Raw genomic sequence first — 72089 nt, 5'->3', positions numbered from 1 at the left:
CAATTGACATTTGCACCTCTTGAACTAAATCCTTCAATAAATTGGTCCTACAGTTATAATATGAATGAGCTTTGTACCATGGACCAATAGTAGAAAGGGCATCCAACATAGGCTGAAAATATCTTGAATGCAAAGCATTCAAGGGAATACAAGCATCACACAACTACTTCATAACAGCATGGTCCACATGATTAATTACTCCCTTAGATGCCAATACACTCTTAATTCCAAGTTGTGCACCTGGAGTGGTCCATGGAGCAAAGTGGCTAGTTATTAGCCCTGAAGATGCTTTCCCCTTTCCTGATGATGTAGGTTTTTTCCCTTGATAGGTATCATGTGTACTAGGTGGATCTATTTCTCTAATCTCAATATCATCATCATTATCATTCCTTTCACATTGTGCTCTAGTGTCAATAAAATTCATTGGTTGCTTTTCATTTCTTTTTTTGTCATTGATTTCATTCAACGATTGCTCCATTTTGAACCTTACATCATGGGGTACTTTACAACAAATTGCAATCTCACATTTCCTTTGGGCAAGATTTTGTTTCATTCTATTAATCCCTCCCCCCTTTAAAAGTCTTTTAACAATAAAGACATGTCATTGACTTTGATCCATTAAGATGCTCAACTTTAAGGGAAACATGCTCCCAAGCAAAATCAGTTTTTCCCCTAACATTTTATGAAATGGACTCTTGTGATGGAGCTAGATCAGATGTATTAACATTTGGACTTTGAGATTCTATCATCTTAGTTCAATCAAATAAACCCAACTCAAAAATAAATCCCTTCATACAAACACAAAATATAAAATTTAAAACCTTGCATTAACTAAAAGAACCAACCAAAATGTAAAATCATTCCATTAGAAATGAGAGTAAATTGTTTGCAAAAATTTAAGCAAAACTTTGAACATCCGATCATCATATGAAAATTAAGCAAAATATGCATATGAAAATTAAAAACAAATTAAGCCAAATTAATTAAACAAAGAACTAAGCATCTGATCATCAAATGAAGTTTGAGGGTTCAGCAAGGCATATATTCAACAAGAAACTGATACAAAAATACAAGCAGCAATTTTCTGCTAGTAAATCTATCAACTTATTGTTTGGTGCTCCTAATTATAAACTATAAAGTATTCACTAAAAGCCTCTGCCTATCAGGTCCAAAGCAAAATGATGAACCAAAGAAGAACAAACAGGGGCTGATGAACCAAATGAATCAAAAAAATTAAAAAAATCAATTAAATCATAAAAAAAAATTATACCTTCAGGGTTTCACTGTCGAGTGCTGGTAATGGTGGTGTGACAGTGGATTCGCCGCCGGTGGGCTTGGGCAGTCGGGCATGGTCGCAAGCAAGTTGCCGTTGCAAGCCTGCAAGTCGGGCTTGGGCTCGCCAATGCAAATGTCGAGTGCTGAGTGCCACTGCCGAGTGTTGGTGCTGAGTGTTGAGTGCCATTGCATGCTCGTCATCCGCCACTGCAAGCTCGTCGTCCGCCGCTGCAAGTCACTACTGCAAGTGCTAGATCTTCTCGTTGTTGGACACCGCTGCAAGTGCTGGGGTGAGGGTTACTTTTCGCTGCTACAAGCTCGCCGGTCGCCATCAGTGTGTATCGTTGTCAGATGTCGGAGGTGATGGCCGCCATAGGTGATCGATCGGTAGGGTGTGAGGGTTGAGAGGAGTGAGGAGGGAACTTGGGAAAATGGGAAATAACCCTAAAGCTAAAGGGAAAATCGAGTAAGGATTCAAATTGGTTGGGATATAATGGGTATCTTATTTTTTGTTTTTTTTATTTAAAACATTAAAAATAAAAATCTTAACCCACAAACCGTTGCCCGTGTCGAACAGTTTAGCGGTCCAACCGCCCTGGTCAGCGGTTTTTTTGACTTTACAACGTTTTTTTCAATTTTCTGGTTTCTAGTAAAGCCAGACCCGGATGGCTGACTGGTTATCATTTTTTCTTGTCCAACTGTCTGGCCCGGTCCGGTTTTGAAAACCATGGGTCGGCATGCGGTGTGGGACCAATGGCGCGACTGCACGCGGTGACCTTGGATGGCTGCATCCTCAAGGCCAGACTACATTCTGGTCGTCCATGCCCACTTACCTCTAGGTAGTCTCAAGTATAAATAGGGGGTGATCCCCCAAAGGTGAGTATCTAGACTTTTCACAACTGAGAACTTCATTGTCTCCTTTGTGGCATCGTCTGAGCATCCCAACCTTAGGCCTCATCCACCTCTCAGTCACACCTTCACTAGCTTGACCGTCAGAGTTCTCGCCTTGGGTTAGCACCCAAGGCCTCTAACATCTTTGTCTCTCTTCACAGGTCTGACCTATAGGCCCTCAAACTCATCAATCAGCCCTCGGCTCAGAAACGAATTTACTTTGTTACCCTCAACCCATCCAAGGCAGAAACAATTAACATTAGCATGAGCATCTCAAATTGAATAAGAGGGACTTAGTTGATGGCAAGGAGGCAAGGGTGGAACTACATGTATTTGAGTGGGTTGACCCAGTGAAGTTCGGAGTTCCTGTATTATTTCAAGCTTTTCAACCCAACCTTAGGCTTCATCCACCTCTCAGTCACACCTTCACTAGCTTGACCGTCAGAGTTCTCGCCTTGGGTTAGCACCCAAGGCCTCTGACATCTTGTCTCTCTTCACAGGTCTGACCTATAGGCCCTCAAACTCATCAATCAGCCCTCGGCTCATAAACGAATTTACTTTGTTACCCTCAACCCATCCAAGGCAGCAACAATTAACATTAGCATGAGCATCTCAAATTGAATAAGAGGGACTTAGTTGATGGCAAGGAGGCAAGGGTGGAACTACATGTATTTGAGTGGGTTGACCCAGTGAAGTTCGGAGTTCCTGTATTATTTCAAGCTTTTCAACCCACTTTTCCACATTATTTCTAACAAAGAGCCCGTGTGAGAGGGTTTCTATGGTGATTGAGATGCATTGGTAGAGCAACTTCTCAGAAGCTACCTATGAGTTACAATAGATTCAATTGAAATTCTATTTTTGGACCCATGTAAGTTTTATTTTCAGCTTTCCAAATTTTTACCAAATAGGGCTTCATGACTTTATGGGTTTTTTGACTCATACAAAAGCTTTTGTGAGCAATGACTTGGCTGATGAAAGTGTATAATAATAATACTTTTTGACATTTATGAAGTTTTAAGCTATTGTGTGACCCCATGTGACCCCATTAGAAAAAATAATAATAAAAAAAAAATCTTGGTTACACCATTGCAAGGAGGTGTAGATGTTGAAAATGCACCACCAAACCTGAAAATGGCTTCTTTTTTCACAATATCAATGGTTTTTCATGCCCATGCTCCCAATACAAATTGATCATGACTATTTTTGGGTGTATAGTTTAGTTTGAGAACCATAGTGCCGGTGAGAAATCAAGCATTGCTGAAATTTTGGTGTGGCCTCAAGTTCCCGCTGGAGCTTAGGGTTGCTTTTGCGGATGATGAGATCACAAATTTTATAGATACGATTTTGTATAACCCGTTTTACCGACCAAGTGAAGTAGATGAGTTAGATAGCTAGGTCATATTATAACCATTTTTTAAGACCCATATAGTGAAAGAACAAAAAAAGAGTTTGATTTGTACATCTATACTACTTTAAAAAGCACAAATAGCCACAAAAATATTTCTGGAATTTTCTCAAGACAAAATTTACCCCTCTGTTTTTAAATTTATTGATAAAACAAGAGGGCAATTAGGATAATCGGTTATTGATATTAAATGAGTTGAAAAGGTAATATAAAGATATTCAATGCATTGAATTCTCTCTCCTATTAAATCCAACATTTAAGTTATTAATTTGCATTTACCTTCATTGAATCATATATTTAAGGCATTTTTGTTTCTTCTCGTCATTAAATTCTATTAATTAAATCCATGCATAATAAATTAATAATTTCAATAACATAAAAACTTATACTTTTAAAATATGCCTAAAAATAGTGTTTTCATCTAGGTGGTGGTAAGAAATTAAACCATTTTGAGTCAAATGGGCCAATCCATGTTTCCACAATTAAATAATAAATATTTTAAAAATAGTGTTTTCATTAAATTCTATTAATTAAATCCATAACATTAATTTTAATAGCATAAAAATAAATATTTTGAAATGTAATTTGAAAACAAAACCATTTTCTTCCCTCTTGGTGGTGGATAAGCAATTTAACCATTTGAGTCAATGGGTTAACTAATAATGTCATAATTAAATAATAAATTAAAAATAAATAAAATATCAAAATACAAAAAAAAGAATTGGGTATATCTATAATATTATATATTTGTTATACTAAACAAAAATTATTATTATATGTAAGAAGTAATTTTATTAATGATGAAAATGGAATGTCAAATCTAAAATCAACTTAGAAATGAAATGGTGTCATAATCAAATAAGAAAATATTTAGAAATAAAAAATACAAAGAATCACAAAAATAAAGAAAAAATTGGGGCACTTTTTTGTTGTTATATATTTATAAAATATCAAAATATTGGGTACATTTCTAATATTATACATTCATTATATTGAAAAAAAATAAGTATTATACATAAGAAATAATTTTATCAATGATGGAAATGTAATACAAAATTTAGTATTGACCAAAAAATCAAACTATTTTTCTTTTAGGTGGTAGGTTAGTGGTTTGGGTCAAATAGATCAATCAATGATATGATAGTTAAATAGTAAATCTTTAAAAAAAAGTACAAGTAATCAAAAGAATAGATAAAAAAATTATATCTTAATTATGTCAAACAGAAATTAAGTGTGATAAGTAAAATTTATTTATATAATGTAGATGAAATACATAATTTATAATTGATTTGAAAGCAAAGATATTTTCTTATATATATGGTGGGTCAATGATTCAACTTTTCAAAGATACTCATGATGCCGTAGTTGAATAAAAAATGTTTAAAAAATATATAACACAAAGCATGAAAAAGTACAAAATTTTGTTGAAAACCTTTGAGAATATTTCTAATGTTCTATATTTATCTTATTAAATAAAAATATTTGTTAAAATAACAATTCATGTTGCAACAATTAAATAATATAATTCAAAAATAGATAAAATGAAAAAATATAGAAATTAGAGGAAAATTGGGAACATTTTTAACAATAATAAGTATTATAAATAAGAAATGTTTTTATCAATGTTTTCATAATTAAATAATAAATATTTTTAAAATAGTGTTTTCATTAAATTCTACTAATTAAATCCACAAAATTAATTTTAATAGTATAAAATATATATTTTGAAAAATAATTTGAAAAAAAAAACATTTTCTTCCCTCCCAATGGTGGATAAGCAATTCAACCATTTGGGGTCAAATGGGTTAATAAATAATTCCATAATTAAATAATAAAAATAAAAAATATATAATACAAAAAATAATAAGAACTGGACATATCTCTAATATTGTATATTCATTATACTAAACAAAAACAAGTATGAAATGTAAAAAGTATTTTTGTTAATGATGAAAATGGAATGCCAAATTTACAAACAACGTAGAGATGAAATGATGTCATAGTCAAATAATAATATTTTTAAAAATAGAAAATAAAAAGAATCACAAAAATTAGAGAAAATTTTGGGAACATATCTAATGTTATATTTTTATAAAAAAATAAAATATTGGGTGCATCTCTAATATTATGCATTCAATATATTGAAAAAAATAAGTAGTTTTTGGTAAAATAACAAAAATAAATATTAAACATAAGAGATAATTTTATCAATGATGGAAATGTAATACAAAATTTAATGTAATCCTAGAAATCAATCCTTTTCTTTTTTGAGTGGTGGGTTAGTGGTTTGGATCAAAATAATCAATCAATGATATGATAGTTAAATTACAAATCTTTAAAAATATATAAAAAAAAAGTACAAGTAATCAAAAGAATATATAAAAAGTTATTTATTAATTATGTCAAACACAAATTAAGTGTGATAAGTAAAAATTATTTATATAATGTAGATAAAACATATAATTTAAAATTGATCCGAAAGCAAAACCATTTTCTTATCTAGATGGTGGATCAATGATCCAACTTTTTAAGGAAAATCATGATGTCATAATTGAATAATAAATATTTAAAGAAAGATAGAACACAAAAAAAAAAGAAAAGTACAAAATTTTGTCAAAAACATTTAAGAATATTTCTAATGTTATATGTTTGTCATATTAAATAAAATAATTGTTCAAATAAAAATTATTTTTATTTATGACAAATGGAATACAGAATTTCATAATAATAATAATAATAATAATAATAATAATAATAATAATAATTTGTTATTGTAATTTAAAATTTCCACATGCAATGCATGCATACATTACTACAAGCATTTAAATTTATTTTTAATCATATTGTTACTTTTGTTAATTTTCAAATTCTATTTGTAAAATTCAAGTAATTAATATGAAGAAAAATATCTCACGTGTAACGTACATGCTTAATTACTAGTATATTTAAACAGGTTAATATGAACTCGAGATATTCATCTCTTTCACTCATACATTTAAAAATGGTATGTTTAGTTGAATGCCTCTAAACTAATTCTAGGAGATTTCTTTCTAAAAAATAAAAAAAAATATAGCAAAAAAGAAAAACACACAAATCCCAAAAAAATGTCAAAGAAATTGATTTGTGATGAAGGGTGATTTGGCTCGACCTCCTAACTAGGTGACGCATGTATGTGACTCAGCATACACGACAGCTTGGCATAGGCGGACCAGTACGTGGACATGATGAAGGTGACAGCTCAGCAGGTATCAGCTCACGGTAGAGCAAGCTCGAGTATGCCGATGTTCTGAGTCGCACTTCGAGTTAAGTTCATCCTAGTTCGTGACAGGCCCAAGCAAGTAGGCCACCTCGAAGACAACTCATCTCAAGCAGAATCACCTCGGCACGCCACCAGTAGCTCATCACAAGGCAGCTTGCTACAAATTAGCTCGCTACGAGGTAGCTCAACGTTCTACGAGAAGTTTCTCATCTAACAAAGTCATACTTGCCAAACTGCTCCCACATCCCTCATCTAATGGCGCAACGCCTGCCAATTTAGAAGGTTGCGCCCCAGTCTCCCACCTGGCAACATCGTTTCTACAGGTTGTCTCCCGGCTGGCGGGACTGTACCGTACAACAGTCACTGTAGCCCACCTACTCTCTGCCCTGACAGTAATGGCCAGCCACTCTGAGGTACGACCTGATAGCGAATTGCCGCAGCAAGGATTCAGGATCAAACCCACCGAACCTGTCAGACGCCAGTATATAAGCACTCTAACCCCTCTGAGGCAAAGGTATCGCATATTCACCACTCTCTAGCTCTCACCTTTTGGCATACTCATTCTCTTTCTCAGCTCACTACCGAGTTCTAACTTAAGCATCGGAGAGGTCCCGCCGGGTGTTCAACCTCGGGTACCTTCATCCTCCTTGCAAGTATCTCTTGCCCACCGCCAGCTAGAACCCTCATCACTTCTATCTAGGAGTGGCCGGATAGCACATCATCAATTGGCGCCGTCTGTGGGAAACACTTCAAAAGGCTTCTCTACCAAACTTTCACCAGCATCAATGGCGTCTTCTAGCAAAGTTGGGCTTAAGAACGAAACAAACACCTCTAGGGGCACCTCCAAGCTCCCACTATACATATTGGACAGATTACTATACCCCTCAACACCCTCGGAGTCCCCACGTTGGACCTACCCCAGGTCGCCGAAGCTGTGAACTCCCCACTCCCTTCTGCAGTGAACACCACCTTCTCTGAACCCACCGTGGTCCCCCCTGCGGTGGGGTAGAGCCGGCTTGGTGACTTAGTGCAGTGTGTACGAGTCATGCAAGCCCAAATGCAGCAAGTCTAGCAACTTCAGCATTACTAACAACAAGACTTGTGTCACTTCTACCAGTAGTAGTTCCCAGTGCTGCAACAGAGCCAGTAGCCAGCCCAACCGTTGTGCCCCATAACACTACTGAACCAATAGTCGTTCATTCGCCACCGAAGTATCCAGCCTCCTCGTAGGGGGGAGACCTCCCAGGCCTCATCCCATAGCGGGAGAGGACCAACAGCGCCCGCCCCACCAAGGTCGGTCCATCCCGGCACATGCAACCATTAGCCCCTTTGACGGGCAATCGGTTCGAAGTCCTGGCAACAAACTCTGGGAGAAGTCCTTCAGCTCACGAAAGCCAGTTCCAGTCAGATTCTCACCAAGCCAAGGCCCGACCTGGCAGCACCAAAACAACCAGCACTAGCGCGAACTCAGCCAAAAGGCAGCGGAGGCGGCACCCCAAAGCCCGTCGTGCACTAATTCCTGAACAGCTCAAGGAGCTCGACCAGCCCGAGAAGCTCAAATGTAAGCAAGAGCGAACCCGGGGGTCACGAAGGCCGCACCCCTCCTTTCGATACCATCTCCTCTCTCCTGATCTCCTAACGGATCCCATGCCAAAAGGCTTTAAAATTCCCCCTCTTGACAAGTACGATGGGTCGTTCGATCCGAATGACCATGTGGACTATTTTTAGTCCCAAATGCACCTCGCCGGAGCTAGCGAAGCCTGCATGTGCGTCGCCTTCTCCACGACCTTCAGAGGAGTAGCATGCACATGGTATAGAAATCTCCCATCCGAGACAATCCGGAGCTGGGCGCAGATCGTGCAAGCGTTCACCTCGCACTTCATCACTAGCAAGAAGTGTCCAAGGTCGTAGGAAAGCCTTCTCAGCATCATCCATAAAGAGGGAGAGTCCATTCGAAGCTACATCAAGCGCTTCAATGACACCTACCTCTTGATCCTGAACTTGGACCCTGCGGTTAGACTCGCCGCGACCAAAAGAGGGGTCACCCACCAGGAGTCCAAGTGGCACATGGTAGCGAACAAGCCTAAGGACATCATTGCCTTCCTCAAGCTCATCGACCAGTTCATCGAGACTAAAGAGGAAATGAACCAGAAGACCGGAGCCCCAACGGAAAATAGGAGGAGAGACGACGACAAGGCACACCATGGAAACAGTAAGAGGAAGAAGAACAAGTCCCCAGGCAGGGGAGACAAGTCAGGTTGGCACCCCCAAGCTCCTCTAGTTGAGAGGACAAACTACACCCCTCTCAACGCGAGGCGAGGGGAAATCTTAATGACAATTAAAGATGCACCATTTGTAAGGTGGCCACCCCAGATGAAGGGGGACCCCGCCACCAAGAATAAGAATGTATATTGCCATTTCCATAAAGACCACAGTCATAGTACCAAAAATTGTAAAAGTCTCCACGACGAGATTGAGGAACTCATCTGTCGCGGGTACTTAAAGAATTTTGTACAGAAAAGTAATAAAAACTAGGCAGACTGGTAGGGGAGCAGAGGAGAGACACCCCCGAGTCCAGTAACAGGTGAGCCGAGCAACAAGAACCGCTTGAAGAAAGACCAGTTTGTGGGGTGATAAACACAATTACCAGCGGATCCATCATCGCGTGCTGCACCTTGACGGCAGGAAGGACCTCGGTCCATGAACTGGAGCATGAAAAGCGAAACTCGCCGAAGCGCCCATGGCATGCAGACCCCATATCTTTCACCGAGGACGATGCGTGAAGAGTCCAGTACCCCCATGACGATGCACTAGTCATAAGGATGAAGATCAACGACTTTGAGGTTAGACGTGTCTTGGTGGATTCAGGAAGTTGGCCGATATTCTATTTAGAAGCACCTTTGACAAATTACAGCTCTAGGAGAATGACCTCCAGCCCGCAGGCACCCCTCTAGTGGGCTTCAGTGGAGAGGAATTTAGGCCACTCGGTCGAATCTCATTGCCTGTAGATATCGGGACGTGGCCCAGCATCGCAAGGTTTGAGCACACCTTCCTAGTAGTAGCCACACCTTCCCCATACAATGCCCTTATAGGAAGGCCCATCACCCACGCGCTTCGCGCTGTGGTGTCCACCTACTACCTGACGATGAAGTTCTCCATGGACTTTGACATAGGAGTAGCCTCAGGTGATCAACTCGAGTCACGAAGGTGTTACGTGGCAGCCCTCAAAGGTAACGCCAAGCTGACGGAAGGTGTTGAGCTCGAGCGGCCCGTGGAATACCCTAAAGAACGAGCCACGCTGATCAAGGAAACAGTCTCCATCCCGACCTCAAAGGAATACCCGACCAGGACCCTCCAAATCGGAGCAATAGTAGTAGAACCCCTTCGAACTCGGCTGGTATGTTTCCTACTCCAAAATTTAGACATATTTACATGGTCCACGACAGAAATGTCCGGCATAGACTCGAAAATAATTACTCATAAGCCAAATACTGATCCCCTAGTCAGGCCCATTAGGCAAAAGAAACGCAACCTCACCCCGGAGCGCTAGAAGATAGTCGACGAGGAGGTCAAAAAACTTCTCACAACCGATTTCATCAAGGAGGCCCATTATCCGAGCTGGGTGGCTAACCCCGTTCTAGTTGAAAAGGCCAACGATAAATGGTGCATGTGTGTCGACTATACCAACCTAAAGCAGGCTTGCCCAAAGGACTGTTTTCCACTCCCCAAAATCGACCGTCTAATGGACGCGACCTCAGGGCATGAGTTGCTGAGTTTCCTAGACGCGTACTCGGTCTACAACCAGATCAAGATGAACCTTGCCGACGAAGAGAAAATGGCTTTCATTACCAAACTGGGCCTGTATTGTTATAAGGTCATGCCCTTCAAGCTGAAAAATGCCAGGGCAACCTACCAGATACTTGTAAATCAAATTTTTGAGTCACGGATTGGTGACAAAGTTGAATATTATGTAGACAACATGGTCCTCAAGACCCGACTTTCGAACTATTTAATAAGTGACCTACAATGCGTATTTGAAATCTTGCGCAAGTATAAAATGAAACTAAACCCGAACAAGTGTGTCTTCGGTGTCACCTCGGCAAAATTCCTGGGCTACATAGTTAGCCAACGTGGCATCAAAGCCAACCCTGAAAAAATAAAGGCCATTCTAGATATGACCCCACCTCGCAAATTGAAGGAGGTTCAGAGGCTGAATGGTCGTATAACTGCCCTGAGTCGCTTCTTGCCTAAGTTGGCAGATCGTTGTTTGCCTTTCTTCAAGGCCATTAAGAAAAGTAAAGACTTTGAGTTGACTGAGGAATTCCAGTCCGCCTTTGACGAACTAAAAAATTACCTAACCAGCATCCCAATTTTAACCCGACCCGAGGAAGGCGATGTTTAAAAGCTGTACCTCTTCACAAACGATGAGGTAATAAGCTCGGCACTGATAAAAGAAGTAGATCGGGTCCAATGACCTATCTACTATGTGAGCAAATTTTTGCAGGATGTCGAGACTAGGTACCCAGAGATCGAGAAACTGGCATATGCGCTGATCACAGTAGCTCAAAAACTTCGGCCGTACTTCCAAGCCCATACGATCATTGTCCTTACAAATCAGCCTCTGAGGCAAGTACTGCTCAAGCCTGAGGTATCTGGGAGGTTGACGAAATGGGCTATAGAGCACAGCGAATACGACATTCAGTATGAATCCCGAACGATGATTAAGGCCCAAGCCCTGGCCGACTTCATGGCAAAATGCACTTTCAGCACCACAATGCCCAAACTGATGGAAATCAAGTACGTGAAGGAAGCCTCCACCAATGCGGAACCATACCCAATTAGAACAAAGTCAACTTGGGACGAAAAGACTTGGATCCTCCACGTAGATGGTTCATTGAATCAACAAGGAAGCGACGCCGGAGTCATCCTGTATGGACTAGGCGGAGTAAAGCTGGAGTATGTGCTCCACTTCGAGTTCGCGACATCCAACAATGAAGCAGAATACGAAGCACTGATAGCTGGACTCATGCTAGCAAACGAAGTACAAGCGAAGCACCTTGTCATTTGCAGCAACTCGCAGGTCGTGGTTAACCAGGTAACCAGCGATTACAAACCTCACGACCCCACCATGGCTGCCTACCTTGCCAAGGCCAGGGAGGTTGTACGCGGCTTCCAATCGTACTTTATCAGGCAAATTCCAAGCTGAGAATGCTGAGGCCGATGCATTATCCCGGTTAGCCAGCACAAGCAGCAATTCCATGAGAACCGTGTTTATAGAGAACCTGCCTCGGCCTAGCATTCTCGGGGGGGCAGATGAGGTAGCTCCTATTATGCAAGCGGAGTCGAGCTGGATTGACCCAATCGCGAGCTACCTACTACACAGGACCCTCCCTGTAGATCGCAATGCAGCTAGAAGGGTAGAGCGACAGGCAGCCAAGTACATCATTATAGATGGACGGCTATACAGAAGATCCTACACGCTCCCCTACTTGCAATGTTTACGACACTCAGAGGCCGAGCTCGTTCTCCGCGACACTCATGAAGGGCTGCGCGGCAGACACTTGGTGGGTAGGGCCCTCGCCCAAAAAGCATTGCGGCAAGGATACTACTGGCCAATGATGAAAGTAGATGCACTCGAGCTCATCAAGAAATGTGATAAATTCTAGAGGCACGCCAATATCCATCACCAACCCGCTGCCGACCTGAAGTACCTCACCAGCCCACGTTCCTTCGCACAGTGGGGAATCGACATTCTTGGACCTTTCCCACCAATGATAGGACAAGGAAAATTCCTGGTGGTAGCAGTGGATTACTTCACAAAATGGGTAGAAGCGGAACCCCTAGCGACAATCACAGTTCGAATGATACAAAACTTTTTTTGGAAGAATGTAGTATGCCGCTTCGGACTACCTCGAGTGCTCATCTCAGATAATGGCAAGCAGTTCAAAGATATCAAGTTTCAATACTGGTGCGTCGAGATGGGGATAAAGTAGAACTTCACCTCGGTAGTGCACCCTCAAGCGAACGGGCAAGCAGAAGTCACAAACAGAGCTATACTCCATGGACTGAAGGCCCGCTTAGCCTGAGCTAAAGGGTTATGGGTGGACAAACTGCCTAGTGTACTATGGGCCTACTAAACTAATACCAAGACTTCCATGGGTGAAACCCCCTTTAACCTCACCTACGGCACGGAGGTGGTAATCGCCGCTGAAATCGAAGTACCCACGTTATGCTTAGAAGCATACGACAAAGAGGCCAACGATGACAAGCTCCGCACCAACCTCGACCTAATAGAAGAAGTACGGGACCCCACGTATATCCGAACTGTAGCATACCAGCAAAAGGTGGCCCCGTACTACAACAACCGAGTCAGGAAGAGGCACTTCCGTGTAGGCAACCTGGTCCTTCGGAAAGTAATGGTACCTGAGCCTAGAGCGGGTAAGTTGGGGCTGAACTGGGAAGGTCCCTACTTGGTAAAATGAATACTCGGGGAAGGCATGTACGAGCTCAAAACATTGGAAGGAAAGCAGGTGCCCTGAGCTTGGAACATTAGCAATCTAAGGTAGTACTACCTGTGACCTTTGGCCTAGAGTGGACACCGAGTTGCTTCGCCTTGGCACCAACTAAGTCCTAGTTGCCTCTATGGCATGGGCGAACCAAGTCCTAGTCGCCTCTACGACATGGGTGAACCAAGTCCTAGTCACCTCTATGACACGAGCTAACTAAGTCCCAGTCGCCTCTACGGCATGGGCGAAATAAGTCCCAGTCGCCTCTACAGCATGGGTGAACTAAGTCTCAGTCGCCTCTACGACATGGGTGAACTGAGTCCCAGTCACCTCTACGACATGGGCAAAGCTTAAGAGTGGACTCTGAGTCGCTCCTAGAGCCTAAGGGCCAAGATGCCGAACTGATAAGGACCTCGGCACCAACTAAGTCCCAGTCACCTCTATGGCATGGGCAAAGCTTAAGAGTGGACTCTGAGTCGCTCCCTGAACCTAAAGGCTATGAAACTGAACTAACGAAGGCTCCAAACAATGCGTAGGACCTCACCCCCTTGCCTACTAGAGTCAAAAACACAAACAGCTCGAGGCAAGAAACTTAGGAAAAATCTTACTAAAGTTACCTTCACTCACTACCAAGCTCAATGGCCTGATAATTCAAGGTAACTCGCATAATTCGTGACGACTCCCACTTTAGTTACCCTCGCTTGTTGCCAGCTTGGTAGCTCGACAGCTCGGGTAATCTATATGCGTATGGCTTGGAAAGGAACCGTTCTAAGCAAAAAATAATATTTCATTAAGTACAAGTTTTTTATAAAAAACCATGCTTAACGGCCCAGAAAAATATATCAAAAAGTAGAAGGAAAAAAGGAAAAGGAAATTGGGCTCAGCCTCCCAGGAATATGCACTCAAAGTTTGAAAAGAAAAGAGAAACAACCTCAGCATCAAGGGTCCACCACTTCCACATCCTCGTCGGACTCCTCCAAAGAATCGGGCTCCTCCCCCTCCGTCGCATCCGCCATCTCCGGGGCTAGACACTTCATTGTGATGCCATCGAGGCTAAGGCTTGAAAACTTCTTTCGGACCAGATACCGGTAGAGCTTGAACCCCGAGCAATAGGAGTTCTTGTCGTACTCGACCTAAAGGTCACGGAACTCCGGGGACTCTTTAAAGTGGTCCACCGCCTTGACCCTTTCTTCCTCCACGGCAGCGTCGAAGGTTCCAGCTCGTTCGTGGAGGGTGGCCTCTAGACTTTGAACCTCTTGCCGAAGGCGCTCCCTATCCTCAGTCGTCCTTGAAGACTCCTCCCTGTAACGAGTGTTCTCCTCGATCAGCCGGGAGATCCGCACTTTCTGGTCTTGCACAAGTAGCCCCTGGGCCTCGCTCCCCTTCTTGGCCTGGAGGACCTCACCCCAGGCCGGGTCCAACTCGCAATTGAGCCTCCATACTTCCATCCTCTAGGTGTTGGTGTCTCTAGAATGAACGGTCGTCTGACAGGCCATGGCATGGTGGGCGGAGTTCAACCTGCCAATAGAAAGCCGAGGTAAGTAAATAAAAAAGAGAAAGAGGAAGAAGGGGGGAGAAGGAAAAGAGCAGGCACTTACCATCATGCAATAAGTTGGTGATGCTCTCATTTCGCCCCTCGGTGGGGAACGCTGGCATGGCAGAGGGGCCGGATGGCACGGATGGCGAGTACGGCCCCGGAGGAGGGACCTTCTTCACCACCTTCCACGGCTACTCCCTCAAGAGGCGTGGGTGGGACCTCCGGCGGTGGAATGAAGGATGGGTCCATGGCCTCGAACTCGGCAGCCCCAAAAGTAGACGCATTGTCTTGGTGAAACCTCTTCGCCCTACACTTGCCCCTTTAAGAGTTCGACAGGAGGCGCGTGCATCCATGTCCGACATTATAGCTGCAAAAAACAAAGAGGCATTAGCCCAGCTCGGAGAAAACCAAGAAAGTAAGGAAAAACCTAAAGGTAACCTACCGAGACTCAAGCCAGCCTGCACGAGCTTATCCTAGTTCAAATAGTCCACATAGATGAAGCCAATCTCTGCCCAGGACTATAGCGTTTCCTGCGTCCTCAGATCCAAGCTAACACCCAAATCTTGAATGGCAGCCCTCCAGTGGGTCAGAAAGGGCCACCCCTTGGGATTACGGACTACAAAATAGCCCCGCTTCCAAGCCGAGATCCTGTTGGGTAACTCATGGAGAAGCTTGAAGCCGGGACGGGGGAAAATAGTAAGAGTGCCTATTCGCAGGAGCTCCAGGGGAAGCGTTCTTGATTGACAGGATGGAGGCGAAGGTATCGAGAGAAAGAGGAAGACAGTACTCATAAAACAAAGAAATGGTCCCCACCAAGTGAGTGAGGACCTTTACTATCAAAGGGTGCAGGGGAAGGCGAAGACTAGCCATGAGCTGCTCCTCGAAAATCATGATTTCATCATGATCATGCTCCCAAGGATAATCGTCGGTCGGAAGGTTATATGTAAGCTCCCTGGGGAGGTTGTATTGGAAGACCAGGGCCCGAAGTCTCTCCATCGACATAGAAGAAGGGCCAAAACTGTCCAGCTCTTGACTTCGGGAGGTGGAAGCCAGGTTACTAGAGGCTTCCCAAGCCTCTAGAGACTACCCCTCGAGAGGTTCCTGAGCTCCCCCCGAGCTCGAGGGGGCTTCGCCCCGACTACCAGCCCAGGAAGGGACACCACCGTACAGATACCCAAACATAATTGGATAAGGTAGGAAAGACTCACCAAAGAAGACAGGCTGAAAAGAGCGACGCGAAGAGGGAGAACTCGAGCAAGCGAGGCAAAGGTACAATTTTAGAGCTGAAAGCAAGGCTGGCTGGTATAAAAAATGCGGCATGGGGCCCTCCTATTTATAGCCACTATGCCTGAAAAACAACGGCCCAGATTAAAGTAATCCAACAGCTCACAGTAAAATCGGTTGCACGTCCTCCAAGGCCAAAGGCAGTTTAGCACATTTTTTGGCACTCGCAGGATCTATAAATCGCGTGACATCCGCGCATGCACCTCACGCGATCTGACAAGGTAGTTTGAATTACGGGTCAAATCCACTTGTCACTTCATGAACTCCCCATGCTAGGGCAGGACCCCTAGCTCGAGGAGTGAGGGGCAATTGATGAAGGGTGATTTGGCCTGACTTCCTAACTAGGTGACATGTGTACGTGACTCAGCATACACGATAGCTCGGCATAGGCGGACTAGTACATGGACATGATGAAGGTGACAGCTTAGTAGGTATCAACTCGCGCCAGAGCAAACTCGAGTACACCGATGTCCTGAGCTGCACTCCGAGTTAAGTTCATCCCAGTTCGCAAACTAGAACAAGTTCACTCCAGGCCCAAGCAAGTAGGCCACCTCGAAGACAACTCGTCTCAGGCAGAATCACCTCGACACGCTACCAGTAGCTCGTCACAGGGCAGCTCGCTACGGGGTGGCTCAGCGTTCTACAAGAAGTTTCTCATATGACAAAGTCGTACCTTCCAGACTGCTCTCGCGTCCCTCGTCTAACGGCGCAACGCCTGCCAATTCAGAAGGTTGCGCCCCTGTCTTTCACCTGGCGGCGGCGTGTCTACAGGTTGTCTCCCGGCTAGCGGGACCATACCATACAACGGCCACTGTAGCCCACCTACTCTCTGCCCTGACAATAATGACCAGCCACTCCGAGATGCGACCTGATAGCGGATCGCCGCAGCAGGGATTCGGGATCAGACCCACTGATCCTATCAGACGCCAGTATATAAGCACTCCAACCCCTCAAAGGGAAAGGTATCGCATATTCACCACTCTCTAGCTCTCACCTTTTGGCATACTCATTCTCTTTCTCAACTCACTACCGAGTTCTAACTTAAGCATCAGAGAGTCCCCATTGGGTGTTCAACCTCGGGTCCCTTCGTCCTCCTTGCAGGTATCTCTTGCCCGTCACTAGCTAGAAGCCTCGTCACTTCTAGCTAGGAGTGGCCGGATTGCACATCATCAATTTGAAAAAACAAATCTTACTAAATATGACTCTATTTTTTATGGGAAAGTGGAAGGAATAAAGGGGAGTTGGAGATAATTTAAAAGTTCCCATAAATTAGGAGAGAAAATGGGAGTGTTTTTTAAAATACTTTTGAATAAGATAAAAATGTATATGTATCTATGTACTATTAAATTATAAAATTATAAATTGCAATAACATTTTAATTATTAAAAATTAGTTCATTTTAATTACAAAATATTAAATTAATTTATAAAATTCTAAAAATTAAATTTCATTTAAAAATAATAAATGTTATAATATTATAGTATTAAGAATTAGGTATAGTTGATATAATATTATAACTTAGGCATAATATTATAATAATATGATAATATAACAACAACAACAATAATATTTAAATGTCATTAGTTAAGATTTAAAACATATTTACCATTTAGATATAATTACATTAATTTTTTAAAAACTAATTAATAAAAACTTTCAAACAAATAATTTTAAGTAATTAATTGACAAAAAATAAAAAGTATTAACTGATTAATTACATGAAAATAAAATTAATATATGCAATATGTTGGTCATGCTAGATAAAGGTAGATTATGTCTTACACCACTAGTCCCAACTCCCAAGATAGATAAAGTAGGTGTTTGTCATGAATATCGTTTTTCCAAAAAAAAATTGTGCTACATTTGAAGTCCATTTTTTCATAAACGTATAATGTTTGAGTAGCTAATTTTTTGAAAAATATTTTCTCAAACAATGCATTGGAAATTAGGAAAGGTGTGGTATGAAAAATGCCCCTTTTTTGTACTATTGTTAGCAACAATATGCTAACATGGCATTGAAAAATACATATGTGACAATAACAACAATGGTACCAAATAGAAAATCCAAAAAGAAATACATTTGTATAAGAAAACAACATATTTATGCAACTCAATTTTTCTAAAAAACGCATCTTAGGAAACGACATGGGTTCCTGGATATCTATAAAAAATTTTTGCCAAACTCTTATCATCAATCATAAATTTTGCTTTTGTTCTAATACTAACACACACTACATCTTAACCTAGGTGTGGTGTTTAGGTGTACAACTTCTATGGATTAGGGTTGTTGTTTTATTAAACTTTGAATGGCCTCAACTTGGAAAACCATGTCTATAATGTAAAATCTTTAAATTAAATACTCAGCTTACACCCTTAGTGGTGTCACATGGACAAGAATATGCTAGAGTACCTCCCAAAAGCAACAAGCAACAACTATACTCAGTTGTGGTGAAAAATGGGTAAGGATTCTCACATCATTTTGGATAAAAGTGAATAAAAAAGTTAGTCTAAGAAATAAAAATCCAATTAAACACATGGAATATATAACATCAATAGAAAAAACTAAAATTTATTTGTTTTTCAAATAATAAAAGATTTAGACTAATAGACATAATGAAAAAGAGAAGGAATTAATATCACATGCTTATAGAAAACTAAATGGATAAAAAAGTTAGTCTAATAAATAAAAATTCAATTAAATACATTGAATATAGTAACATTAATAAAGAAGCATGCAATATTAATTAGGGTGGTGCATAAATGTTGAGTATAATTATGATGTCTCTATAAGGTGGTGTGGTTGGATCTATTGAGCGAGATTACAGTATAATTAAAATCACATGTTTAAACAACACCACGCTTTATGAAGTATTATAAAGTGTGTGGATGCATTACTAATTTTGAATAAAATAATTTCAACCATTTATTAAGTTATATATAATAATGGTCAACTCAACTATGGTGTGAAATTGAACTATGAGATTTTGGTGTGAAATAGAAATTATGTTGTTTTATATTTCAAAACTATCCATATATGATCTTATGACATGCTACACCACTAAAAAAATGCATAACGGGTGTAGTATATTTTAGAATCAAACAATCCATACAATACCTATGGTATAAACATCTCCTTAAACCATATTAAATGTATCGAGGAAAAAATGTGAAAAAATCTCAATAAAAAATGAGAAATTCAATAAAAGATGGACAACTATTTCAGAAAATCATTAGATGCAAAACATACAAAAATGTTAGTTGAGATACTAAACTCTAATAATATTAAAGATAACATATAACTTTATAAAATGGGATATTAAAAATAATATATACATTTTTAAAATAATAATTATTTAAATGAATTAAATATAAAATAAGGTAAGGAAAAACATTAGAACCTAACGGCACCCCAATAAAAGTGTGAAAAGGTATGTTAGATATAAGCCAGTTATAACTTATTAAAATTTTTAATAAGATAATAAAAAATGTGTAATGAACTGAATAAAAACATTATAGTGCTTGTTATAAAAATAAATATGATTTAAAAAATTGTAATAATCATCATAGAATTACATTCATGAGTTACGTTATAAAACTTTATAAGAAAACAACTAAGTAAAGATTATTGATATAAAACAAATATGTCAAATAATCAATACAGATTTATACTATGGAAATTGACAATAAAAGTTATCTTTTTTTTTAAACAACTGAAAGAAAATGTATAGATTATAGAGAGAAGAGAAATCTTCATATATATAATATTATATATAAATAATTTAATAATATATTTATATATAGATAGTTAAGTTGTATAAACAATAAACCAATGAAAAATTATGACCTTAAATTAATAAAGATATTCTTAGATACCTGTATAAACGAGATCAACACTATTAGTCGATTAAGTATGTCACTTAGGAAGGAGTCTTGGCCATGTGTAGTTCAAAGGATACAAGAACTTACTGATGTGTTTTTAGAGCAATGCCAACTCAAGAACCAATATGATTATTTAAGGAAACAATATTAATAATAGTCTTTTTTTATATTTTTTACGAGTTAAGGTTTTGACCATCATTAGTACAATGAATTAGTCTGATGATTAGTGGAATGATTATTTGAAAGTAAGAGATATTTATTATTTAATTTTACATATTTCAATATTCACTAAAAATTTCTTCTAATTCTTCATACCATATATAAACATATATTCACTACCGTGCGAAGCAATTTAGACATTAAGATTGTAATGGGCTAATGAGTATAGGGCATTATTCCATAATACATGTGTCACTAGACAAGATTATTAGACTTAAGGCAAAATGATCAATGCAACGGAATTCATTATTTAATTCAAAACATACTTCTGGTGGTATACCACTTTCAAATTGTGCTTTCTAGATTGGCATTAGAATAAGACTAGAGAGAACAAATGAGTCTACCGATGACCATGGTGAGCACATTGCATTTATGCTTAGTTTGTCTTCAAATGGATGAAAAAAGTTTAAGTGAGTGGAAGTAGTTGGTGAGCTTCAAAGCATTATTAATGGTTCTATTAATAACCTAATGGATATTTTGAGGATACGTGCCACAAGCCTCATTTCCTATGCCAATCCAAGAAGTTCAGTTTCGAAATGAAGTTAAAGCGTGATGCACAGCCGCAGAGTCTAAACGGGCATTGTTGGAATTAAGAGTCTTCGAAACACACTAGCTGTATATTTCAATATCCATATTATTTGTTGAGAATGTGAAATATAGAAGAGAGTGGATGAGGCTATATGGGAATGTGCCCATAAATTTGTAACTTGTGTGATTGCAACAAATGGTGAGAAGATTCTTTGAGTTATAAGACAATGCCAATGGTTAAAGGTTACTTCTATAGAGTCTTTTTTCATTGGCTCTATTTGTTATCATTTGTATTGGTTTAATATGTTTTTGTTCTTTTACATATAACTTTTAAACTGATTCAAATTACTTTATTTTATGAATATTACTACTTAATCAGTTTGGCATATATAATCATTTTTCTAACACATCATGACTTATTATTAGAAAGAACTCCTTCACATGGTAAAATACCTTTTATATAGTTATACATTTTAATTATCAATAGACTTGGAAAAAATATATCCTACTTACTAGCATTGCTTTTTGTGTATTGGGCTATAAAAGTTATGATACTTAATCATGATGATGAAACACCCATCAAGTGTGTTGAAAAATTATTGTAAGTCACTAAGGAATCAAGTATAAAGGATTGCATATAAAAAGTAAGACATACAAGATTCATAAAAACACATTACTATACATCAAAACACATATAATATTCACAAAAGATATACGACGTCAACAAGTGTAGATGAGTTTCTATAATAGATTAACATACTATGCCAAAATTAAGTGGTTGGAGGTTACTATATGGAACTACTTTGACAATTAGCTTATTTAATTGTAATACTGTTACTATGTCCCTTTGTATTCGTTTGGGATTCTGAAATAATTATGTAAATAACTTATGTTTTATTAATAATTACTATAATTTCAAATTGTATTGTGGTTCAATACCATGCAATACATTATCAATTTTCTCATATGCATAAATTATACATGTTAACAATAGAGACCTATAATGAGTTGGTTAAAATTATATTTCAATTTTGGCTATTAAATATCAAATTTTTACAAATTAAATATCCCTACCCGAACAATGAATTTTCACATAGCAGACATCGGTATACTATAGAATCACTTACAGGTCGAGATGAGCAAATACAAGATGTTTCTCAAATGAAAATAGATGTATTTAGATATTTGCGTGGCCAATTTCAAAGAATGGGTCGGATACAAAATAACTATAACATTACCATCGAAGAGAATATGGTAATATTTTTTTCATGAATTTGGTAAAGTCAATGTTTTTTATAATAAAACGTTATTTTTACGTGCACTATGTATTTCATGATGTATTAGATGTTGTGATAGCTTTTGTAGGTTAAATAATTATACTAACCAGGGATCCAAGCCCAAGTAATATTGGTCATCATCAAAGAATTCAATAGATATTTTAAGTACAAATTATTAATGATAATTATGTATTTTAAGCATGACTCAATTCATTTATTAACAACATCATAATTATGTATAAGGGTGTCATCAGTGCATTGGATAATACGCTCATATTCGCAATTATTGCACTAAATGAATCAATGCCATATAGAGGTAGAGATAGGAAGCAATATTACCAAAATGTTCTATCTATCTATAACTTTAATATGATATTTACATATGTCATACTTGGGTCGAATGGGGTTACGCATGATGTAAGGATTTTGATGATCGTTGTAATTAAGTTAGATCACCACTTTTCGTTTCCGCCTCGTGGTAAGCATTTAATTCAAGTCCTTAAAGACTACAACATTTATAAATCCTTCCTATGTGCGAAATTTAACAATATTATAACACTTGTTACAAATAAATATTACTTATGTGATCAAACATTTCCACACACTTATTATTTTATGACTTTATACTAAGGATAAAGGCATTGGATATCAGATTTCCACCATAAATGGTCAAGAACTAGGGAAAATGTTTAATCATGCTTGTACAAAAATTACGGAATGTAATTGAATGGGCATTTATGGTCCTCAAGGCACAATTTCAATTTTGAAGCTAATGGTGTTGTTCTCCTTTCCAGTCCAACGAATGCCCTGTTTAATGATTAAGTGGTTGTTAAAAGTACTTGTTGCACAAGTATTTTTTAGAAATACTTATTTTAACAACCACTTAAGGTTATTTGGTGACCCACTTTCCAAATCACTTATTATATTTTTAAGCACTTATTGAGGTGGGGATGTTTGGTAAGTTACTTTTTCTAGAAGTGCTTATATTGACACAAATGACAAATTTAGCCATTACTTCATTCATACATATATACAATACTTTTTACATGTTATACTATACATTTCAATGAAAAATGCCACATCATGACAATGAGAGCCCACATGAACTCAATTAATAATAATAACAATAACAACAACAATATTAATCTTATGTATATTTATTAATACAAAATGGGGATACATAGACACCTTCATCGCTCAGTAAATGGTATCAACACATGTCTAACTTAATGTGAGCATGTACGGTCAATAATTATATGCTTAACCCTACCCAAGTGTTTCATTCAATAAATAGTATCAACATGTATTTAGCTTAATGTGAGCATGCAATGTCAACAATTACATGCTTAACCCTATCCAAGCATGCAAGGTACATGTTTTCGCACTAATTTTTTGAAATGCCATGTGTTCGCATTAATTTTTGAAATGCCATGTGTTCGCACGAATTCTTGAAATGCAATGTGTTCGCACTAATTTTTGAAATGCCATGTGTTCCTACTTATAATCAATGATAATGCTATTTTTGTATTATTTTATATAATTTTTTTTAATACTTGATGGTTTCCGTCTAGTTTGAAAGTATTCTGCCATCTCTCTCCCACTGTTCCCTGCAACCTTTCCTTGAGAAAGCCTGACGTCCCTCACTTATATCAAGCATCATTTCTCTCTCATCTCTTCTTCCTCTCTCTTGGTTTAGAAGAAACCCTAGGCTTTTTTCCTTATTATTTGCAATGTTTTAGAAAAACTGTTGTTTGAATTAGTTACGTGGTTTATTTTATTTGTTATTCATTGTAATGACACTAATGCTTCTATTTTCATTTTTTTAGGCTTTCATTCTTTTTAGGGTGTTCCTTGAAGTATTCTTCAGGTTTGGGTTACAATGGTGGTTTGATTTGAGTTTAGGGTTTTAGTTGTTTTTCATTGTACTTGTTTTTTCATCATCTAGTTTAGGGTTCTATTGGGTGTAGGTTGTAGCTGACTATCTGTATGGTGGGGACTCGAGCTCAGTGGGGTGGATATTATTTTCTTATCCGGAATGCACTTCGAATCTAATGCATTTGGACTTGAAGGGATTTTCTCTTCAAGTCCAATCACATTTCAACATGTCACTAGGTGCTAATTTGGAGTAAACCTGAGTGTTGGCTGTCAGTGTACATTTATTTGTATGGCATTGTTATTTTTAAATGTATAATTAATTTTACTTACTATCATTCAAATATCTTATCTGTAAATAAAAATTAATAAATGAAAAATGAGTTAAAATAGTTTTAACAACAAAGATAGTGATAAAAACTTAGATCATTTTACTGAAACTATTAAATTTTTTTCCTCATCCTTTTAAAGCAGATAGTTTACATTGAACTTTCATAATTCCACTAGCCCCTGCAATGAATAATAATGATGATGATGATGATGATAAATAAAAATAATAATAAGAAATTTATATTAAAATATGATAATTTTAACTATACATAATAAATCAATAATAGGAAATTCAGATTATTCAAGAAAATAAAAAAAACACCACCAATATCAAATTAAAAAAATATATATATGATCATTTTTATACACCAATAACTATACATTTGCGTGGTAAAGTCAACAGTAGGGGTCTTGATGCCTACCGACCTCATAGCGCTAGTAGTTGCAGATTTAGCAGTTTGGGCAATGGCTGAGGTAGCAAATTTGACGGCTTTTTTTTGCAAAGCTAGCTTTTTCTACAACTTGTGAAGCTGGTTTGGTCAATTCATACCGTTGTATTGAATGATCCCAGTCGGTTGCTTTCTGTCCATATAATGCATACAGCTCTAGTTTCTGGTTGGGCTGGTTCGATGGCTCTATACGAATTAGCAATTTTTGATCCCTCTGACCCTGTTCTTGATCCAATGTGGAGATAGGGTATGTTCGTTATACCCTTCATGACTCGTTTAGGAATAACCAATTCATGGGGTGGTTGGAGTATCACAGGAGGGACTATAACGAATCCGAGTCTTTGGAGTTATGAAGGTGTGGCCGGAGCACATATCCTACAAGAAGGAGAATGTGAAGAAGAAGAAGGAATAGCTAGCTATGATGAAAATACAAGAAAGAAAATCAAAATAGACATACCAATTCTTCTTCTTACTGCTTGTTCCTGCCAGTCATCATGGCAATGCTCATGCTCTGCGTTAGCATTTCGAGCAGTACATAATTATTGGCAAGAAGTTGGTGCTCAAAGCATTGTTTTGCAGAGCAAAAATAGGTGGAACAGAGATTGTAGGTATCACAACATTTATCTCGGAAGCACTCAATGCAAGTAAAATACAAGCCCTCCATTTAATGATGTAATAGAAGACATTTGCTTCTTCAAAATCAATAAGGCCATTATCGTCATTGCCTAGTTCAGTGAATAAGCTTGGCTTAAAATTATAATTGTGACATTCTGTGCTCCTCCGCAGGAAATCCTCGAACTCCTTCATGCTGACCTTCCTATCTCTGTCGGAGTCCATGGCTTCGAAGAATTTCTTAGTCAGTTGCTTCACCTCATCTGAACTACCTTCATAATATGTTAGGGTAGCCTCACGACAGGTCTGTCAACTGTTTTTTGCTCACCGTCGAACGTCACCCGTGGACCTGCAACCAAATGCCACTGTTGCCTGTTGTTGTAGGGTTTCGAATGAAAGAAGATCATAAACTCTAGTTGGGGTAGTTTTGTCATTAAAGAAAAAAATAGGGACAGGTTTGTCCCATTTGAATGAAGAAGCACTTCTTCAAAAAGTGCTGAAAAAAAAGCCACATCCATGTCGCTTTTTTAAGAAGTACTTTTTTTAACAATAAGTACTTAAAATCCACTTAATGTGTGGTCCCATGTCTAATAGCCTAGTTCTTCATCTCTCTATTTGCTCTCCGTACGTCTGCCGACCACCAGGTGCCGCCGCCACCGTAGCAACAGACTTCCCAATCTTTCCTCCGTAGGAGGTGATGGTTGGATGCATCTATCACCACACAATGGTTGGATACAGGAGGTGATGGTTGGACACTTCTGTCACAACAGCAACCCCTATACAAACTCGCATCTCCGAGCCTTCTCTTAGTATCCTCTTCGTCTTTGTGGGGCGGGTACATATCGAGGATTCCCCATCCCCGACGGGCCGGGGATGGGGGTTAAATCTTTACCTTGATACCAGGGACGGGTGTGGGGATTTTAGCCACAGGGCGGGGATGGAGGGGATGCCCCGCCCCTTCGCGATCCCTAGTGGTATTATGTATAACTAAGGTGCAATAAAATATTTCTTGGATAAGTGTATAAAAGAGATAACAACACATGGTATGTATGGTCTCTCTATAAGGAAACAATCTTGGACAGAAGTTGTTGTCGAAATAGAAGAAACATTTTACGTCATATTAGAAAAAAGGCAGTTGAAACACCAAAATGATTATATGATGTGCTACATAGATGGCTTTGATTGAAGTAGTTGGGGGTGCATTCAACCTAGAGACTGGAAAAGTTCATTGGATGTCTAAACAATGGGAGGCTTACCTTATGGTAATATTTATTTTATTAGAGTTTGTATCACATACATATAAAATTTGAATATATTCTAAACTATGCAATTTTAAAAAACAGAAACATTTTGCGTGCTTCTGCATTCCGCGAATCAAGCTTGCAATTAGTAGATAACTACTTAAATAAACACTTTTTACACATAACACGTTTTAATTAATTATGACTCTTTAGTCTTTTCCTAATTTTTAAATTTGTATTTTTAAAAACAATCAATAATAAATTAATTATTAATGAAATAGTCAAGTTGTTACAATTATATGAAAAACGGTAATTTAGCACACAATTACTACATATGTAAAGAATATTATTAACTAAAATAATAAATACTAATTGTAATTAGTAAATTCATTAATTATAATATTAATTACAATAATCCTTAATATTGTAATAGTAATAACACTATAATAATATTGTCATAATAATTAATATTATAATATAGAAATTTAATATTATAATATTATAATAGAAATTAATAAGTATGAATTATTAATTATTAAAGAATCATTAATTCAATATTAATTAGTAATTATTATTATTCATTATTAGTAATGATTAATTAATTATTATAAATTATTCATTACAATAATAATTAAGAAATTATAATAATTATTTTAATATAATAATGATTAGTTATTGTTAATGAATAATTTTTAATTATTAATTAATAATAATTCTTATATTTATATATAATTAATTATGATTGTTTATAAAAATTATTACTAATTAAGAATTATTAATTAATATAAATTATTAATGATTATAATAATTATTATAAATTACTCATTACTATAATAATTAATAAGTATACTAACGATTAATTATTGTTAATGAATCATTTTTAATTATTATAGTAATTATTAATTAATAATAATTATTATAATGAATAATTAATAATTAATAATTATAAAAATGATTACTAATTTACAATTAATAATGAATATTAATTATTCATTACATATTATTTATGAATTATTATAATAATTAAAGCTTCATATTAATTAATAATTAATAATTAATTATGAATTAATAATATTAATTTATTATTATAAAATTAATAATTAATAATTATTAGTAATTAACTAATTACAAAAGTAATGATGAATTGTGAATAATTAATAATAATTATTGTATAGTTTTAATTTATAATTATTGTTAATTATTATTGATATTATTCATTATAATAATTTTTAATATTGTTTCTTATTGAATTACATCGACAAACAAAAATTCTCATATCTGGGATTAAAATGGACATTTGACAATTTTCAGAATTTAGAATAACATTATTTATGTTCAAAGTTCAGAGGAAAGAAAGTTCACTAATACTAACATACCTCTGAATGTAATTATTAAACTTTCAAAAGTTAGAGGTCAGAGCATACTAATAATTTCTTAATATCTTTCAGCCAAAAATACCATCTTTTAATTCTTTCTTAACTCAATCATAACTTCAACCCTCCCAAACGGGTGCAACTTGGACTATGATCCAATCAGCTGAACATAACCCAAACTTGTGGTTAGATGTCATTGAATTGGATCAGCTTGGCCCAATTGAGAAGTGGCTTCTTTTCATGTACTTCAATCTTGCTTAAAATTTGCAGGGCCCATGTTCTCAATTAGACCTGTTCATGGGCCGGGCTGGGCCGGGCTCGGGTCTGGCTTTTACTCTTCATAAACAAGACTTTGTTTGGCCCAAGCCTGAGCTCGGCCCAACCAATGGCCCTACAACATGGGCCCGAGCCCAACCCTAAAAAAAGCCCGAAGCTCGAAGCCCGACCTAACAGAAGAAAGGACTCACTGCTAGTGACTGTGTTCGCCGGTGCTGAGTTCACAACTAAGAGAGAGAGAGAGAGAGGACTCACCGCTGCCGTTGGTGCTTGTGTTCGCCACCTCGCTAGTGCTTGAGTTCCCGTTTGAAATTTGAGAGAGAAGAAGTGGGAACTGAGAAGAGGAACGAGAGAGAGAGGACTCACGTTGGTTTGCTGGAGTTTACTAGTTGTGTCGGTGAGTGTTCGCTGGTTCTGTGTTTGCCTGAGAGTATGGGGTTGTGAGTCACTATGAAAACTGAGAAGAGGTTCGGCTAACTAGCTTAGACAAGAAAGAGATGAATGAAAAAAGGGGTTAGGATATTAGGGTTTTTTTATTTAACCTATAGGTCGGGTTGGATTGGGCTGGGCTTTTTTAATAAATCCTGAGCCCGGCCCGCAACATAGTCGGATTCGGGCTTTTAGGCCCAAGGTCAAGCCTGCGGGATCAAATGTGTGTTAAAGGCCCGGCCCGTCGGGCTACTCGGCCATGAACAGGTCTATTCTCAATACACAGTTGAAATGTTTTATGGAGCGTTCGTGATCCGCTCTTTGTGGGGCACAGACGTGAATTCCTACAGGTTACCAACTGTGCCACCCAACCGCTTGGTTGGGACGGGGGTTTACATCTGATTCGACGAAATTCCCATTCTATTTCACTATAGCCTTTCTATAACGACACGCAGACGCTTCAATCAGGGGGCCAAGAGAGCGAGAGAGAGCAGTAGCAGCACAAAATGGATTTAGACGACAAAACCCATAAGAAGTCATCGTCGGAAGGTTGGAAGGAACGTATCTTCGTACCCACTGTCATCGCAGGTGAACTGGTGAAACCTAATCCGTCCGATTTTATTCCCTTTTATTAGGGCTTATGTCTTTAGGCATTCGGTCAGTCTTGTTTAATTAAAACCGATTGCTGAAGAGAAGCTGGACATATTCATCTATTGAAATACTGAAGTCGTTTATTCTATGCGTTTATCTTTCTTTTTAAGTGAATTGGGTGATCTTATTTCTTTCCTTTCTTTTCTGAAGATTTTCTCGAATTTTTCAGGGGTTGTTGGCGGAGCAACTGGTTTGGTGTCCAAATATCGAAAAACTTATGGCCTCGCTAACATTTCTACAACTTATGCTGCTAATTTTGCCATCGTTGCTGGTTGCTACTGCGGTAATTGTTTCCCACAGAAAGCATTTTTCAGTATATTTACTGGTTCGCTTGATGTTGCTTGTTTATTCACCTGATAGACGCCGAAAGGAAAGTAACCCGTATTCGTATTGGCAGTTTGAAAGTCAGGGTGATTTTGGATAGTGTTTGTTATGCTTGAGATTTGTGTTGGTAGGCACTGGTTGCGTTGTGTGATGGACTGCCCAGTAATCGGATCACTTGAAATTGAAGCTTGATTTTACTTTTATCATGAAATGGTCATGAACAATGTGATCATGGATTCATCATGATTAGGAATTTATTCAATGGCATTTATTATGGACTCTTTATTTGTGGCATAATTTTAGATAAATATATGCTGGCCAACGTGACTTGTTTTGTTAATGTAGATTTAGAAACATACAAGTTAGACATAGTTTTAAAATGCTGAAGCATGAGTAATCACATTTCACTTGGATAAAAGGAAAATCCTAACATCAAGGTTCAAAGAGTAAATCTCATGAATACGCCATTCACCAAAAAAGAATGATTATAAAAATATATTAATTAAGCTATTTTGTATTTCTATATATATATTTGTGATTTATTGGTTCATTTTGGGACAAGTTGCACCACTCCCATTTGCCTTTGGATTTCAGCCTCAGACACCTCTGAGAACATCCAATTAAAGTGCATTTAGAGGTTTAAATGGGTGCATTTCTATGCTTGTTTTCGGTTCAGGATTAACACATGAAGTTTTCTTATACTTGACTCTTTATGTTGTACTACTTGTAATGCTAGTTAAAAGTTAAGATCACATTTCAATGGGGGTATTTGGAACCGTGGTGTTGAATTCCCATTTAGAGTCCATGTAAGCACCATTTAAGCATTTTGACTTCATAATACCCAAGTCATGTTTGGTTGGGCAGATTTAAGTTAAAAAACGTTTGTACAGCCCCTTACATCAGGCTATGTGCATGGGGGTGTTGCCACTTCAGTTATGTGGTGTCTAGTGGCACCTAATGGAACTTGTGTATTTTAAACTGCAATAAACAATTGTGCATTGTATCATGTGCCAAAACACCTTACTTTCTGTTTTCCGAATCTATAATTATTTTACAAATGTTGAGATTTGAGACTTAAAAACCACAGTACCAAACGCCATGCAAATGACTTGCATCCCAAATATTATATCAGTTGGTTGGTTTAAGTAGTAATCAGTAGCAAAATAAGAAAATCAAAGAAAGAAAAGAAAAAGGAAAGAAAAAATAACAAGAAGAAGAAAGAAAAAGAAAGGAAGGGAAGAGTAGGCAAAACTCAAATGTGTAAAGTAGTTGTCATTATTGATAAAAAAAATTAATTGTTATTAATGTTCTGAAGATCTGAAATAGTAGGTCCATGTAAGCAAGTTGTTCCAAATTCTTTTGCAGTATTTCCATACTAACTATGCTTGCAATTCTTGAAAATTATATGATTTCTTGCATTCAACAGGAGCACGTGAATTTGTAAGAGCAAGCCGTGCTTCAGAACCTGGTGATCTCATAAACTCCGCTGTTGGAGGATTTGGTTGTGGAGCTCTTCTAGGTCGACTCCAAGGTCAATTTCCATTCTCTTCATTTACTGCTTAAGTGTTTATATGTACTGGGTAACTTATGGTTAGATTAAGCTGCCTAGCTTGTGTTACTTAAGAGATTTTGGGGTCAAGATGTTCAGAGTCAAATCTCTGCTGCAAGCCGGCAACCTTACTTCATTCTAGACAGAGTACACATGCAGGTATCTATTGATTCATTTGTCAGACCTAGTATATTTTACAGGCTAAGGGGGCCATTCAATAACGGCTAAAATCACAAAACTGAATCACTTGTTGCTTGATCTTCTACCAGATAAAATAATTTTTTCTGCCAAAATCGTAGAACTGAATCACTTATTGCTTCATCTTTTACAAAAATCACACTTCTCTAGAAAGGATTCAAAGGGAGATGATTCTGTGAGTTTGAGCTCGAAGCTTGTTTTAGCTAGTTCAAACAGCAGACAAAAATTGTTTTCAAGCAAGGAAGAAGAAGATTGGAGACAGAGGCTGGTTCTTACTGCAGCTACAGAGGTTACAGATTGGGGGAGGATTCTGGAGAGCATCATGAAAAAGCTCGCACTAAAATGTCCAGCTTCTGTTTTTCCTTTGAGGAGTGAAAAGCAATTCTTGATGGTGGGGAAGGGAGATGTGAATTCTCAAATGTTGAGTCGGTGGAGACCTTGGATGGTCCAGCAGTGATTGAACATTGGCATTTATCTTGTAATTAGCTGGAGTTTTTTAATGAGAGCTTCATTATTATAAGATTTTTAGGACTCCTATTTAATCTCTGGAAGGAAATTTCCCTTGACAGAATAGTTGACACTCTGGGAGAAAATCTTATTAAGTACAACCTTTCAGGTCTGAAGGCATTGAGGGTTCAAGTTTCGGGGTTGAAGCCAAGTGATGCTCCTCAAGTCATTGATCTCTTCTCCGACGGCTTATGTCTGAAGGTCTGGTGTTTGACAGAATTTGAAACATCTTTGTGGAAGAAGAGTTCGAAGGTTGAAGACGATGGTTTATTGGTGGGATGGGTGACATTTGGAGAAGGAAGGTTGGAGGAGGTGGAAAGGTTTAAGGGGCAACCATTTTGGGTATCTGAAAAGTCACACTTTAAAGGTCCTTTGGGGTTCATACTCGAAAGAGAAAACGTTTCAAATTGTCTTGAAACTCGAGAAAGGAAGAAGGGTAGTAATTCGATCAGAAGCAGTTCGGCTTCACCCTAAGGGTGGGTGGGCAGGACTAAGCAGCTGAGAGTGAAAAAAGTGATAAGTTTTAAAAACTGATACCCTCATGCTGTTAAAGGAAAAGGAAGGAAGAGATCTGGGAGTGGGCGATCACTAAGTTTGTTCATTCCGACGATTTGTGCAAGGTTCCCAAAGTTCGAGGTATCGTCAGAAAAGATTGACTTCCAAGCACCCTTAGTGGCTACTGAAATCAGCATTTCACAAGGAAGGGTGACTGACAGGGCTTAGACCTCTATCTCTTGAGAAAGGTTCTCATAGTGTCTTGGAGGGGGCTAAGGAAGGAATTGAAAACGCTTCAGGCATGCAGTTTTTGTTAGTTAGAGAGGTGGTGAATCAACTTCCCAAGCTTAGCAGTAAGGGGAATGTGGAAGATAACTTATGAATGTGGAAGATAGTTTGGAGAGAATGGAGGTGGGAGAAAACGCCGAGGAAGGCGATAAAAGAAAAAGCTTTGACTTCAATGTTTCAGAAAGTAGCTTCTGCCCCAATGTTATTGATAGCAGGGAGTTGGGCATGGAGTTGGAGATTCAGAGTGCCAGGGCCGAAGCTGAAGTGGAGGTTGAAGATGAGAATTTTTCAGGTGATCATGAGGAGACTGGAAACCAGATTGAATGCTACACTGAGGATGTTCGGCAATATGAGGAGGTGAAGATTGGAAAATTGGGCGTCGATTTGGGTAGAAGGAGAAACCCTGAAGAGGAGGGGGAACAAACCAATGAAATAACAAGAAAGAAACTGTGCAGTTCGAGAAATCATAATATTGTGCATGTGACCAAGATTTTCTTTAGGCTAAAACTGGGCCTGATGCCGAAGGAGCATCAAGAAAACACTTCGAGTGGAGGTGATTCCGATTCCGTGGTGAGACAGACGATGCAAAAGGATAACAGTAATGATGGGGAATCAGATGAGGGGGCCCTCCAAAAAATAGTGGACAGAGGTTACAATTGGGAAGAGCCTAGGTCTGTTTTATTGGGTGGTGAGGAGTTTGCTAGAAAGGCTTTTCAGGAGTTCAAAAGGAGAAGAAAGGAAGATAAGTTTAACAAAGATGCTTGTCCGAAAAAAGGCAAGATATGGGATGAGGATGTTGTAATCCAAAAGGACATGTCCACAGAGGTTCTTTGAAGCCATGGCTGCGACAAGGAGGGGTTTTTTCCTTGTTCTTAGTTTGGTATTGGTTTGGGTGTTCCTTTTGTCATCAAGTTATGTGGATTTGGGGTCTTAAAGGGTCTTTGAGACTTGCTTTTCTTCTCTCAGTGATGTCTTATCACCTCCCTGTTGTATCCCTTTTTTGTTTTTATTAAAATTTTATCTTTATTCTTCAAAAAAATAATTAAATAACAAAACATTCAAGGGTATGGTAATCTGCTCAACTTTAACTTCGGCCATTAAGGAGCTCACAGCCTCCTTAAAAACATTTTCACTAAAAGACAATGAAATTAGCCTTTCAGTTCAGCCACTTCATCTGTTATAAGTTATAACATCCCCTAAGACTAACACATCAGATGTTAACAATGCAGCACTTTGGCTTTTTTACTTTTACTACCGACCAACAAAAAAACTTATGGGTTATCAATCAAAAATGAAAGAAAGAAAGAAACAGCTTCTTGGAATTTTACATAGTTATTGGTCATGTTTCTTTTTTTTTTTTTTCTGTCAATAACACTTTCATTAAATCATCAATAGAAGATTTACAAGAGGAAGACAAACACACTTATCTTCCAAGAGCAACAGAGGTCCTCAAAAAAAGGAAAAAAACACTAAAGTTACAACTTAGCCCAAAATAGTGAATCCCTTTCTGCCCCTTGTTTAGCTAAACCATCAGCTAGGGAATTAGCCGATCTTTTAACCCAACATATTTTAACTTCCATCTCCCACACCAGCCACTTAAATTTCCTTCTCATTGTTGTACTTCCATAAGCCAGTGTTATCTTTATTCAGCCACCCTATCACCACCTCTGAATCCCCTTCAATTATGAGTTTTTTGATGTTCAACTCCTTAGCTTTCTGGACTCCTTCCATAACTGCAAAGATCTCAGCTCCAAGGGAGTCACCCACTCCAATTGGGCCTGAGAACATGGAAAAAATGACCCCATTCTCATCCCTAAAAACACCCCCAATCCCCGAGCCCTACTACACCCATCAAAGTTTAATTTCAAGAATCCAACAGGTGGAGGGGTCCAAGACACTCTCATTACTGACTTGGTCTGTGTGCAATTTGCAATTTCACCCCACTTCCTCAACATGTCATCCACAGTGTAATCTGTGAATAGCTCCAAAGATTTCAGCCACTATACAACCCTAATATCGCCCTCAGATCTGCTACTCCTCTCTCAGCTTCTGAGAATATCCTGGAATTTCTTTCTTCCCAAAGTGTCCAACATACGACAGCCCTTAGTCCTCTCCACATGGTCCTTCCCCTTTTTATCCGCCACCTGAAAAAAGAAGGGGAAAAAAGGCCCTACAAATTTGATGGAGGATTCCAACTACATCCAAATAGGGAGAAAGCCCAATCCCAAATTGACCTCACAAGACGGCAAGACACCAGTAAGTGAAAACCAGTCTCCCCGTCTGCTTTACAAAGAACACACCAATGAGGTGACAAGCAAGTATTGGGTCTCTTCTTTTGGAGTAGATCACCAGTGTTGATTCTTTCCAGATAGGCTTCCCAACAAAAACTACCAACCCTAGGAGGTATTGCTCTGCACCAAACCTCATCAATAGGGAAAGGGGGGAAAGTAGGACTGGTGGACTGACTTAAGACTTTGAAGAAGGAAGCACAAGAAAAGATGCCATTGGGGGTAGGTGTCCAAATTCTAGAATCTGCCCTAGTGGGGTCTAAGACAACGTTATCAAGAAGTGCAATAAGGCTCGAAATATTGTCGAAGTCTGAGTCCCTCAAATCCCTTCTTAGACCCAAGTTCCACCCAATCCCAGAAGTGGAAGAGGACAGGGTGGTGAAAGATGAGATTGGCTCATTTTTCAAATCAGATAGAGCATACAAAGAAGGAAACTGATCCTTTAGAGGGGCACTCCCCATCCAGGTTTGTTCCCATAATTTTATGGAGTTACCGGAATTCAAATCATACCTGATATTAGGGGAGAAAACTGGTAGCAGGTCATGAATGGCTTTCCAAGGAGAATTGCTTATGATCCTAGTTCTGATTCCAGCGTCTCATCCATTGTGCTCCAACCCATGTATATTTGCCACTATTCTAGCCCATAGCTTCTCATTCTCCATAGGGAACCTCCACAACCAATTTCCCAAAAGAGCCATATTCCTTCTCCTAATATTCCCAAGCCCCAAACCACCACAAGTCTTACTCCTACACACTATCTCCCATCTAACTCTATGATCCCTCTTCTTTCCCGGCTCCCGCAGGAAATCTCTCATCAGCTTCTCCAATCTGTTAGAAACCTTCATTGGGATTTTTAACACCAATAGGAAAAAGATGGGTAAGTTAGCAAGCGTGGCCTTAATTAGTGTAATTCTCCCACCAAGAGAGAGGTAGTTCTTTTTCTAGGATACCAGTCTTTTTTCAAACCTTTCCTCCATCGGGTTCTAAAAGCTCTTTCTCATAGGATTATCACCTAATGGCAACCTTAAGTAGTTCAAAGGCCACCCCGAGACTTCACACCTCAGCACTTCAGCACTCTCCTTGATCTCTCCCTCCTCCATATTCATCCCCACTACACAGCTTTTACCAAGGTTAACTTTCAAGTTGGACATTTGCTCAAACAGTTGTATCACCAACTTCAAGTTCTTGATAAAGCTCACATTACCGCCTTCACAAAACATAATCGTGTCATCAGCAAACTGTAAGTGAGTGAGGGGGGTTTCCACCCTCCCAACTCTCCAACCTCTAATGAGCCCCCTAGAATCTGCTTTATGAATCAGTTTCCCTATTATCTCCACAATTAGAATGAACAAGAAAGGAGAGAGGGGGTCTCCTTGTCTTATACCCCTACTGGATGGAAAGAAATCTACCATTGTCCCATTCACTAGTACTGAATAATGACAATTCTGGACACAACCCATGATCCACTTACACCACCTAGCCCCAAACCCAAATTTAGTCAAAACTTTCCTCAAGAAATCCCAATCCACCAAGTCATAAGCCTTTTCCAAGTCCAACTTACAAACCACTCCCTTCTTCTTATCCCTCTTAAAGTTCTCCACACTCTCATTAGCAATTAAAATATTATCAGTAATTTGTCTTCCACTCACAAAAGCTCCTTGATAATGTGCAATGATATCTGGCAATACCTCCTTTAGCCTCACAAAGACAACACTTTTGCAATGATCTTATATGAGCTATTTACCAAGCTAATTGGCCTAAAATCCTTTGGGTGGGATGCATCTTTCTTTTTTGGAATTAAGGCTATAAATGTAGAGTTAACACCTAGATTGACAATTCCTCTCCTGAAAAACTCCTCAAACACCTACAAAAGATCATCTTTCAAAATATCCCAACAGTCCTGATAAAAAGCCATTATGAACCCATCCGACACTGGAGTTTTTGTTCTATCCATAGAAAACATAGCCTCCTTGATCTCTTCCAAATTAAAGCTTCTTTCCAACCTTCTCCTGTTCTCCACCCCTACATCTGGCCAATCCAATCCTTCTACCCACACCCTTCTACTCACAAGCCTTTCTAGAATGGATTTGAAGTGCTCCACACAGGCCCCAACTATCTCCTCTTGTTGTATTAACTCAACTCCATCTACTACCAATTTGGAGATAAAGTTCTTCCTTCTCCTGCCATCTGCCAAAGAGTGGAAATACCTAGTGTTTCTGTCTCCCTCTTGCAACCATTTACACCAAGATTTTTGCCTCCCACTAATTTCCTCCTTGTGCAAGCAGTCCTCTAACTGTCTTCTCAAACCTCTCCTGAGTTCATTGTCTTCCTCTCCAAATTCTTCCCTTTCTTCTTTAGAGTCAAGGCTTTCAAGTTTATCCATCAGAGATCCTTTTCTTTCTTCTATCCTCCCAAATTCCACTCCTTGATTTTTGCTTTCAAGAATTGTAGTTTCTTATGGAATCTCATCCCCTCCCATTCTACCATTGGGTTACACCCATACCACCACCCCCTCACTTTATTAGTAAACCCTGGATGAAGTAACCACATATTTTCAAATCTAAAGGGGGTAGGACCTCCACACCTTTTCTCTTTACATAACACTATGGGCCAATGATCCGAGGTCACCCTTGGGAGAGCTCTAGAAGCCAAGGTTCCCCAATGTTCTTCCCAATCCAAAGAGAACAGGAATCTATCCAGCTTAGAGCAAATGGGTCTAGATTGGAAATTTGACCATGTAAATGTCTTATGGGCTAGGGGAATCTCTTTAAGCTCAAAGGCATCCACAAAACTGTTAAACTTCCTCATGCTTTTTGTCACCCTTTGATTAACCTTATTGGATTCCTTCGAGAATCTGATCACATTGAAATCCTCACCCATGCACCAAGGCCCATCCCACAACCCTCTAACATCAGCCAATTCCTTCCACAACTCCTTTCTCTCTTTGTAGTCATTTGGTCCGTATACATTTGTGAGCACCCACATATAATCATCCTCTTGCTACTTAATCTTCATGGAAACCAAATACTTTCTGATCAACTCCTCCAAACCTTCAACCACATCCCTCTTCCACATTATTACAATCCCTCCGGAAGCACCCCACGAGGGAGCAGCCACCCAACTAATCCCCCTAGCTTTCCATACACTCCTTGCCCATTTGTTATTAAACTCCATTCTCTTAGACTCTTGCAACAGCACAATGTCTAGGTCATACCTCCTTATTACCTCTTTTATTGTCGCTCTCTTCCTTGCATTCCCAATTCCCCTCACATTCCAACCAAGAATCTTCATTCCGCTTCTTTTTTAAACCCCTTGCCACCTACCCACTACTTTCCCCCTTTCCTTCTGTCTCCTTTTACCCCGGGCTTCTTGTCACCTTCTACATCTTTCTTCAATCTCTCTACTTCACTCAATCTCCTCATCATTGTTCTGATCTCCTTCTACCTCTTCTGTAAGCTTTCTTTTAACACATTCAAATCTTCCAACCTACCACGCAACTTCCCTACAAATTCTGTTATCATTGTCTTCTCTCACCCAATCCTCCACCCCTACCCTTCCTACAGAATCCCCTCCATCTCTGTCCACTTGCTCTTTCTTCATCTCCTCTTGTTCCACCTCTGTTCTTTCCTCTCCATTCATCCTCCCTCTTTTGTTACCTCCCTCCTTCCCTGTTCTCTCCCCTTAATCCTCTCCATCTCTACCTTCATTCCCTTCCCTCCTCTCCACTGACCCCTCCCCTTTTCCTTCCTCCCCTTCCCTCCTTCAGATCAACTTTCCTGCAAATGGAATGGCCAACACTAAAGCCAAGTAAGGAGTTACTAGGGAGGCTTTGTTTTGGGCTTGTTTTTAAGGTTTTATTCTGATGTTCCATCCATCCTGTGGGTGATAAATCTGTAATTTTATTTTAAATCATCAATGGAAGCTACCGTTTCCTATAAAAAAAAAAAAGATACCGGACAGCATAAAAAAAAAATTCAATACCCAATATTGCTCCTGGCTGTCCAGTGGGGTGGACTAGGTACAAATCTAACCTTTGGCATTTTTAACACAAATCAGCTGCTCTCAGACTCTAACCTGCATTCTCATGCTTGCAAGCCTGAGATTTTACCATTAAACCAAGTAATGGCCTGAGACTACATACTTCACATAAATACGGAGGAATATGTGAAACACTAGGGACAGGTATATGGTACATAAATACCTTAGATTAGATATTTTGTTTTTAAATATGCTTTTGATAATCTGAAAATATACTTTTATTCTTCTAGATCCACATATTTAACACTACACAATATTTTCATATAAAATATGCCAAATTTCCTTCCTGAATTTTGAAAAGAATGCATGTTGAATGGGAAAACATGTATCGCAGATCTTTTTACCATTTGGCATGTCTTGTTGATTTTTTCTATGTTATTTTTCATTCTTGCTATAAATTGGATGCAAGTGTTTTCCCTGTAACATATTTGTGAAGAATATATATTTAACTATGGTCCTGGGCTGTTTGTGAATTGTCTGTCCTGGCCCGTGCTTATGGACATTTTCCCTGCCTATTGTTGCTGGATTATGGACCCATTCCATAGCTTAAGAAATTCCTTTTGTTGTCTAAAATTGACCCCATTAGTAGTTAAATTAGAGTAGGAGAGAATCTTATCTGGGTGGACATTTCAGGTGGTCAAATTGGTGCAATCCGCTACTCGGTTATCTTCGCAGTTGTTGGGACGACCGTTGATTATGTAACAATGCGACTGAAACCTGTTATGCAGAACTACAGGGAATCCATATATGGGAGCAATGAGAAGACCACTGATTGGTTTAAATTGCCAGAGTGGTCACCAATCCAAGTACTTGATGAGGAGGCACTAGCTGCAAAACATGCCCAGGAACAACAATTATATGCACAAAGAACACTAGGTAATCTAAACAAAGAAGAATCTTGAAAACTTGTATGGCAATTAGATCAATTTGAAAAGCCTCTTAATATAGTGGGTTCTCCCTATTAACAATGATATAGTTCTTGAGGGCCATTCTTGTCAATTTGCTTCGGTAATCCAAAATGATTACTCGGCCAGAACTAGAACTTTTGTCATGTATTTTGGTTATTCTTCACTTTACATTTTTTTATTTTCTTGTGGAAGGGATTCATCCAACAAAAGGGTGTTTTTACCTTGTAAATTGAACGTGATAAATGGAGGATCAACATAGTTTGACAGTTGGAGAGGAAATATTTCGTGTTTACATGATCATTAAACTTAAAACCTTCCCGATTAAGTAATGAGGGGGCCAAGCCCAGAATGTCATCACAAATAATGAAATACTATGATAATGAATTTATATTTGTACATCCTTCTGGACCAATCTTTCTAGCTTGCATTTTTCTGTACAAAATACTATATAACCAATACATGGTATATTATATTGGATTTTTAAGCGATAGAGACATGGGTATGGATGGAATGGTGGAGTATTCGTGCAATTTCACCTATGTTGGTCTTTTATCAGATTGTATTGGTTCGTGTCAGTTGATGTATCTATGAGTACTGGTGGATACGGATCAATACTCATTATGTAGCAACTATAAAATTAAAACAAAAGAATGGAAAATTGAAGATTTAGAAGTGGAAAGTATGATTTGGATTCATATGTTTTTATCTTTTCACACCTTATTGCTATTTTAACCTTAGATCTTGGGGCCGTTGGTTTCTTGGGAAGTTACTGACCCATATTCAACTAATTGTATTTATTAATGTTCTTTTATTTTTCAATTAAATAATAAAATGATTGTTTTAGCCATAAAAACTATTATTAAAATGGGCAATTTTGTCTCATTCAAGTGTTGGCAAGTTTTTCATCAGGTGAGAAAGTTACTTAACTACCTAAGAGATGGGTATTATTTATCTAGATAAGTGATATTCAGGGAAAATAAATTTTTCATAAACTCCACATAAATCTGAAAGAAGAACACGAATATCTTGGTCAACAGGAATCAAAATCCCATTACTGACCCATACTCAACCAATTGCATTTACTAATGTTCTTTTATTTTTCAATTAAATAATAAAATGATTGTTTAATCTATAAAAAAAATATTACTAAAATGGGCAATTTTGTCTCATTCAAGTGTTGATAACTTTTCCCCAGGTGGGAAAGTTACTTAAACTACCTAGGAGATGGGTATTATTTATCTAGATAAGTGATGTTCAGGGAAAATAAATTTTCTACAAATACATAAATCTAAAAAAAAAAATATGAGTATCTTAGTCAATAGGAAAAAAGAATAGGCCCTGGTATTTTTAATGCATTCGTGGGATTTATATGATTCTTTTTAGTGTATCATGTCTGTCCTAATCATTCGCCCATATTTGTGCATTTTTAAGAATATTTTGACATCATCTTTTCAATATTCTGTGATACGGATATTTTGGACCTTTAAGTTGAAGGGTAAAGTTAAAAGATTTGTTGTTAGCGTGTGCACAGTGCACATCTCACCTTCTCAAAGATAAAGGATTTTGGAGACGCATTAAAAATACTTGGTGCAACTCAGTTTGCAATCAACTTAGCAGATGGTGAAGGACGATAAGACTTGAATCATATACGATGTTTTCCCGAAGGCTGGGGATGTTTGATTCCAATCTAAGGGGTCTTTGATTGTTGCATTGCATTGTCCATGTATTTTGGATTGATTAATATAAATTTGTGAGAAATGTGTTGTACATCATATATGAGTTCCATTTTAACTAGAAAAATGCATTATGTAATAAACAACGAATTTGATGTTTTAAGTAAAAATAATGATTTGTATTGATCAACTCAAAATTTATACTATATATAAAAGTGTAAATGTAGAGTGAAAAATTTTTTGAACTAAAATTACCTTCTATTTCTTGTTTGAGAAAGGGTATTAAAGTTATTTTATCACGGCTTTAATATTAGTTTTAATGGCTAATAAAATGTCTATATTTGTATATTTAGTTCATTTCTAATTGTAAGGGTTGAAAATGTAATTTCAATTATTAATTTACATCTCATTTAATCCCCTCTCATTAAGTCTTATATTTAAGATAACTCCCATTTTCTCTTATTTAATCTTATATTTAAGTTGTTTTTCACTAATAAATGCTACTAATTAAATATATGTCAATATCTTTAACAATATAAACCCATATAGTTTAAAATTGACTAAAAAATAAAACCATTTTTTATCGAAGTGGTGGTTAAGAAAATCAACCATCCAAATCAAATTGATCAACCTATGAAACAATAGTTAATAAAATTTTTAAAATAGAAATAAATATAAAAAATTACATAAATGTAGAAAAAATAGACACTTATGATATTTTTATTAATCAATTAAAAAATAAGTGTAATAAACAATAATTATTTTTATTGATAATGAAATGAAATACACAATTTAAAACTGACCAAAAATGAAATTATTTTACATTTTTACTATTTGATAATAGTTCAACTTTTGGGTCGAATACGTTAATCTTTAATGTCATAAATAAATAATAAAAATTAATAGAATATAAAAATATAAAATGAAAAGAATACATAAATTTTGAAAAAATAAATACATTCAGGCACATGTATAATATTATATATTTATCATATTAAACAAATAGTATAAGATCAAAATTATTTTTACATAGAAATACAAAAAAAAATATGGAAAAAATAAACACATTCATAATTCTATACTTATACTACTATTAAAAATATGAATAATATTGTAAAACCTTCTTTTGATTAAAATACTTATTTTTGAATTTAGTCCTTATTTAATTGAGAGGTTTAAATTGTAAATTGAACTACTATTCACCAGATTCAATTCTCTCTATTTAAATCTAACATTTTTTTCATAAATTAACAAAAAAAGGATATACCTAAAAGAATTGAACTAGGATATCTCAAGGAGTAATGTTTGTCCTAACTCTCTATTTAGCGTATCAGCATCTCAAAGAGGCAATGATATAATATCGATATTCTGAATCTTGATCAAAACAAATCAAACCATGCTTATAATGAACCTTAACTGTAAAAGGGACACAAATAAGAGATAAAAACGTTTAATCCAACCTGAAAATCTCTCTTCACATTGAAACAAAAGGAACCAAACGATCCGTTTGTTTCATTGTAGAAACAGAAAATTTTAGTCTGAAATAATTGAACCAAATTTCGACCTTTTATATTGAAATAGATGTAGCATGCACAAACCAACAGACTAAACCCCATTCATGCAAATTGAAACAAGACAGAAAATACTAATTCATATATTTCATAAACAAGGATTGTTTACCCCAAAAGTGGGCATGGAAGAATCCATATTACAGTTTACAGCCACAGTTTCAGAGGGTTCAGTCCCCAATTACCATGCCCCAAGAAAAATACACATCGGAAAAGCCCAGTGATCTTACTCGTCAAAAAAAAAAAAAACAGTGATGCGAGTTTTAAGACAGCAAGGAGACTAATGAGACAAATTCTGATGTTACACGCCCCTTGGATCTTGTATTGATGACAAAATGTTCTGGGTATTTTCTTAGCAAAGTGAGTAGTCCAAACCACGGTCTTCCCTTGGATTCAGTGGCAGACCAGTCCTCAGATGTGAGGTATCTCCGTACCCGACTGTGATGCCAGATATTTCCATACTGCTCTACCAGCTGCTCAAGAATAAGAATTTACATAGTCATACACTGTTATTGATGAATCTCCAGGTTATTTCATAACAGAAGATGAAACAAAATAAAGCATTAAATATCTAGCCAACCTGCAGTGTTTTAAAGGTCTGTAAAGATTAGACTCCATCTAAACAATCCAGGTTTAAAAAGTAACCCATGGTTGATGCCTATGACTCGTGGAAAGGCATAGGCAACCTATCCTTGGGAATGCAAGCGTGCAAACTAATATTGGATATTGGAAGAATATGCATGGCTTTCACTCAGTCTTGCAGGATCAGGTGCCAACCAATCAATTTACACACAATTCTTGGGTGGATATTTTCAGGAGTAAAAGTGCATCACCAAAATACTAGATTTGGTATTCATTCGCTAAGCAACAATTGCCAGCAATCATAAATGAGTTTTTTTTTGTGAATATCATAAATGAGTTTTATTAAGAGTGCTGGCTTCAGTAATGTCCTTTCAATTGCCCTTATTATGTCCTATACCGAGTAGAGAATAGGCCAACTGCAAAATGCCAAAAAGTGTGATTCTGAGAGGCTGTGAAGCAGGACCAAGTTGCCTCCCAGGCTAATTATGAGACTATACCTCAAATTGTAAGAGGAATGTGTCTAAATACGCAAGTCTGATTACACCTCATGTTATTATTTGCAAAATAGTAAAAATAATACTGGATTTTTCTATTTTGTGAAAGGCTCTAGACAAGGTTCAAAATATCAATACACCCCAATATGCTAGAAGGGGTGTATCAATACTTTGAACCATTTATGTTGTTTTTTTTTTTTCTCAAAATTTCACAGGAGGGACCATTTTTATGTTGTTTAATCATTAAAAAAAAAAGAGTTTCTAAAAATACCTTGAAGTGGGTGTCACTGAGCAAAAGATACCATATGATATGCCCAGTCTTTATCCATACATGTTTGTCTTAAGAGTGAAGAAAGCATAAATCACCTTTCTTTGGTACAAATCACCATTTATTGTATTCTCAATTTACATCTCAGGATTGGGATCATTTTCTATATATACTCTTTGGGACGTATTGGACAGCACTGATAAGTATTATGAATCTTTTAATGATAAACCTAGAGTATCCACACAAAAAGAAACAAGATTTTATGGCACAATAGAAGGGCAGCCTATCCTATGAAAAAATTGTGGTGGAAGAACATTTTATAGTATATTTAGCATGAAAGAAATGCTAGTCCTTTTGAGCAAAAAGAACAAGATGGTGTCTTTAATAAAGCTCATTAAGGTGAGAATGATAGGTGAAGGATTTAAGGGAGTCACAATGGATGATTATTGAGAGGTTAGTAAATAATGGTGGGCTCATCCACCAGGAACCAATACAGAGAAGTGGTTTGGGATCCTTCTGTAGTGGTAATCTGGGTGAATCTGGAATAGGAAGGGGAATTGTTGCGACCTCTCCAACTCACACCAGTAAGGACCCAAGCCCAAGAGCTCAGCAGTTCGTTAGGAGGTAGAGGAGACCAGTGGTCACATCAGCGGATTTGGTGCCAGAGTTGGTTGCAATGGCAAATGCAGATGTCTGATTCTCATGATGATTGTAGGAGGCCAATATATAATGTTTAAGGAGTTTTGGGGGGAGAGAAAACTAGAAAAATCAGCAAATGCATCTTCTAACAATCTCTCATTCCAAAAATAGTTGGGGATATTAAAGTTAAAGATATCGATAAAAAAAAAAATATTAGAGTTAAAGACTTCAGACCTATCAGCCTGATTTCTAGCCTGTTTAAAATACTGGCTAAGGTATTAGCTGGGAGGTTAAAGATGGTGTTACATTCTGTGGTGGGACCCCACCCAAATGGCTTTTGTGCAAGGGAGACAGATTTTGGACGGGGTCTTAATTGCTAGTGAATGTGTTGATTCAAAAATAAGAAATGGGGAAGTAGGGGTAATTTGTAAAATTGATCTCAACTTGAGAAGGCCATATGATCATGTGGAGTGAGGTTTTTTGGAAGAGTGAGGAGGATGGGTTCGGGGAAAGATGGAGGAGCTGGATCTTTGAATGCATTTCTTCAGTGTCATTTTCTGTTCTAGTAAATGGAGTATCAAAAGAATTTTTCAGTTCTTCGAGGGTATAAGGCAAGGGGATCCCCTCGCAGGCATATTTCCTTAGGAGCATTCTTAAATGCTTCCAAATGTTGTCTGGTCTCAAGATTAATCTATGCAAGAGTATTATGATTGGGGTGGGAGACATTCAGCACTCTGTGTTAGAGGAGTGTGCAGGAGCTTTGGGCTGTCTGGTTGGAAGCTTCCCTTTTTCTTATTTGGGGCTTCCAATTGGGGCCAGGGCTGTGCTGCTTCAACTTGGCAAACCTGTGCTAGATAGAATTGATAAAAAGCTGGTGGGCTGGAAAGGAAATTTTCTCTCTTTTGCTGGGAAAATTACCTTGATAAAAAGTGTTCTTTCTAACTTGCCAATTTACTACCTAAAGAAGGCTGTTAATAGGAGTGGTAAGTTGATTATAAAATGAAAAGAAGGCAGCTTGGAGCTACCGAAATTTGGTAAAGAAGATCAAGTGGCATCTGAGAGATGTAATAGTAACTTTTCAATGGGTTCCAAGGGTTGCTAATGGGATGGCAGACTCTCTAGAAAGGCAAGGGGTTGAAAGGGAACAGTTATTTTGGGGCAAGTAGTTTTAAGGTGTGAGTGTACAACTGCTCCTGTGGGTAAAGGGAAGGGCAGGGAGTTTTGTATGTTAATGGGTAGGGAGTGTCTATATTGGTTTCTGTTTTTCCATCTATTTTTTAGGGGTACCCAGACCCTGGTTGTAATCCTATGTATATGCTTGTTTATATTAATGAAATACTTTCTATTATCTATCAAAAAAAAAAAACTTGCCAGTTTACTACCTCTCTTTGTTGAAGGCTCAATTAAAAGAATTCAAAGGGAGTTTTTGTGGCATGTGAGGGCTGAAAAAAAAAAAGAAAGAAAATTCATTTGCTCAAGTGGGAGGTGGTGTGCGAGCCTAAAAAAGAAGGGGATCTTGGGGTGAGAAGGGGGGGGTTCAACAAAACTTTGGTGGGGAAGTGGGTGTGGAGGTTTGGAAAGAGAGAGGCACTATGGAGGAGAGTAGTTGCTTGTAAATATGGGGTGGTACATTTTGGGTGGGATTCAAAGGAAGTGAGACATTCTTATGGAGTGTGTATGGAAGGGATGAGTTTCAACTCTCTGATGGCTCCTCATTATTCTTGGATGGTGGGAAGGGGGCCTAGCATTAGGTTTTGGGAGGATGATTGGTTTGGAATTGGGAAGTTTTGTGAGTTATGTCCAAGGCTGTACAGGTTGGGTTGGAAGGGAGTGCTTATTTCTGAATGTTATGAAGTTTCAAATAGTTCTGTGGTGTGGACTCCAAACTTTAGAAGGCCTCTCCTCGACTAGGAGGAGGAATGTGTGGATCTGCTATCAAAATTGCAGTCTCTGGAAGTTAGTCTGTCAGTTGATGACATCAGATGGTGGAAGGAGTGCAAGGATGGAAAATTTACAGTCAAGTCAATGTACTTATTCTGATCAGAAATATGGTGGAAGCCGATCCAATTCAGGGAGTGTAGGGGAAACCGGTGCCCCCAAGAGTGGAATCCTTTGCCTGGCTGTTTAGCCAGGGGGCAACTGACTCAGGACACCCTAAAGGGTTGAGGGTTTCATTTCCAAGTAGATGTGCTTTTTGCTTGTCTGGAGAGGAAAACATTATGCATCTGTTCTACCTTTGCAGATTCATTTCTCCAATATGGTTTTACTTCTTCAAGCTGTTTAAAGTGGATATGTGGTCAATTTCAAATCAATCTGAAATCTTTGATTGTTGGCCAAGAATTCAGGGTGGTTCCAATGTCAAAATGATGTGGAGTTGTATTCCATTTGTTGTGTGCTGGGAAGTTTGGAAGGAAAGAAATAGAAGAATAATCAAGAATAAGAAGAAAAGAGTGGAAGAGGTGATGGCTTGGATCAGCTCTTCAGTGATTGGTTGGTTGTTGGTTCTGACAGAGTTTCAAGGATTAAAGAATGAAGACTTCAGGGCAGATTTCTGGTGTTCTTTGAATTCTTAAAGATCTGGTTTTTTGTTGTATTGTTTACTTTGAGTGTTGGCTTTGTTGTCATCTTATTTCTTTCTTGGTTTGGGGGTGACCTGTTGTCACCATATTTAAGCTGTAATCTTTTATCCAAGTCATAAAATTTTTTTTCTTTATTTATCTTCAAAAAAAAATAAGTTAATAACAATTAACAACACAGTGGAATTAAACTCTTCTTTCTCTCCTCTCTCTGTGTTTTCCTTCCCCCGTCCTCTATTTCTCTCTCTTCTTCCATTTCATGAGGTAAGTCTCCCTTGAAGAGACTCCAAGGTAGGCAGTGTTTTAAAAGCGCAAGGCGCAGGGATCAATTTGTTCTTGAGGCGCAAGGCAAGGCGTGCGCCTTTTTAAGCAAGGCGCAAAAAATTTTAAAAAATGCTACAAATAAAAAAAATGTCAGAAAAATAAAAAAATGTCAAAAAAAATGCAACAAAATCAAAAAATTATTAAACATAATAGTAATAAAAACCTATTATCTAAAATTTTAAACATGAACTTAAATTTTAAAATAAATGTTTTAAAAAACCTATTATCTAAAATTAAAATACATGAACATAACATGTAAAGCATATTCAAATGGGAATTTAAAAATAAAATCAAACATATAAAACGTTAGATTTTTTTTTTCTCAATTGCATTACTTCAAGTAGCTAATGTCATGTAAAACATCTCGAGGCAAGCCCAAACAAGTCCATGTTAGATCTTAAATTCTTAGTTCTCACACAAAAAAGAATAATGATTTTATAGTTTTAATTGCTTTTTAAGATGATATTTATTAGTTCTCACGCCTGGGCTGAGGCGCAAGGCACATGCGCCTTTTGAAAAGGCTGCACCTAGGACCTGGGCAATGCGCCTACCCTAAAATGCACTTCGCCTGTGCGCCTAGGCGCACCTTTTAAATCACTGAAGGTAGGTGGTTCCTACCAGAATCAAAGAAAACATTCCAACCATAGCAATTAGCTCCTTCAGGGATGCAAACCCCTCTGGTTCTCCTTTCCCCTTTCCATGAAGCTAGCCTAACAATATTTACCACAGGTATCATATTTCAGCTAGGTAAGAGTATGGCAACCATTGTGAAATAGCTTCTTATCAGAAGGCTGCTAATTATTTGTAACTGATCGAAACAAGTGGAAAAATTCCAAAGTTCCATGCTAAAAAAGGCCCAGTCACGGTCAAAAACCTTCCCCATGTTCAGTAATGTTGCAAAACTTATTGCCTTGACGAGAGAGAGGCAATCTCAAGGATTTTAGCTTCAATAGATATCATCTTAGGGCAGCAGAGAGGCTGAGAGTTCCCCACAAGGTGGCCCATCACACCTAGAATGCAAAGAAAACAGAGAGTCCAATTACAGGAGGTTTTCCCACAGTGGTAGGAACTCACAGCAGTGGCAACAGATCATCAGCAGCTGCAGGTCGTTAAAACCAGACTTCACTCTAATTTGGCAATGTTGTCAACCTGAGTGATTGTATTGCACAAGCTCCAAAAACAAGAAGTGAATGCACTCAGAATGACCTCTTGTTCGCCTTTGCTGGGGATGTATTTATCTTTGTTTTTGTTTTTGGTTTTGCTTCTTGACATTAGAGTAGGAAATTTTCATCCTTTCTAAAATACTTTTATAAATAGAATTCTTTGAACATTGTTACTAATCAGAAAAGGTATAAAAGTCAGATGTTTTTCAAACTTTGTGAAACTGAGCAACATCCAATGGGTTAAGGTCTTGTATGAAGATATCATAGTTAGGTTTTCATTAAAGGACAAAACATATTTGGTTCAGACATGACAGCATCCGAGTCTTCATGTGCAGATGTGCTATCATGGAGAACTGATGTATTGCCTAATCCACATTTTCCATCTGAAAGGACGCCATATTGTCCACATGTATCTCTCTCATCCGTGTCAGTTACATCAGCTACATACCTCCACATGTACTTGTCTATCTGTGTATAAATGGTTGTTCAATTCTTAAAGGTTTAAATTAATATTAATAACAGAAGGGACCTTTTTTGAATAAATGAACAGAAAGGACTTTTTTAATGGTTTTTTTCTGGACTCTTTTAATTATCAAAAAACAAAAGAAGGGACTTTTTTCTTGATAGATATGACAGAAGAAGCTCTAATTAATAATTCAACACTTGTAAATAAAGATGATTGGGTATCTAAAGGGTGATTGGACTTACCTCAGCATGAAGTTTTGCCATGGGCATCCATTCTCCTGGACCACAAAGGTCAGAAAGTACAGTTGCTACAGAAGAGACAATATCTTTTTCTTCCAACTGCAAAAGTTGATGATTATCTGCTTCCCTGTCAGCCCTTGACCTCGTCTCTGACTTTTTATCTGCATGAAATACACACTAATACAGGACTTGAATGAAATGGATGCAAGCACATAGAAGCTGGATGAAAAATCACAACCGATAACCAAAGAAGAGACAAAAACAAATAGATGGAAAGATAATTAGAGTTTATGCTGTCCTGTGTTGAATGGCATCAGAGAAATTGTGCATTATCATAATTGACAAAATTATTGCATGGCCAGTGTTTTATAACATGGAGCCATGAGAAAGGAACTAGGATCTCCTGATGCATGAAGCATAAGCCTTGAGGCAAGAGGCTTAACATCTCATTTTTTTGACAAGTAACAGAATTTTTATTAAGATTAAAGGAGAAATAAAGAAAGGTACAAAGTGGAAACTTCCAACAAAGAGGCGCAAGCTGCAGCATCTAGGAACAAAAAACAAGTTACAATTGAGCCCAAAATAACTGATTCTTGTGTACCCCTTGCCAATGTTTTAAAACATGGAGGCGTGATGCGAGGCATTCCACTACCTAGAGGCATGAGACGTAGTTCAAAACGCAAGAGGCATAAGCCTCCCGAACACAAGGAGGCGTAAGCCTCCTTAAGAGGAGGGGGGTTAGGAGGAGGATGAAGAGGAAGGGGGGGATCTCATTTTTTCTTTATTTTTAATAAAAATCTTTTATATTAAAAGGAATAAAGATGCATAACATTAGTTAAAAGGGGGGTCTTGCTCCGCTTCGACAAGACCCCCCTAACTCAAAAAAAAAAAAAAAAAAAAAAATGGGTTGCATCGAAAAGGGGGCAAGGGGCAAACCACTTTCTTTCCCCTTATCTTTTCTTCCCTTCCCTTTCCTTTCCTTTTTTCTTTTTTTATTCTCTTTCTTTTTCTTTCCCTTCCCTTTCTTTTCCTTTCCTTTTTTTCTTTTTTCTTTTTTTTTCTGTCTTTTTATATCAGATGTGCATGAGGCGTATGCCTCATGAAAAAAGCGCAAGAGGTGTACGCCTCTTGCACCTGAGGCATACACCTCAGAGGTGTTAGCGCCTTTGGCATACACCTCAGGGCGTTTTGGGAGCGCCTCGCCTGGAGGCGTGCCTCCAGGCGCATACCTTTTAAAACACTGCCCCTTGCTTAGCTTAACAATCTGCCACCCCATTGACCGTTCTTGTTTCCCAATGAAACCTCACTTCTATGTTTGTGGTTAGCCAATTAAACTTTGCAGAGCCCCCCTACAAGACCAAGCCACTTTCTCTGGTCCCTTTCACCACCCGATTACCAGTTTAGAGCCACCTTCAATTAGCAACCTGTCAAAGCCACTTTCTCTAGCAAGTTCCATTCCTCGTAAGACTGCAAGGACTTTCACATTCACAGATTGCCTGAGGCCCTGAGCTGCAACTGTCAAAGTTCAATTTAATAAAGCCTTCTTCAGGGGGCCGCCACCCTACCACAAGCTTCTCCTTGACAGAAAAGCTTTTGGCAACCAGTTCCCAGTTCCACCATAGATCATCAAAATTCAAAAGAACAATGTGAAAACAAGTTAGAGGCTTTAATCCAATTTATAGCCCTGTTATGTATACACTCCCAAACAGCAACCTCATCTCTCTCCTTATCATTGAATGTTCTAGCATTTCTTTCCTCCCAAACTGTCCACAAAAGAGCCACCCTAACACAATGCCACATAACTTCTCCTCTTAGGCCATTTGAAGGTTGTAGGGTCAAAGAGACTACCAATCTGCAGAGGCTCAGTTCACTTGCAACCAAAAAGGCCAAAAACCTTTTCCTAGAGACCTACAACAAAAGGGCTAAAGATTAGTGAGTGGTAACAGCTTTCTCCATTAATTTTGCAGAGTATACACCAGTTTGGAGAAATACTAAGTCCAAGTCTTCTCTTTTGCAAATTGTCCAAAGTGTTCAATTTTCCTAGAGACACTTCCCAACAAAAAGTCCTCACTTTAGAAGGGATTGGTCTAGACCAAATTTCCTTACAAAAAGACAATTGGGGTTAGGATCAGAACACAAGGAAGAGAAGAAAGACACACAAGAAAAAGAGCCCATAGGGTTGAAGGTCCAAAAGTGTGCATCAAGTCTAGAGGGGTCCAGACAAATAGGTTCAAGAGTCTTGAGATGAAAGGTCATGCAATCAAGCTCAGAAAAAACACAAAAGGACAAAAAGAAAGCAGACTGGCAAGTTTGCCATTGTAGACTTGACCAATATTATTCTACCCCCGAGGGAAACATAATTTCTCTTCCACGCTACCAATTTCTTTGCACAGTTTTCCACAATTAGGTTCCAAAACCTTCCTTCCTATGATACACCCTAGAGCCTCTACTACTTCCATCTGAAGGGATAGAAAATCCATCACATGGACGCGCAAAGATTGCGAAATAAGGGGGCGAATTTCAAAAATTTTTCTCTCCCTTCAACTAGGAATCGAATTCCCTATTTAGAAAATCATATTTTCAATGATCATTCTTGAACCATAAACTGAACCAGATCTGAACTAAAAGAAGTAGGGAAAGATAATACCTGATACAGAGAAGTAGTATCTCCCAATGGAGGTGTTCACGCCCAAGGAAGGATCCAAAATTTGCACCCACTGAAGATGGCGCAGTGCAGGGTGGAGTAGAATCAGTAGTGTTCTTCCAAAAGAACTTGATCCTTCTCAAGAATCACCTGGACGGCTTGTGAATACAACTCCCACCAATCTTTTCTCCAAAAGATTGGAATCAAGATCCAATCTTGATTTCTCCCAAGAACTGGAGATCGAACTGCTATAGGTGGCGACTGCAGGAAGGAGGCGGCAAGAGAGTATTTACAGGGTGCAGATTCTCTCTTCTATGATTTCAACTCTGAAGACAAGACTATGTATTGCTTGCTTGTGATGTCTAAAGGTTGCTGCCCCCTCTTCCTTTTATAGACTTAAAGGGATCAGTTCCTAATCCCATTAAGAGTTGCTAACCCAAATCATATTTGGATTAGAAGTCCCTTTAAGTGATAAGGGATAATCCTTATCTTATCTGCAGATTAGATCAGCCATCTCCTAATCTAATTAGGAAGTTTTCAGATCTAAATCTTATTTAGATTTTGGACTCTCTAAGTGGATAGGGTGTGGGCCCAATCCTATCAGCTGATCCATCTCAGGATTCGCCCCTTAAGTGACTAATCAAATTAGCCCAGTTCGAAATGGGCTTAAGGCCCATTTAATGTTATATATTCATTTAGCCTTCCAAACTGCTGCCCAGTTGGGCTTCCTTGTATGGCGTGGGACTCAAACATTGATCTACACATCAGCCACATGGGTTCAGCCCAGCCTTTGTTATAAGGCCTAGCCGAGTACACTGTTATGGATAGTGCACCCCCTGAAACCCATCAGATGGGCTCTATGAGCCCAACATTTACCCTAAGTGGTCCCTGGGCCAAGCCACCTTGTAACACCCAGGGACTGTGGGCAGATGCAAGATTAGCCCATCAAGTATTATCCTCAATTGTCTTACACTTAACCTCTCAGCCCATAATGATCATACATTGCCCGACAAGAGAGGACCTCTCCCTCGGCTGCAAGGAACAGTGTTGCACTCTCTGCTTATATGGATCCCGGGAATTAAAACCTTTTGCGAATCATTTTCGAAACCATAATGTATATACTTTTATATCTCATATAAAATATATTTTGCAAAAACAAATCTCAACGATTGAAATCGGCTGCCGGCAGTCTTGGTTTCCATCAGTGAGAGTGCATCCCCGATCATTACCTTTGTCTGACAAAGGGACTGATCCTGTCACTATGATCACCCACTCAGATGAATTCTCAGACTGTCCCAACATACCCAGGTTTTGACCCCCGCTAAGGATCTCACTGATTAGTACAACAAAGACAACCTAATCTGACACCCAGTGCAGTATTATAATCGAGTCTAGGGATCGGGTGTAATTTTCCAGTTTTGCCCATCAATCTCCAAGGTCCAGGGCAATACTGGAAATCTGGTCTAGTTCAAAGATTCGATTAATCCTACACCGTATGTGCCTAGGGTCTCACCCCGGTAGCTGAGACAAGCCACCCCAACCGACTTGGTGGTACCACAGTATCAGCCTTGTCAGGATAGGTCTCCCCAGACCGACCCACTGACTGTGAATATTCTAACTAACACGAGTCTCATTAAGTGTCCAGTTTAAAGGTATTACACAGAAACATACAAAGGGAACATGAATCAAATATGCACTTTTATTCATATACAATAAACTCATAAAGTACATCATTTTGATTGAAGCTAAGGGCATACAAAACTGTCCAACACCATCAACTCCTACTCCTCCAAATTTAAACCCACCACGCAACACTTATCAAAATTGTTTTTCATCTTAGAAATAAGCTCAAACAGTTTTATGTAAATAAGTGACCACAGTATTTTCCCTACCCACCCTCCATCCTCTAAAAAGAACCAACCTATCAGCTCTCAAGATAAGCCTTCTAAACACCTTAACTATTGAAGTAAATAAGAAAGGAGAAACGTGATCCCCTTGTCTCAACCCTTTAGTAGCTAGAAAGATATCTCTAACCACCCCATTAACTAACACTGAATAGTGACAAGTCTTCAAGCATCATTCAATTCAGCCACACCATCTCTCTCCAAACCCACAACACCTCAAAACGTCTGAGAAATGCCCAGTCAACCATATCATAGGCTTTCTCCAAATTCAGTTTACACACAAATCCCCCCTCCCCCCTCTCTTGAAATCCTCCACAAATTCATTAGCTATTAGGATCTGTTCAGTAATTTGTCTTCCTTGAATAAATGCCCCTTGGGATTGGCTTATCAAGTTGGATAAGGCTAATTTTAACCTTAGTGACAATACTTTAGCCAGTATCTTATAGATGCTTGTCACCAAGCTGATGGGTCTGAAATCTCTTGGTTGGATGTCATCTCTCTTCTTATGTATCAGAACTAGGAATGTGGAGTTAATCGCCAGACTAATAAGGTACTGCCCATAAGGGTTTCTATTGAGACTTTCCAGAGGAGAGGAGAAAACAAGGAGTCTCAAGACCATAGGAGTATCATAGTTATATACAATCCGGTTTGTCATACCTACTTCCAAACGACAAGCTTGTCATGAGTTGCATTTTTGGACAACTAAGTTGCTTAATTTGTTATTTTCGTTATTGTTTTATCCATCAAAAAATATTTACTATGTTTCAATGTTGTGTTTGGGGTATTGATATCAATAGATATAGAATGTTACTCTTATAGATATGGTGATTTTCTATGTTGTGGCATGAAATTTATAATTATCTAGTAAAGATTGTTGACTTTTTTCTATATAGATGCCTAATATGCTATGTAAAAATTAAGAAAATAACAATGATTTAGCATCTTCCCATCACCTAGGTGCTGCCTAGGTAGGCCTAGGTGACTAGACACTCCACTGTTGTGTGCTTCATCTAACCCTCTTAACAACTCTAGGAACCAAAAGATTGATCAAAGCTACTGAGTGTTTTGCAATCCCAAATCACCACATTAGCATTTTATATTTCTTCTAATGGAAAGTTATTTCTTTAAATTGGTAATGGCAAAGGAAACTTAAAAAAGCAGCTCAAACCATCAAAAAATAAGTAACCGAACATTAGGAAAAAAATGCTCAGTCAAGCACCAGTCTGTCAAGGCAATAGAAGTTCATTTCCCTCTGAAACCCAATTCAGCTCAACTTAAAAAAGCTTTATCTAGCTATTTTGATCTGGCAACACGAATCCTGTTTGCCAATGCCTCTTTAACAATAGCCATATCTTCTATTAAATTGTGAATCCTCGGTTCTTTTCTCACTACTTCGACCCATGTCTTTTCAGCTCCCTAGCTCTTCTATGCAAATGATTTAACCATCTTTATCAACATTCACTCATCTTGACATTCTCGTCTCTGTTATACTTATATCACAAACATGTTCCTTGATTCCCCATACAGTTTTGCTGGTTTTAGTACAAATAGTTACTAGAGCCCACAAGGTAATTTGTAATACTCCAAAGTAATCCAAAAATAAGATTACTAACCCAAACATAGGTCGGATGTAAAATTCCCACCCGAACAAACATTGAACGATTGCTCACGATTCTATTTCACATAACAATACATCTCAACTAGTGGAGAGAAATTTTCTTGCATGCTGGAAACCCCCACTAAAATCACGAAACAAGCACAGTTGCCAATAAAAATACGGATAGCTCTAAAGCTTTAACCTTAATCAGAAGCTCCAGAATGTGCGTCAATGGGAACAACAATTAAAATCAGAAGCTCCAGAATGGAAACAACAATTAAAATCCAAATTCCAACTCAATTGCAGTATATTTCATAGAAGTGTGCGTCAATGGGAGTCTTATTTCAATTTCCCATCCAATGGATGAACAGGAAAAGCAAACACATAATTCAAGCAACAATGGCAGAATTCACAAAAGAAGAGAGGACTACTTACCCAATTGTCCAGATGATCCCGCCTTTCCGCCAGACCCACCGTATCCAAACATCTCATGCCCTTCCCTCCGCAACTTCTTGCCAACACCAGCAGCAACAACATCCTCATCGTCATCGTCTTCATCTTCGTCATCCAAATAATCACTCGATGCCCTACCCCGCCCCTTCTTCGAAGAATACAGCTGTGGAGGAGGCAGCGCAACACGGGAATGGGAAAGGTGCGCAGCAGACGACGGAATGGGCGGGGGAGGATGGGGAATGTGGCGGGGCAGAGAGCCGCCAATGATGCTGCGGACGGGAAGGAGGAAGTAGAATTTTTTGTCGCCAATCTGGAGAAGGTCCTGGGAATCTAACTTTACGGGAGGGTTGCCGGGGAGGTGGAGGACGCCCTCGACGAAGCATCCGTTCTTTCCGAGAACTTCTAGGGCGAACCGGCGCCTCTGGAAGTCGTAGAAAATACGGGCGTGATGGCGGGAGATGTTCATGCCGCCGCCGAGGCTGGAGAGATCGACATCGACCGTCGATTTCTTGCTGTTCCGGCCCAAGATTATGGAGTAAGTCTGCATGTAGTATTCGAAGTCTTCGCCTTGGAGTTTGGCAAATCCAGCCTCCACGTCGCCTCCGCTGCCGCTACTTCCCATCTTCTCCGATAAACCACAGAGAGAGAGAGAGAGAGAGAGAGAGAGAGAGAGAGAGAAGTGTGGAAAATAGGGGGGGAAAGCCAGAGGAAGAAGAGTATGGGCCTCTCATCGGCTTCACGACCAAACCGGGAAAATTTTTTATCAGTACCTCAATTTTAGTGGTTTGTGTCAAATCAGTCCCCAAATTTTTTTTGTGTAATAGGTCCTAACGTTAAGATTTTTTATCACGTGATGACATATGCTACTTAAAATTTTTAAAATATCAAAACTACCCTTAAAAGAATACATTGTTCATTGTCTTCTACCTTTAGATTGAAAGAATGTAGTGTTAGGAATTTATCAAGTTTCAATGACAGTTGAAACGTCATTGCTACAATTTTTTATATTTTTTATTTTTTTTATTTTATGCAACTGATGAAAATTTCTTATATATTTTAAAATCCATCTTGGATGCAAGAGGAAATGATGTCGATCTTAGCATTTATAAAGGAAAAGGTTCTGTTGATTGTTAATGTTGCATCACAATGGTATAACTTAGTTTCTTCTATGTTTATTTCAGAATTTACTTGTGTTTGGATTTGACTTCATTAACCATTGATTCATCATTGGTAACTAGTAATCTATCATTCCACAAACTAGAAAACAAGATTGTTTGGAATCAAGGTGGAATGACAACATAGTTTGTTTGGAATCAAGATTTAAACATAAGGAGTTTCGTTTAAATTGGTTTATGTGGAAGTGGCAGATAAAGAAAATTAGATGACACCTGATGGGTAGCTTTGACATTTCCAAAATTAACTGGTGGATTGTTCATAGCAGGGACCTATTAGACATATTCTGAAAGTTTGGGGTACTGTATAAATACATTTTGAAGTTTGGAGACTAACTTGACATAACCCCTAAAGTTCTGGGTATTGATCAAGAATTTTTCCAAGTGATAAACATGATAAAGTATAAAAATCTCCTTTCTCCTTTTTGTTTTTGGGGCAAAATAGTGGAAATTAAATTATATTTAGAGGTTGTAAAAAGTAGGGTGATCATGAAAAACCAAAAAATCGAAAAACGAAATCGAATCGATGAAACTGAATTGAAAATTTTGGTTATTGAACTAATTGATTTGGTTTATGTTTGTTGTTTTCAAAAAATTGAAGGTATTGGTGTTAGACAGTGTATGCCCTTAGCTCCAATCAGAATGATGTACATTATGACAATTAATGTAAATGAATAAAGTACATATTTGATTCATGTTATTATGGTGTGTTTTTGTGTAATACCCTTAAACTGGACACATATGAGACTCGTGTTAGTTTAAAATCTTTGCAGCCATTGGATAGATCTGGGGAGATTTATCTTGCCAAGGCTGAGACTGATGTGCCGCCAAGTTGGTTGGTGTGGCTTGTCTCAGTTACTAGGGTGAGACCTGAGGTACATGCAATGTGAGTTTTCTTGAAACCCTGAACCAGACCATAATTCCAGTATTACCCTGAAACTTGTAGATAGATGGGCAAAACTAGAATGTTACACCTGACCCCTAAACTCGATTATGATACTACACTAGGTGTCGAATTGGGCTGTCTTTGATATGCCAATCAATGAGATCCTTAGAGGGGGTCAAAACTTGGGTATGTTGGGACAGTCCGAGAATTCATCTGAGTGGGTGATCATAGTGACAGGATCAACCCCTTTGTCGGACAAAGTAAATGATCGGGGATGCACTCTCTCTAATGGAAACCTAAACTACCGGTAGTTGATTTCAATCGTTGAAATTTGTTTTTGCAATATATATATATATATATATATATATATATATATATATATGATTTTAAAATATTTTAATTCTCGGGATCCATGTGAGTCGAGAGTGGAGCACTATACCTTGCAGCCGAGGGAGAGGTCCTCTCTTGCCAGGTAGTGTTTGATCATTATGGGCTGAGAGGTTAATTGTAAGACCATTGAGGGTAATACCTGATGGGCTAATCTTGCATCTGCCCATAGTCCTTGGGTTTTTATAAGGTGGCTTGACCCAAGGACCATTTAGTGTAAATGTTGGGCCCATTAAGAGCCCATGGTAATGGACTCAGGGGTTCATTGTTTCCTACAGTGAATTCAGCTAGGCCTTGTAACAGAGGTTGGGTTGAACCCATGTGGTTGATGTCTAGATCAATGTTTCGGTTCCACGCCATACAAGAATAGCCAACTAGGCAGCAGTTTGGAGGTTAAGTGAGCACATAGACTTAATGAGCCTAAAGCCCGATTCGAACTGGCTTAATAAGATTAATTAAAAAGGGGTGATTCTGAGATTTAGATCACTAGATAGGATAAGGAATTATCTCTACTCACTTAGAGAGTCCAGATCTAAATAAAAATTTGGATCAGGAAACTCATAATTTGATTAGGAATGTTGATCTTTATTTGCAGATAAGATAAGAGATTATCCTTATCTCTTAAAGAGAGTCCAGATCTAAATACAAGATTTGGATTAGGAAACTCCTAATGTGATTAGGAGATGCTCTCTTTAAAGGCTATAAATAGAGGAGCAGGGAGAACCTCCAAGACAATAATCAGTTTGCAGATTACAAAGAGAGAAGAATCTGCAGTTTGACTGCTCCTGTCTTCTGCTCTTTCCTGCTCTTGCCGCCCCTGTCAGTTCGATCTCCACCTGTGGGAGTGATCAAGAAAGTTTCTTGATATTACCTTTTGGTAGAAAAGGTAATCTGAAGTCGTGCTCACCAGCCCTCCATCACATTATTGCTGAAAAATTTGTTTCTTGCTGAAGATCCATCATGATGATTCTGCTCCACCTCACACTGTGTTATCTTCAGTGGGACCAGTCTTTGGTCTTCTCCTTGGGTGTGAACACCTTCGTTGGGAGTTACTGTTACTCCGTATCAGGTATATCCCTCTCCTACCTTTTGGTTTAAGATCTGGTTCGATTTGGTTTCAAGATTGATCATTGAAAATGTAGTTTTCTAAAATAGGGAATATGATTCCCACATGGGAGAAAGAGAAATTTTTGAAATTTTGCCCAACCTTCCTGTAGGGTTCAGCCATCCATATGATGGATCTCTCATCCCTTCAATTGGTTCAATTTCAGATAATCAATATAAAAAACTGGTGATTAACCGATTAGCACTGTAACTTTATAGCAACTTCAAATCCCTTGATGACTACACAGAGCTCTACATTATAACTATCAATGGCTCTGCAAATTGATCTTTGGGCTGCAATGACTTTCCTATCACCAAGTCGTTTGATGACAAAATTGATCCTTGCATTGTCTGTGTTGATCATAAGATCTATCAATGAATACTAGATAATGGTTTTCAGTTGTTGGGCTTAGAGATAATGCATTTAACTTATCATGACAGGGAGTGTGACATGAATCAACAATTATTTCATTTGCTTTGTCCACCAAGGAGACATGATTTACATCCTTATTAAGATGAAACTTCTTGTTGTGTGCCTCCCAAATGATATATAAGAGTACCTAAAATCTGGAGAAAAAGCATAATCTGATATTTGAAATAAGTTGTTATAGATGTTCACCATTCATTGTACTAGGATTTATACCAAGTTGGGCTTGACACCAAACTCTTACAAAGTGGCATTTAAAAAATGAATGTGAAAAGTATCCACTTCATTATTGAAAAAAAATTCATGATAACTCTACATTTCTATTCCACGATCTTAGTTTATTTCATGTGGGAATTCCTCCCCATAAAGCCTTCCATGTAAACACCTAGTATTTGAAGGGCACTTTAGTTTGCCAAATTAACGACAATTTAAAAGAGGAGGTAGAGGAAGATGGATTTTGATTGAGAAGAGTTTGATATGTAGACTTCATGGTCTAAGTACCTGAATTATTGCTCTTTCAAATAAGTTTGTTGATGGGGGTCGTGTTATTTGTATAATGTGCTCAATTGAATCTAGAGTAAATGAATTGCGAAGTAGAGAAAGATCCCATGTTCCTTTGGGGTTAATAAAATGACTTAATTTGATAATACTCATAACTTGTGAATGCAAAGTGGAAGAAATGCCTCCTCTAGTGGTTGAAACCCAAAGAAAATCAACCTAAATATCCTTGAGAAGCTTTTGAGCCTACCTCCACCATAGTGATGCCTAACTACTATGTTTGGTTTTAAAAGGGCTAGTGTATGAGAAGTATTTAGTTTTTATATTACTTGCCCAAAGAGAACCAAGATGGGAGAGTAATCTCCATATTTGCTTATCAAACATTGCCTTATTCATTAATCTCAGAAGCCCAAACCACCTCTTGATTTTGGCAAGCAAAATATGGCCCATGAGACTATGTAAAATGTTGCTAGTGGATGACCCTTGCCACCAGAAGCTTCTTTGAATTTGTCAATTATATTGTTATTGTCTTAGGAAGCATTTGTGGTGGCCATAATATAAAGAGGGATAGCTTGTGCTACTGCTTTTATAAGTGTTGTACGAGCTGCCTAAGAAAGAAAATTTTCTATCCAAGTGTTTGTTATTGCTTGAATTCTTTCAACCAAATTTTTATGGTCTACAGAAACATAACTTTGCACCCAAGTAGATACCTATATCCTAGGAGTATTGAATGCCAACCACTTTAGAGAGAAATTTTTGGTGTTATATGTGAACATTTTTACTGAAAGATTATTTTATTGGAACATTGCAATGAAACACTATAGCTGATAGATGTGTTGCCCATTATTGAAGAAATATCATTCCTTGATATCCTTCCAAACTATTGTCATTGTGTCTATATAAAATACACTGGCCACAAGGTCCTTGTGGATGGCATTCAAGATCTAGGAGAGGATCATATTATTTGTTCACTGCCAAACAGGGTAGGTAGCTTCATAGGATTTGGGCTTGGTGGTCGTACTATCAATGAACCACCCAAGCTTGTTTTTGGCTAAAATATCCATGGTCATGGCTTATGACCAAGCCATGTAGTTATCACCAATTAGGAGAATTGTAATGAGAATTGTATCTTGGTTATCAGAGTGATGGAGATAATATGAGCTACTGATATCATTGATTGTAGAAGAAACTTCTATAGAGTTGTTCTATGGAGAAACAACCTGTCAACACCCAATTTTTGCTTGGCCCCTTCACCCTACCTCTTTATATCATTTTTCAAAATCCCAACACTTGAAAACATAACCAAATCTACCTGGGACTTATTAAAACCCAAAAATAATAAAGGTTTCCTAATTTCTTTCTTCCTATACAATCCAAATAAACGCTACTTTTGTTGTCCACCACATGACTTTTCCTCTCTTCTTCTACTGTCTTAAGAACTTAGAGTTGAATAAGCCTACCTTGTCGTGTAGGGGTTCCCATCTACAACCAAAGAGAGAATGGACATATTTTCAAATACAAAATACAAAAGGTTACACAATAAGTAAATGTAGAGGTGTAAATTAGGTTATGTTGCCTATGGAACGAATTTGGACCAGCCTAACACGACGGTCCGCGTGTCGTGCTGGGCTTGGGGTTTTAGGTCCACATGCCGAGCGGCCCGCGTGTTGACATGGCCCATATATATTATTTATATATATTGTATATAATATTATATAGATTATAATTATATAATAATATATAGTATATAATATATTATTAAAATAAATATTTTTTTGATATTATTATACTAATTTATTTAATTACTGTATATATAAGCAATTATATACATCCAAAATCATATAAAATTAAAATTTTAAGTTTTTGTCATTTTTTTTAAATAAATAGCTAGGCCCGGTGCACGGCCCAACCTGGCCCAAGGCACGGCCCGCGACACAGCATGGTACAACACAGTCCGCACAAGCCTAAGCCATGGGCCGTGGACTGTGCTGGGCTAAGCCCCCAAGTTACCCCAGGGGAGGGCGGCATGGCCTACACAAAGTGCGAGCCCGGCCTGGCACGGGCCGTTTTACACCTCTAAGTAAATGAAGAAGGAACTCACCACTTTCCTAGCAAAGGATACACACATGAGGAGGCACTTAGTTGGCCTTCTTTTTTGTAGCAAGTCACATGTGTTGATCCTCCCATGGAAAACTCCCCAACACAAAGCTTGTACTTTAGAAGGGATACATTTGCACTGGATTTCTCTTACTAGAAATTTTCTTCCAAAGCTTCTAAGGTTAAAAAATGAAGCACAAGAGAAAAAGCCATCAGGTAAAGAGAATCAAATTCTTCCATATAGAGAGTTAGGGTCCAAAAAAACAGTTCCTAGCTTTGATTAAGAGGATAAGGGAGCTACACATTATATTTTAGACCCCTACTAAAACCAAAATCCCAATAAACAAGTTCCGAGGGTAAACCAAATTTTAAGATAAGTTTGGCCTTGTAATTAGATAAAGAGAAAAGCAAGGGAATTGTAGTTTAAGTGGGGGATCTCCAATCCAAAGATCCTCCCAAAATAAAACTCTTTCCCCATTACCCATATCAAATCGAGTAAAGTTGAGAAAAGCTGACAACACTTATATTATTGCTTTCCAAGTGGATTTTGAAAAACCATGAGGTGTCGAATTTGCATCCTAGTGCCACAATCTATCTCTTTTTAGTGGAAATCTCCAAAGCCATTTTCCTATTAGAGCAAGATTCTTCTTTCTCAAATTCCCAATACCGATTCCTCCCAATTCTTTAGGTTTGCATATTTGTTCCCATTTGATGAGATGATCTCTTATATTTCATTACCTAGTTCCCACAAGAAACCTCTCATAATTTTTTCCAAAGTCTTTGTTATCATAATTAGTATTCTAAAGGTGGAGAGAAAATAGATAGCCAAGTTAGCTAAGGTGGATTTGACTAGACTAATTCTTCATCCCATAGAAAGTATAACTCTTCTTCCATTAAGCTAATTTCTTTTTGAACCTTTCTACGACTAGTTTCCAAAAACTTTCAAACCTAGGGTTACCCCCCCCCCCCAATGACATACAAAGATACTTTAGGGGCCATTTCCTAACCTCACAACCTAGAATTTTTGCCACCACCTGAATATCTTGTTCTTCCACATTAATTCCTACCAAACATTCCCCAAGTCACTTTCACATTGATACCCTTTGAAAACCATCAATAGTTGTTTTAAGTTCCTCAAACTAAATTCATTGCAGCCCCCATAAAAGATGATTATATCATCTAGAAATTGTAAGAGGGTGACAACAACCTCATCTCAACAAACTCTTCAACCTCTAAGAAAATTATTTAGATTAGCGTTAACAATCAATTTGCTTACCACATCATCCACAAAAGTAAACAAGAAGAGGAAAATGAGATCTCCTTACCTCAATCCTCTTTTTGCTGGGAAGAAGTTTTTAGCTATTCCATTTACCATAATCAAGAAGTTTACTGAACTAATGAACCCTTTAATCCATTTCCTCTACCTCTCTACCAACCCAAACCTTTTCAAAAGAAACATAATGACCATTCCACAATATCATAGGCTTTTTCTAGATGTAGCTTACAAATTAAACCTTTCCCTCTTTTTTTTCTTTTCAACCACACATGTTAGACAATGTATGCCCTTAGCTCCAATCATTTTGATGTATAGAAACATTTGTATATGAATAGTATAAATGTAATATTGTTTGATGTCCAAATTTGTGTGTTTTTGTAAATTATTCCTTAAACGAGACACTTATGAGACTTGTGTTACTTTAGAATGTTCTCAACCATTTGGTAAACTTAGGAAATTTGTCTTGACAAGGCTGACACTAGTGTGTTGCGAAATTGGCAGAGTAGCTTATCTTAGCTTATAGGGTTAGACCCCAAGCACAGTCGGTTGGCGTTTGGAAGAAGCATTGAACTTGGACCAATTTCCAATTACACCATGGACCTTGGAGATAGATGAGAAAATTGGAAAGTGCCACTTAAACCCAAACTTGATTATGATATTGCACTAGGTCTTGGACTAAGCTGCTTTTGATATGCCAATCAGCGAGGCCTGTTAAGGGTCAAATGTCTAGGCATGTTGGAGTAGTTTAGGAAATTACCTGAGTGGGTAATCATAGTGATAGGTAGACCTATTCATGGGCTGGGCCGGGCCAAGCTTTCACTCTTCATTAATAGATTTTTTTTAGGCCCTAGCCTGAGTCTAGCCCTTATAAAAAGCCAAAGCTTGGGCCTGAGCCTGAAGCCCGAGTTCACTAGCTTCCTGATTTTGCTGGTACAAATAGAAAGAGAGAGAAAGAGAGAAAGGAAGAGAACAAGAGAAAGAGAGGGGATCCAGTCATTGCTACCTAAGTTCGTTGGTTGTAGTTGCTAGCCTACGTTTGCCATTGACTTGTCGGAGATTGATGAAAATGATGAGAGTCGAGATATGAGAGGACATGGTCATTAGCTCGCTTTTACCTGAGTTTTACAGAGACAGTAATGGAAAAAAGGCTATCGCATGTTGTTGCTATCCTACGTTCATTGTTGACTCACTAGAGACCGCTAGTTCGTTGGTCATTGCTCGCTTTAGCTCTTTGAGAAGTGAGAGCTGGTAAAAGAGATATAATGAAGAGTGGGAAAGGGAAAGTAGGGTAGGGTTTTCAATTTTATGAATTTGGAAATTATAATAAATATTTTATATTTTATATTATATTAAATGGTCATGTCAGGATGGGCTTTTTTGGAAAATCCCGAGCCTGACCTGCAAAGAAATTGAGCTTGGCGTTTTGGGCCCGAGGTCAAGCCCATGGGCTGAAAAACATGTCCAAGCCCGTTTAAGTACTGGGCCAGGTTGGGTCAGGCCGTTGGATTACCTAGCTCATGAACAGGACTAGTAATAGGATCGATCCCTTTTGCTAGACAAAGTGAATATCAGGGTTTACACTCTCTTTAATGGAAACCTAAACTACTGGTAGTGAATTTCAACTGTATTTGAAATTGGATTTGCAAAATGTATTTGTACATATATTATGTTATTTTATGAAATTTTTTTGTAAAAGTTTTTAATCCCGGGACCATCTAAGTAGAGAGTGTGACATTGCACTTTGCAGTTAGGGAATAGGTCCTTCCCTGTTCCTATGAGTAGTGTTTTGATTGTTTAAGGTTGAGAGGTTAAGGGCAAGAGACCATTAAAGGGCTAATAACTTAAATCCAATGATCACTTATGTTTAAGTGTTGGGTCCAGACTGAGCCCAACTTGTTAGCCTCAGGGATTTGTTGCCCTTAGATATGGAATCCAGCCTACCCCTTTCCCAAGATGGATAAAAACCATGTGGACTTGTGTGAAACCTTTATAGGTCCTACGCCACACAACATTTAGGCCCAAGTAGCCATATAATGCCTAGATATGTGAGCCATTTTAGAAAATGTGCCTTAGGTCCATTACTAATGAGATTAGTTTAAGAAGAAAGAGTGCATAAAGGCTCAAAGTCCAAGGATAGTCCTAAGGGGTTACGAGTGCAAAGCATCACTTTGGTAAGAGTGGTTATCGTGAGGTAGGGCCCATGGTTAGACTTCTTTCTTTCATTCTTTTTTTCCTTTATTTCTTTTTCTTCTTTCTTTCCTTTTTTTTTTTAGAAAGGGCCTCTCAAAGTTTCATTGCCATGTGTCTTTCGGCTTGAGGTATTTTTCACCTTAAAAGTCCAATGAGAACTTTCTACAAGACAAAACATGGCTTAGGACTTGGGTTAGAAAAAGAAAGGATAAGAACAACATCAAAAGATGTTACCTAGGGCCAATAGAGGAGTTAAGAGTGTGACATATCACCTATCTAAGAGTGATTGGGCAATTTGAGTAATGATCTTTTCTTTTCATCCTTTTTCTACTAGTGAGAAACTTTCTTATTGTTTCTCTTCCTCTTTTTTTTTGTTTACTTTTGTTTTTTACCATATCATCCCCTAATAAAATGGAAGTGTGTTTTCCTTTCTCAAAATTCCTTAACGAAAATAAATGGGATAGAAGGAAAATATTTTTAGATTTTGGATTGTTTTACTTTTTTGAGATTTTTTTGAAAGATTCATGAAAAGAAAAGGCCAAGTCCCAATTTACAAGGGATTAGATACTATCGTAGGTGGTTTAGGGTAAATGTGCAACCAAAGATGGCCTCCTTTTGATGGATTACTTCAAGTTTTCATTGCCTCTTGCCTGGGGCACTAGTAGTTGCCTCTTCAAGTATCCTTTTTTATTTTTCCTATTTTTTTCTTCCCCCTTTTTTCTTTTATTTTGTTATTTTAACCATATACCCTCGTCATTTGGTGAAGGTGTGTTTTCCTTCTTTAGTTTGCTTTTGTCACACTAGATTGGGTTCCTTTTAAAAGATTTTTAATTTAAGGGTTCTTAAAGGGAAGAGGCCAAGCTCTAACAATGGGTTACAAGGGATATATATGATTGAGTGGCTCAGTAGGATAGCAACCAACTAAAGGGGGCTCTTCTTTTGGTGAATCCCAAGGGATTTCTTTGCCCCTAGTATCAGCTTCATCATAAAAAAGAGTGGAAAAGTTCACTTCCTTTTTTATTGGCCTAATTTTTTGCTTAGACTACCTTTTTAGGTTTTTAATCCAACGAGTTATCTCTTTTCTCTTTTTTTTTTCTCTTCCTTTTTACCCTAACTTTTTTTTGGACCGCCTTTTTGGCTTTTCAATCGAATGGTTTACACATAATATTTTTTGATCCTATTAGCATTGGTGAATTTAGGAAGTTTATTATCATCGAGATCGATGAGCTTCACTACATAACCAAGGAGTACCTCTCTAATGGCATATGGTCATTCCCAATTAGGTTTAAACTCATTTAGTAAATCGACTAAAACTTCTCTTTCCACTAGATTCAAGGTAGTACCTGTCTTGATCATTTAAGGGTCTTCCTCAGTTCTAAGGTTAATGGTCTCTATCTCATCATTAGTAGGTTGTGCCCTTTCTTGTTATTCAATAGATTTTGTTTTTTCTTCAAATAATTCCATATTTTCATCACTTGGACCATTGTCATGCTCAAAAGTTAAAGCCGGTTTGAAAACTTCAAAACTTTTAAAACAAATTTTTAATGTTTTTTTTTTTGTTTTTGAATAATTGGATTATTGCTTTTTTTATTTTTTGGTTTTTTGAATTTTTGAAAAAGAGTCCATAGAGGGGATGTTATAAGATGATGCTATGTTATCTCTCATCAAAACAAGACTGTCTATAGACTTTTTTTTTGTGTGTGAGAATCACTCAAGATTGCAGTCGTCCAAGCCATGTTAGGGGTTATGACCTAATTTTTACTAGCACCTATTGTCGGTCCAATCCATTTTGTAAGGTCAATGTTGGGCTCATTATGTATCAAGACCAGAGATAAGTGAATCTAAGAAGACCCTCATCACCACTTGATCTTGATGGGGAACCTTTCCTAGGATGATAACATAGGGAACTTTCTCTACGATCATACAACAGGGAACTTTACCCATGATGATATGATGGGGAACCTTCTCTAGGATTATGTGATGAGGAGTTAAAACACATTCTTGAGGATATAGAGTTGTTCCCCATACTACTTGGAGTCTGGTCATTTTGCTCATAATATGGGTGTCCACACAAGGTAATTAGAAGATCACTGGGCTCTAAACTTTCCCAATGCATATTATGATTTGGGGCAATGTGCCCCCTATGTTCATAAACCATGTTGCTATAGACCATGTAACCATGTTTAAGAGATTTTTAGGATGAGGGCATTGTGCTAACACTTAAGCTAGGAGGAGTGGCAGTCCCCCCCCCCTCCAAAAATCAACCATTTGTCCAATTGACTCTTTTGTTGTGTTTAAGTATAACACCAAGGTATTTGATGTATAGGGATCTAGATTTTGATTAGACGTATGGTTGATTTGTGGAGTGAAAAGGAAAGTTGCTCCAGGGGCAAGATCCTTCTCTTCTAGTCCTTGCCATCCTTGTATTTTCATGCTTTGATCTTGTGACCTATTGTCTAATCCATGCATTTCTTTAGACCCCTTATGTAAGTCTTCACCTTCCATCTCAACAAAAAAGCTTTGGAGGTACTAGGAGGATTCTAAATCTAGGGTTTGTGGCATTGAAGTCACAAATATAGGGAGTGCACCAGATAGCTTCAACTTTACATGGTAGGTTAGGCAAAAGACAGAATTTTTTTCTCCATTTACAAATAACTACCCCAGTTATCAATATCAAATGTCTGAATGGGACCCATACCGATCTCATTCCTCATTATCATATTGGGGATCAAATGTCAAGATCTAACAGATGTTTGGGTTGTACCACCCTTTAGCTAGGATGGGGGTAATGTAAGTTTCTTCATTTTTCCCACCTATCTAACAAGGTATTTTGGTCGTTGTGGCTCTGGATCAAGCATAACAACCAAATTCTAGACATGGTCAAACAAAAATGGTTGTAACAACCCTTAGGATAGGCTTTGAGACTCCTCTAATCTAAGGTCTCATATGGTCAATAAGTAGGCCATGCTAGACAACATCTCATCATTTGACTCATGAAACAAATTGGCTAGACCAGATAGGACTTTCTCGTTTCCTTGGATCAATTCCATAGTCTCTAGGAGGAGACTAACCGGGCCATGTTCCTTGTATTCGACAAGTAATAGTTCATATCTTGTTTGGTTGTCATCCTCTGTTAAAAGGTATTCCTCTCCCCATCCAATGGCTAAAATTCTATTGTTGGTAGTTGAGCCTCATATCCACTAGCATTGATGAAATAATCATTAAGATTCAAGGAGTATGGCATACTTCGATTTGGGATCTTTAACTTTGTAGCTTGTAACTTTATTTGATATGGTTTATGCCCCAACCCAAATCTTCCTTAGCGTTGTAACAGAGATATAGGTTCAATGATACCTTGTTGATGCTTCCTCAAGCCAAACCTTGGGATGTAGCCTATTGACTTCGGTGCACACACTACCATGAAGCTTTGGGTCTCTAGGATATAGATTAAATGAACCTTTGGGTCCCTATATATGTTGACTATGTCACAATCATGGTAGAAATTGACCTTTTGGTGGAGTGTGGATAGAATGGTTCCTATTGAATGCAACCATGGCCTTCCAAGTAAGAAGTTAAAATTTGCATGTGTGTCAATTACCACAAAGGTCGCATGGAAGTGCACGAGCCCCACTGTGATGTTGGCGACAATCTCTCCCTTAACATTAGTTTCATGATTATCAAATGCTTTAACTATATAAAACTTAAGGGATAGATATCATCTTCTAAGCCAAGGTACTAAGCAGTCCTTAATGGGCACATATGTAAGCCTGCTTCATTTTCAAGTAAATATAGAGGAGCCCTCTAGTTTAAGCATTTCAAAGTTATATTGAGGGTATTAGTGTGATTGGGCCCTTCCTTTGGAAAGTCTTCATCAATGAAGGTAATAGCATTGGCTTGACCCAAGCTAGCAATTATGCGGGCTATTTCTTTTGGATTGATGTCAACAGGGACATGTGCTTGGCTTAGAGGATTCATGATTGCCTTTATGTGCATAGGAGAGGACATTTGAAAACCCTAGATTGAGATGGTAGTTGGGGTCTTTTTCAATTGTTTGATCAATTCATCCTCTTATCCTAAAGGGTTTCTTGTTTCTATTTTGGCTTCCAATCTATTAGCTTATCTAGTTGTTGGTTTAGTTGTTGCTAGCTTGGGTATGCTTAGTGGCGGTGTTAACGATGCTACCATTGGTGGTACTATTAGTGCTACCAATGATGGTGCTGGTGGTGGTACTGTCAATGTTGTTGGTGTTGGTGCTTTTGGCTTAGATCCTGATTTATGTGAGTGAAAATGTTGCTTTATCAGGTTTTCCACTCAAAGTTGAGTGGGTTTAAAATGTCTTCCACCTTTGGTCATATGCGTCACTTCAACTAAGCCTTCTTAGTTTTTAACAAGTTGGTTCTATTAGCCTATCATTACTAGTTCTTTAATGAAAATGGATGGAGGTGCATGAGTTGCTAACTCATCCAAGGTGTATGGAGACTTGTAAGGTACAATATGATATTCTGACGGCTTGAAAAGATATTTCACGCATTGATCACCTAGCCATTTATCCATTTTGGGTTTAATTATTAGAGTAAAATTTTTTTCCTCTTCATCTACAGAGAGAAATGGTTCTTTACCCCAATCCACCATTTCATCTAATGTAATTGATCCAAGGATAAAGAAGTGTGACTCATTCACAACTAGGTGGTGTGAGTGATGTGGTAAGGCTACATGCAGTGGTCTCCTTGAAAGACGAAAAAAGGCAGAGGGAAAAGGGTAGGCTAAGGGCTCTAATTGATAGAATGGTGTGTTCGTTATGAGTTAGGCCTCCTTTTATAGGGAGAGATCCTGAGGTCCCGAAAGGAAGGAGTCAAAAGAGTTTGATTCCTACTTGGAAAGGGAATCTTTGATTCAATGTTAATTGTTAGGAGGACATCGCTAAGGTTTCACCACATGTCTTATGAGATCTCTCCAAGACGAGGTTACCTTTCATCTGAGGGTTTGCACAATGCATGTATGCTACTTCCTTTTGGAAGTCTCTTAAACTGACGTGGCGTGGGTGATCTCAATGTTAGTCTTATGTGTCTCTTTTAATCTTACTGGGTGCCCTATCATGAGTGACATTGGCCAGCCGTCATATTTTCGTTCATCGCTGATTTGCGGTGGTTTTGAACTCATCACAGGCACGCGATGGCTTTGGGCTCATCACAGGTCCATACAAATTTCAAGTTTGTCCTCGATTCTATGGCCTTGAGTTCACCGCAAGTCTATTGTGACCTTGAGCTCATCACAAGCTTGTGCAGGCTTTGAGCCCATTGCAAATCTATGACGAGTTGCGAAGTAGCACCTGTTTAGCGTCTTCTATGCTATTGTAGTCGTGGTGAACAACATGTACCTACAAGTGGACCATGTTTACTTCTTTGGTTGATTCAGTCATGGTGATGAAGCTAGTTGGATTGAAAGGTGACCCTCTTTATGAATAGGCTAGATTAAGCTTGTAGGATCTTGCACCTTTACCAAACTACCACAACGGTATTATGGCTACCCGACCCAAAGGGGGGAGGGACGGATTGGATATGGAATATGGAGTTG

At 38.1% G+C, this 72089-nt stretch overlaps 2 protein-coding genes across 2 annotated transcripts; one reads left to right on the top strand and one right to left on the bottom strand.

The window, feature by feature from the left end:
• Positions 1–28897: 28897 nt before the first annotated feature.
• Positions 28898–40167, top strand: LOC148874652 (Mitochondrial import inner membrane translocase subunit Tim17/Tim22/Tim23 family protein). Its single transcript, XM_088965554.1, has 4 exons — positions 28898–29230; positions 29463–29576; positions 31044–31148; positions 39614–40167. The coding sequence occupies exons 1-4, from the start codon at positions 29149–29151 to the stop codon at positions 39880–39882; spliced, it is 570 nt and encodes a 189-aa protein (XP_088821680.1). The 5' UTR covers positions 28898–29148; the 3' UTR covers positions 39883–40167.
• A 3019-nt stretch (positions 40168–43186) lies between these two features.
• LOC148874651 (FHA domain-containing protein FHA2-like) lies at positions 43187–57290 on the bottom strand. Its single transcript, XM_088964519.1, has 3 exons — positions 56461–57290; positions 49884–50041; positions 43187–43602 (listed from the first exon to the last, which is right to left on the bottom strand). The coding sequence occupies exons 1-3, from the start codon at positions 57098–57100 to the stop codon at positions 43393–43395; spliced, it is 1008 nt and encodes a 335-aa protein (XP_088820645.1). The 5' UTR covers positions 57101–57290; the 3' UTR covers positions 43187–43392.
• Positions 57291–72089: the final 14799 nt, after the last annotated feature.

The sequence above is a fragment of the Nelumbo lutea genome, chromosome 1 (assembly GCF_056320005.1).
Source record: "Nelumbo lutea isolate HS-2025 chromosome 1, American lotus-T2T, whole genome shotgun sequence".
NCBI classification, from domain to species: Eukaryota; Viridiplantae; Streptophyta; class Magnoliopsida; order Proteales; family Nelumbonaceae; genus Nelumbo; species Nelumbo lutea.
Note: the sequence above shows the minus strand (reverse complement) of the source record. Positions and strands in the feature narration are given on the sequence as shown.

Bases quoted from the DNA above. Each gene is read 5' to 3' on its own strand.
- LOC148874651 (XM_088964519.1), bottom strand. From the start codon at position 57,100: ATGGGAAGTAGCGGCAGCGGAGGCGACGTGGAGGCTGGATTTGCCAAA. The intron at 50,042-56,460 runs GTAAGTAGTCCT...TATTTCATGCAG, and splicing joins GGGATCATCTGGACAATTGG to ATAAAAAGTCAGAGACGAGG. The intron at 43,603-49,883 runs GTAAGTCCAATC...ATTCTTGAGCAG, and splicing joins TGGCAAAACTTCATGCTGAG to CTGGTAGAGCAGTATGGAAA.
- LOC148874652 (XM_088965554.1), top strand. From the start codon at position 29,149: ATGGATTTAGACGACAAAACCCATAAGAAGTCATCGTCGGAAGGTTGG. The intron at 29,231-29,462 runs GTGAACTGGTGA...CGAATTTTTCAG, and splicing joins CGTACCCACTGTCATCGCAG to GGGTTGTTGGCGGAGCAACT. The intron at 31,149-39,613 runs GTCAATTTCCAT...TGGACATTTCAG, and splicing joins TCTTCTAGGTCGACTCCAAG to GTGGTCAAATTGGTGCAATC.